Source organism: Anomaloglossus baeobatrachus, chromosome 9, assembly GCF_048569485.1.
Source record: "Anomaloglossus baeobatrachus isolate aAnoBae1 chromosome 9, aAnoBae1.hap1, whole genome shotgun sequence".
In the NCBI taxonomy this organism is placed as follows: Eukaryota; Metazoa; Chordata; class Amphibia; order Anura; family Aromobatidae; genus Anomaloglossus; species Anomaloglossus baeobatrachus.
This window is the reverse complement of record NC_134361.1, coordinates 158,336,826-158,408,914: the sequence shown is the minus strand read 5'-3', so window position 1 is coordinate 158,408,914 and position 72,089 is coordinate 158,336,826. Positions and strand designations below refer to the sequence as shown.

General features: G+C 46.9%; 1 protein-coding gene across 2 annotated transcripts; it reads left to right on the top strand.

Annotated features, from left to right (window-relative positions):
• Nucleotides 1-27,312: 27,312 nt before the first annotated feature.
• Nucleotides 27,313-53,153, top strand: LOC142250589 (ras-related GTP-binding protein A). 2 transcript variants are annotated; one of them, XM_075322770.1, is made up of 10 exons: nucleotides 27,313-27,383; nucleotides 27,621-27,659; nucleotides 28,370-28,469; nucleotides 28,553-28,619; nucleotides 35,406-35,628; nucleotides 42,841-42,936; nucleotides 43,015-43,137; nucleotides 43,215-43,306; nucleotides 43,760-43,875; nucleotides 52,508-53,153. In XM_075322770.1, the coding sequence occupies exons 2-10, from the start codon at nucleotides 27,633-27,635 to the stop codon at nucleotides 52,603-52,605; spliced, it is 942 nt and encodes a 313-aa protein (XP_075178885.1). In that variant the 5' UTR covers nucleotides 27,313-27,383; nucleotides 27,621-27,632; the 3' UTR covers nucleotides 52,606-53,153. The 2 variants fall into 2 exon arrangements, with proteins under 2 accessions (XP_075178885.1, XP_075178886.1); XM_075322771.1 differs by lacking the exon at nucleotides 27,313-27,383 and adding an exon at nucleotides 27,395-27,468.
• Nucleotides 53,154-72,089: the final 18,936 nt, after the last annotated feature.

Genomic DNA, 72,089 nt, shown 5'->3' with positions numbered 1-72,089 from the left:
ACAGGAGCTACGCCAGCGGTGACTGACACCCAGACGCAGAAGAGATAATGGCATCCGGATGAGCAGATACCCGTTTTTATAATGCAGGGACATGTGACATGGACATCCTATCACACATGCCGTTGCTTCTCTGGCTAAAAGTCCACTTAGCTGTGTGTGTGTCTGGGATTGGCTGACATGCTGGTCCGCCCCACTACACGCGCGCGCTTAGGGAAGGAAGACAAGGGAAAAAAAAAAATGGCGATCGCCATTATCCCAGCAGCAGTGATCTGAATGCGCTGTTCCCGCACACTATATGCTGAAATTTCATAATAGTGTGAGTCACAGAGTGACTCACACTAAAAAAAACTAACAGTTTTTGACAATCTCTGAGACAACTTTTTGTATCCCTCCCCTGAACAACTGTGTTGAATAATCTTTGTTTTCAGATCATTTGAGAGTTGTTTTGAGGAGCCCATGATGCCACTCTTCATAGGAGATTCAAATAGGAGAACAACTTGCAAGTGGCCACCTTAAATACCTTTTCTCATGATTGGATTCACCTGCCTATGAAGTTCAAAGCTCAATGAGGTTACAAAACCAATTTAGTGCTTTAGTAAGTCAGTAAAAAGTAGTTAGGAGTGTTCAAATCAAGAAATTGATAAGGGTGTCCATACTTTTGCACTGGTTAAATTTTGTTTAAATGAGGATTGCACATTTTCTCTTAGTACAATAAACCTCATTTCAATCCAGAAATATTACTCAGTCCATCAGTTATTAGATATATGAAACTGAAATAGCTGTTGCAAAAACCCAAATTGTTATAAAGAAAAAAGGTTAACATTAATAGGGGTGCCCAAACGTTTTCATATGACTGTACATGTAGTGTATAATCTAAGGAGTGCAGGTACAGTATCTCTTCAGAATTTTCTATATCTTGATCCTTAGAATTACATCTTGTCTCAAGTGTTAATGAGTCACTATTAGAAAAGTGGACGGAGTGTATATTGTTTAGGATGCAATTTATTTAAAACATTTTAATCCTCTGGATAGGGTTGAAAGAGGCTTTTCTAGAATTATTTGATCATCTCAATATGAACACGGGGATTAAGTCTTACTTTTGAGATTTGTGAGCAAACAACTTGGATCAATTTCATTCTTGGATCTGAACATCATCAAAACCGGAGGTGGCACCTTGATGACTACAGTCTTTAGGAATAATCTCCTGAGGTGGAGTTACCGTACTGTCCCTTAAAAGAAGGAGATCACAAACAAAAATGTATCTGCCTCATGCGGAATTGTCTGTCATGTCTGGATTTTTGCACAAAGGCTAGGGATCTGAAAAAAAGATTCCTAAGGAGAGGACGCCCAGGGTGAGTTTTGGGATCCTACTTTGATCATACAGTGCCACATTCCAAGTCTGTTTTGTTAGAAACACAAATCAGACTTATTGGCAAGTTCAACAATAAATCAAATTAAGCATGAGATGTGTTATGCTTGTATGTCCGATGTGGCTCATGAAAGCTGTGAATGTCATTACTGGTATTGAAGACATTGGTGTTGGTATTGATCTATGTAATGATCTGCCCCGGTCTGTGTAATCATATTGGGAAGACCATCAGTTAATTTTGAAGATATTATATGAAACCCATAGTCAATATAGTGAGACTAGAAAATACACCGGTTGTGAAACACATTTGGCTACATCATGATGGTTATCCAAGTTGTGTGAGGTTTCAAGCAGTTGAGCTTGTCTGACCTTCTGTGATAAGGTGTGACCTTGACAATAAACTATTACAGAAGGAAGCCCAATAGAGATATCACTTAAAGTTTGTCAAGCCATAAGATCTGATTGATCCGATCTCATTTGTTCCATTCATTTAGTGAATAGTGGAATGATAATAAACAGTTCAAATAGATCACTCTGTGTGTATTGACTCTATATAATATATAGGACTAGATCACTCTGTGTGTAATGGCTCTATATAACATATGTGTTTTCCTTTTTGTATTGAATTACTGAAATTAACTTTTGATGATATTCTAATTTATTAAGATGCACTTGTATGCGTAATAATGAGAAATGACACAGGGAAAAGTAATGAACACGCTTACTGAAATTTATTTCATACTTCATACAAAAGCCTTTGTTGGTGATGACGGCTTCAAGATGCCTTCTGCATTGAGATACTAGTGGCATGAATTGCTCAGGTGTGATTTCTTGAAATCCTGAAGGTTCAGTGAGCTTCTTCTAAGAACTCTGAGCTTTAGTTCCTTCCATAAATTGTCTTATTGGATTCAGGTCCGGTGATTGGTTATTTTAGCAGCTTTTTTTTTCTCTGAAACCAATTGAGAGTTTCCTTATCTGTGTTTTTGGGATCATTGTCTTGCTGAAATGTCCACCCTTGTTACACCTTCATGATCCTGGTAGATGGCAGCAGAATTTTTATCAAGAATATCTTAGTACATTTGTCTATTCATTCTTCCTTCAATTATATAAAGTTTTTCAATTTAATAATTTAATTTTTTTAATTTAACAAACAAACATTGGGAGAAATGGATGTAGAAATAGAAGAAATCCCCCAAAAATTCCAGGAGAATCTGCCCAATGAGATGTTGACCAAATTGAATAGTGAAATAGAAGATGAATTTCATAAATGGGAAAAAGAAACATGCAAACTTAAGACAAAAAAATTCCAGAGAGACACCGCTGATTGAAATCAGAATAATGTATACAGATGGCAAAAAAGACAAAGAGGTAAATGGAGGGAAACAAGGTCAAGGTCAGGCTCAGTCACCTCCTGCACATCCAATGAAGACTCAGAGATCCCGTACCCGTGACCACCATGGTCCTGAGATCTGCTGAAAGGACAAAAAAAAAGACAAAATAAAAAAAAACTGTGGAAAAAAAGCGCAATTGGGTCTTACCCCTGTAGGAAGGGGGGGTATGGAGAGGGGTGGTTTTACTCACCTATAGGGGTTGTGAAAGTCACAACTCCTATAACAGCATGTATGTAACCCTGAGTCACGGCAGCGGTCCCCAAGTCGGCAGATAACAGAGTAGTAGAGCAGGGTATTTCCAAGCCGCGCCAATGACTACCAGATCATGAAGATTTGAAGATTAATGTAGCTTTATTTATGCACTGGTCAACACTGGTTTCGGGAGGCTCTGCTCCCTTCCTCAGGACAAACTGGCAAAGAACATTAAATCTGCTGTAGAGAGGACCCTTAAAGCATTATATACCATAGCGATGACGTCATGATCCACCCCTTTTTAGAAAAAATCAGCGGAATCTATACATTTTACACAACCAAATGACGTAGTATATTGTATTAAACAAATTTCATAGTGATACATCTCATAATCGCTTTTTTCTATCCTAAGGATAAAAACATAATAATTAAAAAACTGTTATTAAAAATGTGTGTGAAAGTGTCTAATAGTGTTAAAACAACCATAAAAAATATATATAAGTGTATATATATAAGCAAGCCTTATCTTGCCTTGAACACCGTATGTAGTGTCAGGTGTTACCAAGCCAAGGATGTCAGGAAATCTCTGTAAGGAGCGTGCAACAGCATGTGCCACTATTCATTGATGTCAAATTGTGTCAAAAGTAAGTGGGGAAAACAAGAGAAAGAAAGGGGGAGTGATCCAAACATGAAAAAGGGGGTAGAAAAAGAACAGCCCCGTGTGGAAAATATGACAATCAGAAACCAGGGAGTGTTCGGGATAAAATGAGAATCCACCCACTGGATCCGCAAGAGAAGGGAAAAAATCAGCAAGAGAAGAGGAAATTGGAAATATATCAATATCCCTTTAAGTCCAAGAGAAATATGTGTAACTATCCTAATTTCAGTAAGGTGTAAGTGTACAGAACTGTGATCACCTTGAGTGTCGAAAATGTTAAAAAGGCAAGGTAGTTGTGAGGCTGTATCAGCAGGGTGTGCTATTAGTTCCGTGTGTATTATTTTGAGTACAAATAATATCTAAGTTTATTACTGTCAGCCAGTGTAAAGTGCCACAAAACAAGGGGGCAGAATAAAAATGGGAAGGCCGTGTTATACTAGTCCCGTAACCTGCCACAGCTAAAAAGCCGTGTCTGTGGAGATACGGTATAATAGGTATCGGGTTGAGTGCTGAGGTTAAAACTGGTCAGGAGCGTGGGAAAAAAATTCCCCGCGCATGCTCAATTGGAAGGTATGAAGCCGGTGTCTGAATAGATCAATGTGCCCGAGTGAAGGGGTGAAACAAGTTCAAAAGCGTGGGAAAGTATCTTATGCGCATGTCTAGGAGTTATTTTAGGGTTCAATGGCTCTGTATCATGGATAGTGTTGTGTATAATATGTGTCATGTACAAAAAAAATAAAAAATATAAATAAAAGTGAATACATGAAGATAAAAGCAATGATGATGTGAACAATTAAAATTAAAAATCGCGTTATGACCAATATAAGAAAAATGTACATAGAAAAATATATATATAGCAATAAATCATAATAATAATTAATATTCCTAATAACAGTAAAACATTAGATTAAAAACAAGGTGGACCAAAATATAAATATATATACTTAAAAAACAAGATAAAAAATGGTGCCGAATTAATATACATACATGCAAGGTAGTGAGCTCATTGTCTCAGTGTCTATTCATTCTTCCTTCAATTATATGACGTTTTTCAATTTAACAATTTAATTTTTTTAATTTAACAAACAAACATTGGGAGAAATAGATGTAGAAATAGAAGAAATCCCAAAACAATTCCAGGAGAATCTGCCCAATGAGGTGTTGACCAAATTGAATAGTGAAATAGAAGATGAATTTCATAAATGGGAAAAAGAAACATGCGAACTTAAGACAAAAAAATTCCAGAGAGACACCGCTGATTGGAATCAGAATAATGTATACAGATGGCAAAAAAGACAAAGAGGTAAATGGAGGGAAACAAGGTCAAGGTCAGGCTCGGTCACCTCCTGCACATCCAATGAAGACTCAACAGAGATCCTGGACCCGTGAACACCATGATCCTGAGATCTGCTGAAAGGAGACAAAATAACTGGGGATTATTTATGGCCCATGGGCAGCAGTGGAAGGGACAGAAGAATAAAACAAGTACTGACAAGCTACAGGTAATTAATTTATCTGGACATCATTTGTCCCAAACCCAGAAAGAGTTTCTTGAGAGAGGATTGACCTTTGCTCCTACTAATATGTTTAATGTATTACAGCAATAAAAGACATTAACCTCTTTTCAAGGAAGCTGATACTGACAAAACTGCACCACAAGAATACTGAAAAGAGTGAGGCCATTTTTGAGGACCCCATGGACCATGAAGCTCTGAGAAATTTGGAAGACTTTTTGGATAAGCAGGAGGAAACACCTCAAGGTAAATTCCCCACATATTTACAACCTATGTCAATGAGGTTTCCCCCATTGTCCGTTTGCCCAGCGGTGGAGATCTTTACTGAGCGAGTCATTCGTGAGTTCAGGGACATCTCCACGCAACGTCACTCTGACAATCTGACACGGGCTTAGCGCAAGGCTTTGCGCGAATTACAATCCCTTGATGACATAATTATCAAACCAGCAGACAAGGGGGGAAATATTGTACTATGGCCGAACACCATGTAAGAAAAGGAGGCATTCAAACAATTAAAATACAAGGCCACATATATTAGATTACAAACCAATCCACTTGCAGCCTTCTCAGCTGAAGTTGACATGATTTTATTTGATGCCTTTACACAAGGTATTTTACCAAAGAAAATCTATGAGGGATTAATAGTGAAGTATCCTAAGATACCTACCATATATTTTATTCCCAAAATTAATAAAAGCATGTCAGAACCACCGGGAAGGCCAATTGTTTCAGGATTGCAAGGCCTTAGTGACCCCATATGCAAATTTGTGGACTTTTATTTGAAGCCACTGCCAGAGGCCCCTCTATTATACGTCCGTGACACCATGGACATATTGACTAGAATTGATGGTATCCATCTAAAGAGTGACATGTATTTAGTCATTGCAGATATAGAATCCCTATGTACATGTATAGATCATAAACAAGGCATAGAGGCAGTCTGCTTCTTCATAAGGACCAGCAACTGGGATGGCCAAATATGTGAATTAGTCTTCGAGCTGCTGGAGTTCATCCTCACTCACAATTTTTTCACCTTTAAGGAACACTTTTAGATGCAAAAACGGGGGACCACTATGGAGGCGGCCTGTGCGCCTTAGTTCGCAAACCTGTTCCTGAGGTACTGGGAGAGGGGTTTGTGGGTGGATGAGGGCGCACAGGCTGCGGACCATGTCATCCTATGGCTCAGATATATAGATGATATGCTGTTTATATGACAGGGAAGTGAGGATGGTCTCCAGCAGTTCATGAGACAACTGACTATAAAATTGACCCATGTATGCAGCAGGGAAGCGGTGAACTTCATGGACATTAAAATAGAAATAGATCCTAACCAACAGTTATAGATGGATGTGTTCAGGAAGTCCACTGTGGTTAATTCCCTGGTGGACGCTGGGTCAAGCCATCATCAAGCAACCATTAGAGCCATCTCAGTTGGACAGTTCCTGAGGATGAAGAGGATATGTTCTACTAAGCAAAAATTTGAGCATCAGGGAAGGAAGTTGAAAGACAGGTTTCAAGCACGTGGATCTAGCAAGAGATCCATTAAATCGGTTTATAATCGTGCTAAAAAAACTACAAGACAATCCTTGCTCCAACCATTAAATAGACCAGATAAAATTAATGACAAAGTGAGATTTATATCAACATACAACTCACAATGGGATAAAATTAGAAAAATCTTAGATAAACACTGGCCATTACTCCAGACCGATCCTACCTCAAACAATATTTATTAGACTAACCTCAGATGACTTCAAAGAGAAGTAAAAACTTAAAAGCTATGTTGGTTAATAGCCACTATATAGCAGCAACAAATAGTCCCTTGGGTATGCAGACTCCATTATTAGGCTGTTTCCCATTCAGGAATCGTATGGCATGTGCCAACATTTGTAGAGTCAAGACCTTTAAATAATGAGATGGCACTGAGTATACGGCTGGGTCTTGGTAGATTTGCAGATTTCAACATTATTGTTTGCACAGTGCTTCTTGGGATGTTTAATGTTTTGGAAATCTTTTTGTAACCAAATCCGGCTTTAAACTTCTCCACAACAGTATCACGGACCTGCCTGTTGTGTTCCTTGGTCTTCAGGATGCTCTCTGTGCTTTAAAGAGAACACTGAGACTATCACAGAGCAGGTGCATTTATATGCAGACTTGATTACACACAGGTGGCTTATATTTATCACCATCAGTCATTTAGAACAACAATATATCATTCAGAGATCCTCAATGAACTTCTGGAGTGAGTTTCCTGCACTGAAGTAAAGGGGCCGAATAATATTGCACATCCCAATTTTCAGTTTTTTATAAAAATTTAAAATAAGCAATAAATATCGTTCACCTGCACAATTGTGTCTCGCTTGTTGTTGATTCTTCACCATAAAATTTAAAATTTTTATCCTTATGTTTGAAACCTTGAATGTGGGAAAAGGTTGAAAAATTCAAGGGGGCTGAATACTTTCACAAGGCACTATATATATATATACACACATGGTTGATCATATGGCTAATGTGCAGTAATTATAACTGTGATCTTTTCATTGGTGATTCTGGATGAAATATCCTCTCCCAGGTAGCAGTAAAGTAAATGTGCTTTTTGCTTGTTACGCTTAGTTACTTATACAATGGTGAAAGAAGGGTCAATACTTTCGCCCTGTCACTGGTGAGGTGCGCGTGCTCGATGTCCTCGACTTTCTCTCCTGGCAGCGTCACTGTCTGTAGAGCTGCGCATGCGCACTAGCTGATGGTCACTTCGGCTACTGCGCGGGTCTCGGTGAGTAGTGGCGGGCTTCGGGCGGAGGTTGACAGCAGTGCGCATGCGGAAGCGTCTCTCCATGACAGGGGAAACTCGTGGTGAGCATACTATATAACGGTGACTGTAGCCAGTCATCAACAGTCCCCTGAAGAAGCGTTAATTGCGAAATGCGCATTGAGGAACAGGCAGAGTGACTTAATTGTATTCTTTCAGTCTCTATAGGTAAAAATGACCTTGAGGCCCTGTGCGCACACTGTGTTTTTTTGCCCCAGATTTGCTGCGGTTTTGGGTGCAGAATGGGTGCAGTTTGTGATCATAAACTTCATGCAGTCCTTCCCCATCAAAGTCTATAAGAAATCCAAAATGTTGAGCGCACATTGTTTTTTTTTTCCTTCTAGGTTTTGCTGCAGACATAGTAGCATGTCACTTCTTTTCTGCATTATTTCCTGCGTTTTGCCATTGACAATATTAAAAAAAACGTAAAGGCAAAAACACAGTAAAACCAAACCAAAACGCGGTAAACACACATGCGTTCTTGGTGCGGTTTTTCCACAGGGAGGTGCGTTTTTTCTGCCATAGGGTGTGTTTTGCACAGTAGAAAAAAGTCTGCAGTGTGCGAACATAGCCTTAAAGCTATATAGAATTTCCCTCATAAGTGCTTGTAGGCTGTAGCTTAACTGACATGCTTATTATATGCCCATTTGGGCTATGAGAGTATTTGCAAGTTATGTATGCTATGCCTAGTTAATAAAGCAACAGCCATGAGGATTTACAGTTAGGTCCAGAAATATTTGGACAGTGACACAAGTTTTGTTATTTTAGCTGTTTACAAAAACATGTTCAGAAATACAATTATATATATAATATGGGCTGAAAGTGCACACTCCCAGCTGCAATATGAGAGTTTTCACATCCAAATCGGAGAAAGGGTTTAGGAATCATAGCTCTGTAATGCATAGCCTCCTCTTTTTCAAGGGACCAAAAGTAATTGGACAAGGGACTCTAAGGGCTGCAATTAACTCTGAAGGTGTCTCCCTCGTTAACCTGTAATCAATGAAGTAGTTAAAAGGTCTGGGGTTGATTACAGGTGTGTGGTTTTGCATTTGGAAGCTGTTGCTGTGACCAGACAACATGCGGTCTAAGGAACTCTCAATTGAGGTGAAGCAGAACATCCTGAGGCTGAAAAAAAAGAAAAAATCCATCAGAGAGATAGCAGACATGCTTGGAGTAGCAAAATCAACAGTCGGGTACATTCTGAGAAAAAAGGAATTGACTGGTTAGCTTGGGAACTCAAAAAGGCCTGGGCGTCCACGGATGACAACAGTGGTGGATGATCGCCGCATACTTTCTTTGGTGAAGAAGAACCCGTTCACAACATCAACTGAAGTCCAGAACACTCTCAGTGAAGTAGGTGTATCTGTCTCCAAGTCAACAGTAAAGAGAAGACTCCATGAAAGTAAATACAAAGGGTTCACATCTAGATGCAAACCATTCATCAATTCCAAAAATAGACAGGCCAGAGTTAAATTTGCTGAAAAACACCTCATGAAGCCAGCTCAGTTCTGGAAAAGTATTCTATGGACAGATGAGACCAAGATCAACCTGTACCAGAATGATGGGAAGAAAAAAGTTTGGAGAAGAAAGGGAACGGCACATGATCCAAGGCACACCACATCCTCTGTAAAACATTGTGGAGGCAACGTGATGGCATGGGCATGCATGGCTTTCAATGGCACTGGGTCACTTGTGTTTATTGATGACATAACAGCAGACAAGAGTAGCCGGATGAATTCTGAAGTGTTCCGGGATATACTTTCAGCCCAGATTCAGCCAAATGCCGCAAAGTTGATCGGACGGCGCTTCATAGTACAGATGGACAATGACCCCAAGCATACAGCCAAAGTTACCCAGGAGTTCATGAGTGCTAAAAAGTGGAACATTCTGCAATGGCCAAGTCAATCACCAGATCTTAACCCAATTGAGCATGCATTTCACTTGCTCAAATCCAGACTTAAGACGGAAAGACCCACAAACAAGCAAGACCTGAAGGCTGCGGCTGTAAAGGCCTGGCAAAGCATTAAGAAGGAGGAAACACAGCGTTTGGTGATGTCCATGGGTTCCAGACTTAAAGCAGTGATTGCCTCCAAAGGATTCGCAACAAAATATTGAAAATAAAAATATTTTGTTTGGGTTTGGTTTATTTGTCCAATTACTTTTGACCTCCTAAAATGTGGAGTGTTTGTAAAGAAATGTGTACAATTCCTACAATTTCTATCAGATATTTTTGTTCAAACCTTCAAATTAAACGTTACAATCTGCACTTGAATTCTGTTGTAGAGGTTTCATTTCAAATCCAATGTGGTGGCATGAAGAGCCCAACTCGCGAAAATTGTGTCACTGTCCAAATATTTCTGGACCTAACTGTATGTGTTAAACTATATGCACTTTATTACCTTGATGCACTTCAATTAATGGAATACCAAGCCATACTATTTACTAATGTTGTTAACATATGTAATTCATTTTTGTGTACTATTTATGTTTTGTATGCTTAATGAGATGTTCATAAGTGTTGCCTGACCAATGAAATTGGTGATCATTTAAGAGGCTGATATCGTATTGTACTATACGCTTAGGTAGTTTAATGGAAGTCACCCTTCAACCTATCTATTGTTTGTGTCATGTAATGAAATATTTTGGTTTAAAATAGATCTAATAAAAGATATGTTTTATACTTACGCGCAATTACTAAGGATTTTCTTTAAATTCTTTAGTTTTCCAATGCCATATGCTGAAACAGCCCCACACCATAATGTTCCCAACTCCAAACTTCACTGTTGGTATAGTGTTTTTGGGGTGATATTCAGTGCTTTTGGCCTCCAAACATTGGGTATATGATGTGATTTATTTGGAAAGGCATTTGATACTGTACCACATAAATAGCCTTAGGGGTGCTTCACACACAGCGAGCTCGCTGCCGAGATCGCTGCTGAGTCACGTTTTTTGTGACGCAGCAGTGACCTCATTAGCGATCTCGCTGTGTGTGACACTGAGCAGCGATCTGGCCCCTGCTGCGAGATCGCTGCTCGTTACACACAGCCTTGGTTCGTTTTCTTCAAAGGCGCTCTCCCACTGTGACACACAGATCGCTGTGTGTGACAGCGAGAGAGTGACGAAATGAAGCGAGCAGGGAGCAGGAGCCGGCATCTGCGGTAAGCTGTAACCAAGATAAACATCGGGTAACCAAGGTGGTTACCCGATATTTACCTTAGTTACCAGCCTCCGCAGCTCTCACGCTGCCTGTGCTGCCGGCTCCGGCTCTCTGCACATGTAGCTGCATTACACATCGGGTTAATTAACCCGATGTGTACTGTAGTTAGGAGAGCAAGGAGCCAGCGCTAAGCAGTGTGCGCGGCTCCCTGCTCTCTGCACATGTAGCTGCATTACACATCGGGTTAATTAACCCGATGTGTACTGTAACTAGGAGAGCAAGGAGCCAGCGCTAAGCAGTGTGCGCGGCTCCCTGCTCTCTGCACATGTAGCTGCATTACACATCGGGTTAATTAACCCGATGTGTACTGTAGCTAGGAGAGCAAAGCTAAGCGGTGTGCGCTGGTAACTAATGTAAACATCGGGTAACCATACCCGATGTTTACCTTAGTTACCAGTGTCCGCAGCTTCCAGACGCCGGCTCCGTGCAAGCGCAGCGTCGCTTGCACGTCGCTGGTGGCTGGTCACTGGTGAGATCTGCCTGTTTGACAGCTCACCAGCGACCATGTAGCGATGCAGCAGCGATCCTGACCAGGTCAGATTGCTGGTCGGATCGCTGCTGCATCGCTAAAGTGTGAAGGTACCCTTATACTAAAGCTCCAGCAGCATGGACTAGGGAAACTATATGGATAAGGAATTGCCTAAAAGATAGGAAACAAAGAGTAGTCATAAATGGTACATTCTCTAAATGGGCTATAGTCAGCAGTGGGGTGCCGCAGGGATCTGTGCTAGGACCGATTCTTTTTAATCTCTTTATTAATGACTTTGTGGATGGGATTGATAGTAAACTGTCAGTCTTTGCTGATGACACATAACTATGTAGGATATTAAAAACTGACCGTGATAGTACAATATTACAAAAAGATCTGGATAAGATGTCAGAATGGGCAGATACTTGACAAGTGAGATTTAATGTTGATAAATGTAAAGCAATGCACCTAGGACGGAGTAATCCTATAGCTGCGTATACATTAAATGGAAGTAAACTCGGGACTACAGAACAGGAGAAGGACTTGGGTATTCTCATTACAAATAAGCTGAGCAACAGTACTCCATGTCAAGAAGCAGCTGCTAAACCAAACAAGATGTTACGGTGTATAAAAAGAGAGATTATATCCCGTGATCCCAATGTATTGTTACCCCTCTATAAATCACTTGTAAGGCTACATCTGGAATATGGGATCCAGTTTTGGGCTCCACATTTTAAAAAGGACATTCAGAAGTTAGAGGCAGTTCAAAGGCGGGCGACTAGACTACTACAAGGAATGGAAGACCTCCCATATGATTACAGGTTGAAAAAGTTAGATATGTTTAGCTTAGAAAAAAGACGTCTCAGAGGAGATCTCATTTATATGTATAAATACATGTGTGGTCAATATAAAGGACTGGCACATGACTTATTTCTTCCAAAGACAATACTAAGGACCAGGGGGCATACACTGCGAGTGGAAGAAAAGCGATTCCGGCAGTTAAATAGGAAAGGGTTCTTTACAGTTAGAGCAGTCAGACTGTGCAATGCCCTACCATAAGAGGTTGTAATGACAGATACTATAACAGCTTTTAAAAAAAGGCTGGATGATTTCTTCAGTACACACAACATTGTTGGTTATAAATGACTTAGTGACCAAATGTAGAACTGGTGGAGGAAGGTTGAACTAGATGGACCTAGGTCTTTTTTCAACCTAAGTAACTATATAACTATGGTAAGTTTTGGTCCTATCTGACCAGACTATATTCTCCCAGTATTTCACAGGCTTTCCTAAATGTTGCTGTACAAACTTTGAACACACTTGAACGTGCTGTTTGTTCAGCAATGGAGTCTTGCGTGGTGAGTGTGCATACAGGCCATGGAGGTTGAGTGGATAAATTATTGTTTTATTTGAAACAATTGTTCCTGCTGATTCCAGGTCTTTCTGAAGCTCCACAGGTGTCCTTGGCTCTCATACAACTCTTCTAATAATTTATTTTCATTCTTATCTGGTTTATAGTGAACTGATGTTGTTTCCACTTCTTAATTATGGCCCTAACAATGCTCACTAGAACCTTCAGTAGTTTAGAAATTATTCTATAATTAATGCCATCAGTATGTTTTGCAGCAATAAAGTTCCAAAGGTCTTGAGATAGCTCACTGGTTTTACCCATCATGAGATGTTTCTTATGTGGTGCCTTGGTAATGAGACACCATCAGTTTAAACACCTAATATTATTTTACACGGAGTGGCAGGATTGCTTTCTAATTGCTGATAGATTTCAGCTGGTGTCATTACTTTCCATGGCTTTTGCACTTCTCTTTCTAAATGTGTTCAATACTTTTTTCCTGTAGCATTTTTCATTATTACACTTAATTAATGGACATCTATGGTTTGATTGTTCTGCCTATGTGGATTGGATGGGTCGTTATCGACAATAGCACCTTTAGAAATATATTTACTTAGGATATTGGTGATGCGTTCAATGCTTATGTCACCCGCAGTATATTTTAATGCATGTGATTTGTAGCCTGTGATGCCTGCACAATTATATTAGTTTAAAAAATGTTGTTCTATGTAACACACTAATGTGAATGAAATGAAAGACGGTCATCTCACCCTATAGCAGGCACCAGAAGGAATCCTTAGCGCATTGAGCTGCCTTGGTCCGGGTCGGGAAGTAGACAACAGGAATAAATTCTCCAGCATCCAGGGACAATCAGCAGGTAAAAATAAAAACTTTAATTTTATTTCACAAATGGCTGAAAATTAGGTTGGTGCAGCATGCTGGACCAGCAGAAACACAGCAATCCTTCACATTTCGGCAGAAGGGCCTTATTCATGAATAAGATGCTTCTGCCAAAACGTGTAGGTTACTGTACTAACTGTTTGTGCTGGTCCAACATGCTGCACCAACTTAGCGTCTTCTGAAATGTCCTCTGGGTCTGTGATTGCGGAATGTTATCCAATTTGGGATCTTCAGAGAGATATGGCAAGTCTATAGATGAGATGGAGTAGGAGGGATCCTTAGATCTGAGGTGAAGGCTGGTATAATGCCTGGGCAGTATAGATAGTAAACAGAGTTTTGTCCAAACTCGCTGACTGTCAAAGTATAATGAAACAAAAATAACGGGCGCTTAAAATCTTAAAGGCTGAAAATACAGAAATAGCATTTCAGAAGTATAAAGATATCAATAGGAAATGCAAAAAAAATGCAAGCACGCAAAATTAGCTACTGAAACAAAAATCACCAAAGACATTAAAATAAATCCCAAAATCTTTTATACATACATTAATGCAAAAAAGAAAATAAAGGATAGTACCGGCCCCTTAAAATATAATAGCAAGTTAGTTATAGAGGACAAACAAAAGACTGAGATATTAAACCGGCACTTCTCATCAGTGTTCACCAAGAAGCAGACTGTTCCAGGGATCATTCATCAAGTGAAAAATCAAAGTTCACCACCTGATATAATTAACTTAACACAAGAAGTACGCCTGTGTCTGAGTAAATTAAACATTGACAAATCCCCAGGGCCAGATGGCATTCATCCACGAATATTGAGGGAATTGAGCTCCGTAATCGACAGACTGCTGTATCCAATCTTTTTAGACTCTCTTGTAAAAGGGTTGGTGCCTCAGGATTGCTGATGTGGTACCGATATTTAAGAAAGGTAAGAGGGTGGATCCAGGCAACTACCGTCCAGTAACTCTGACATCATTAGTATACAAAGTTTTTGAGGGCATTTTAAGGGATGACATGCAAAAATATATTGCAGAAAATAATATAACTGACAGCATGGATTCATGAAAGATAAGTCGTATCTAACCAATCTGTTGGGATTCTATGAGGGGGTAAGTGCAAATCTGGATATTGGTAATGCAGCTAATGTGATTTATTTGGACTTTGCAAAGACATTTGATACTGTACCACATAATAGCCTTATACTAAAACTACAGAAGCAAGGAGTAGGGGAAACTATATGCAACTGCGTAAGCAATTGGCTAAAAGATAGGAAACAAAGAGTAGTCATAAATAGTACATTCTCTAAATGGGCTAAAGTCAGCAGTGGGGTGCCGCAGGGATCTGTGCTAGGACCGATTCTTTTTAATGTCTTTATTAATGACCTTGTGGATGGGATTGATAGTAAAGTGTCAGTCTTTGCTGATGACACCAAACTATGTAGGATATTAAAAACGGACCTTGATAGTACAATATTACAAAAAGATCTGGATAAGATGTCAGAATGGGCAGATACTTGGCAAATGAGATTTAATGTTGATAAATGTAAAGTAATGCACCTAGGACGGAGTAATCCTATAACTGCGTATACATTAAATGGAAGTAAATTTGGGATTACAGAACAGGAGAAAGACTTGGGTATTCTCATTACAAATAAGCTGAGCAGCAGTACTCAATGTCAAGCGGCAGCTGCTAAAGCAAACAAGATTTTACGGTGTATAAAAAGAGAGATTAGATCCCGGGATCCCAATGTATTGTTACCCCTCTTTAAATCACTTGTAAGGCCACATCTGGAATATGGGATCCAGTTTTGGGCTCTGCATTTTAAGAAGGACATTCAGAAGTTAGAGTCAGTTCAAAGGCGGCTAACTAGACTACTACAAGGAATGGAAGGCCTCCCATATGATGAGAGGTTGAAAAAGTTAGATATGTTTAGCTTAGAAAAAAAGACGTCTCAGAGGAGATCTCATTTATATGTATAAATACACGTGTGGTCAATATAAAGTACTGGCACATGAGTTATTTCTTCCAAAGACAGTACTAAGTACTAGGGGGCATACAATGCGAATGGAAGTAAAGCGATTCCGGCAGCTAAATAGGAAAGGGTTATTTACAGTTAGAGCAGTCAGACTGTGGAATGCCCTACCACAAGAGGTTGTAATGGCAGACACTATAACAGCTTTTAAAAAAGGTCTGGATGATTTCCTCAGTGCACACAACATTGTTGGTTGTAAGTGACTTAGGAACAAAATGTAGAATTGGTGGAGGAAGGTTGAACTAGATGGACTTAGGTCTTATTTTCAACCTATGTAACTATGTCATGGCGGCATCAGACCCGGTTCACACAACAGATTCTGACACTTCACCCTCTGATTTCTCTGGTGTTTCTGAGCTACACAGGCAAACTCGGGCATCGACCAGCTGTGTGTTCATGCATGGTCAGGCTAGCAAAAGTTAACCTCTAATATCCGGCTGGTTACCTCTGGGTTCACATGTTGTTGGAAACCTATCACAGTCACTCCTCGCCTTTTTAAGATAGTGGAATCTGTTTTCCCAAGCCAATGATAGTTTATTGCTGTGTTGGTCTGTGTGCTGTTGTGTCCCAGTCCTGCTGGTGATTATATTGCATGGAGCTTGGAGTTGTTGTGGAATTTTCCCGTCATCTTGTTGTTTCCTCCCTGCTCTTATTTTCCACCTTACCTCTTATTGCCTTATACCTTTGTGTGAGCGAGCTGTGAGATAGATTTTTGGTTTCCCGTTTATCTCTCTCTGTTGGTTTATTTTCACTCCTGTACTGGCCCACCCCTAAGGTAGGGGGGTATCAGTTCAGGGCTGTTAAGGAGAAGGGCCAAGAAGGCGGCTCAGACATCCTCTCATTCAGAGGTAACTCTGAGAACATCCATGACAGTAGAACATACAGGGATCTAGCGTGACAAACTTGAAGATGAAAAGGAAATCCGCAGGAGTAAATAATGTCCTGCTGTCTTAAAGCCTTCAGAAGTGGAATCAGGGCCCTCCGTGTTTGTAGCATGTGAAGTGATACGTTGGACAGAAAGATCCTTATAGAAGATAAGAGTCCATCTTTCGTGCCCTAGAAAGAATATTTTCTTTCTGATTGTATCTGTGAACCCGGCATATTACCGCACGTGGTTTTGACTCTTTAGCAGATCAGGGGCATAAGGATCTGTGTGCTCAGATCAGTTCCAACCTAGTATCAACGGGCAAACCCATAATTGAGTTGAAAAGATGGCGTAGCGTTTCATCAAGGTGACATTGTTCATCCACTTCAAGAAGCCCTCTAATCCCGATGTAACTATGCCTTCCTTTATTTTCAATGTCATCTATAAGGTCTGTCAAATATTCCAGCTGAACCGAGTGAGAAGAGATAATTTGCTCAAGAGCAGTCATTTATTGTGCAATAGAAGCTGTATGATTTTCAGAAGAAGAAACCCTTTTGTTACAACTCCATTCTCAAGGAGGTGGAGGCAGATTCAGCTTTATATGGGGATTCTAATCTGGAGACGTAGTTATTCATATCTTTCCTCGTATGTGGGCCATTCCCTAACCCTCACACCTTGTGATGGCTGATCTTGTACACTCCCCTTTGAATGCCCAGGGGAAAGAGGACACATATCTGCAGGGAGAGAACCTCTCTCTCAGAAGCCAAGAATGTCAGTAGGTACATACACCGTGTGCAGAATTATTTGGCAAGTTGTATTTTGGAGGATTTTTTTTTAATACTGATCAACAACTATGTTCTCAATCAACCCAAAAGACTCATAAATATCAAAGCTTAATATTTTTGGAAGTTGGAGTGGGGTTTCTTTAGATTTGGCTATCTTAGGAGGATATCTGTTTGTGCAGGTAACCATTACAGTGCAGAATTATAAGTCAACTTAATAAAAACCAAATATATTTGTATCTCACTTGCTTATTTTCACCAGGTAAACCAATATAACTGCAAACAATTTAGAAATAAACATTTCTGACATAAAAAACAAAACCCAAAAAAATTAGTGACCAATATAGCCACTTTTATCATGACACTCAACAGCTTAACATCATAGATTCTGTCAGTTGCTTGATCTGTTTACGATCAACATTGCATGCAGCAGCCACCACAGCCTCCCAGACACTGTTCCGAGAGGTGTACTGTTTTCCCTCCCTGTAGATCTCACATTTTATGAGGGACCACAGGTTTTCTATAAGGTTCAGATCAGGTGAACAAGGGGGCCATGTCATTATTTTTTCATCTTTTAGACCTCTACTGGCCAGCCACGCTGTAGAGTAGTTGGATGCATGTGACGGAGCATTGTCCTGCATGAAAATCATGTTTTTCTTGAACGATACCAACTTCTTCTTGTACCACTGCTTGAAGAAGTTGTCTTCCAGAAACTGGCAAGTAGGTCTGGGAGCTGAGCTTCACTCCATCCTCAACCCGAAAAGGTCCCAAAAGATCATCTTTGCTGATACCAACCCATACCAGTACCCCACCGCCACCTTGCTGGCGTCTGAGTCGGAGTGGAGCTCTCTGCTCTTCACTGATCCAGCTTCTGGCCCATCCATCTGGCCCATCAAGAGTCACTATCATTTCATCAGTCCATAAAACCTTTGAAAAATCAGTCTTAAGATATTTCTTGGCCCAGTCTTGATGTTTTAGCTTATGTTTCTTGTTCAAAGATGGTCGTTTTTCAGCCTTCCTTACCTTGACCATGTCCCTGAGCATGGCACACCTTGTGCTTTTTGATACTCCAGTAACGTTGCAGCTCTGAAATATGGCCAAACTGGTGGCAAATGGCATCCTGGCAGCTTCACGCTTGATTTTCCTCAATTCATGGGCAGTTATTTTGCGCCTTTTTTGCCCAATACACTTCTTGCGACCCTGTTGGGACATCTCACAATCTTGGACTTTTCAGAGCCCGTCAAATCTCTCTTCTGACCCATTTTGCCAAAGGAAAGGAAGTCGTCTAATAATTAAGCACACCTTATATAGGGTGTTTGTCATTACACCACACCCCTTGTTACGGGGGGACCGGCAGATTAGGACCAGGGGGTATATATCCCAATCACCAGTCGGGGCCCAACGTGCTCCAGATGGCAATGGACCTGCTGGCACCCTGTGGATTAGGCAGAGACTATAAAGCTGATGACTCAGAGATAACCCAGGAGACCTGGGAACCGGTCACGTGTGTAGGGACACGTCAAACCGGATGACAACCCAGTTAGCGTTTCGGTGGAGCGGGCGCTACTCCGACCACGTGTGTAGGGAACACATCAGGCCGGATGGTAACCAGTTAGCGTTGACCGAGAAGACCGCTGCGACAGCGCCCTGTCGGCCACGTGTGTAAAACACGTCAGGCCGAGCGGCCCTTCGATTAGCGTTTCTGGTCACCACTCGACTGGCCACGTGTGTGAAGGACACGTCAGACCACGTAGTCACACCAGTAGCATTTGACTGGTAAGCCGAGGAGAGAAATAGGGTTCACACACCCAATCCAGGAACACTCTGTTAACTCCACAGGGGTTCTGGAATACGCTTTCCGTGCGCGTAGAAGGCACAACCGGACAGGTGACGCAGCAGGTATGTTGTCCGTGTGCGTAGGAGGCACAAACAGACAGGTGACACAGCAGCCGCAGTCCAGTTAACGCCACTGGACTGCTATAGCACAACTGGAACGGCAGCAAGGAAGCATGGCGCCTGACCCTGATGTGCCGAGCCACGAATCTTGGCGTGACAGGCACCGTTCGCCTAGCCCTACCTACCGCTTCCTACAAAGCTAATGCCACCATGAACTCTAAATGAAGACTGCGCACCTCCATGTTGTCTCCAGCCCCTTTTATAATCTGGGTCCACCCCAAACCTAGGGTGGAACCACCAAGGTCCAATAGCAGAGTGCCATGTCAGCAGCGACGTCACCAGTGGCCTATCCGGAACCGCCACGTCATTGATGACCTCATGGCAGCCACGCCCCAAACACTTCACCAGCCATCGTCTGACGACCAATGGTGAGGTGCCAGATCTTAGAGGCGGGCCTCTGCGAGCCAGTCCGGAGTGGCCACGTCATCAGGACACCTGACACCCTCTGCCCTATCAGGACCTGCCACCTCACGGACATGCTCAGTGAGGTCCTTACCGGACCTAGCTTCTGATGCACTAAGTGCCTGAGCATGCTCAGTAGCCTGAACAACAGACTCAGAAATCAGACTATCTGCCTGAGCATGCTCAGTAGGAACATCCCAGAACTTAGACACAGCACGAAGTCCAAGTACCTGTGCAAAGAGGCTGTTAGGATTAATTGTGGGAGCATGCTCAGTAGCCTGAACTGAGGACTTAGTCTCAGACATAACACAATCAGGCTGAGCATGCTCAGTAGGCAAAACACCAGACTTAGACTCTGGCTGGGGTAAATCGGCGCACGCATGCGCACTAGCCGCCTCTCCACACTTAGACGTGGTGGAAGGAGCACCCAACTAGACGACCCGAGGCACGGCCAAGAACGGCAGCCGGCGCCTGGGCGCAACAGGAACCGCAGCAGGCTGCTTGCGGCTATGGCGGCGCCGGTTCGTAACAGTACCCCCCCTCTAGCGGCTCTCCCACTCGAATGGTCTATAATCGCCACAGATACCACTGAGCGACGGGCGAAAGATGGAGACATGCAGTGGGAGCTACAAGACTCGCTCCACCGCGTAATCACCCCAGACGACCAGTCGATATGTGGGGAATGCCGCTTCAACCAAGGAATACCCAGCAGAATATCATCTGCACCCTTAGGGAGAACCAGAAATGAAATGGTCTCCCTATGCCTAAATGACATGGCAAGGATAATGGGCACTGTCCGCTGGTGAATTACCTTGGGCAACAAGGACCCATCGACCACACGGACTCTCACTGGCCTTGGCATTTGCACCAGCGGGATGGCATGCCGCCGGGCAAAAGAGATGAAATTATCCTCAGCACCTGTGTCCACACTTGCCCTTGTGGACCAAGTTGACCCCTTAAAGGAAATGGACACAGGAAACGTCACTCTAATGGATGACGCCGAGTCCAGTCTACCTCCAGCTATGGTCACCAATCGCGGTCGCTTACCCTGACGCTTTGGGCAACGGTTGGCATAATGACCAAACTGCCCACAAGCGAAGGAAATGCCCTTGCGACTCGATGACCTAGCAGCACCCACCCTAGAGATGTTCATAGGGACAGAGACGTCCTCTAAGGAAGGTGCAGTAGAAGAGACAACCACAGTGACTGAACGACCCTCTGACTTGCGCTCCAGATGACGTTCGGAGGCCCGTAGGTCAATGCGAGTAGCCAGAGTCATAAGGCCCTCAAGGGTAGTTGGTACCTCGCGTGACACTAACGCGTCCTTCACGTGCGAGGCTAATCCCTTCCAGAACATTGGAATGAGAGTCCTCTCTGGCCACCCCAGTTCTGCAGCAAGTGTCCTGAAGCTCACAGCATATTGACTAGAGGAGGTACGCCCCTGCTCCAAAGTCAGTAGCTGTAGGGCAGAGTCGTGAGTGACCTGAGGCCCCAGGAATACTTGCCTCAAAGACTCCAAAAACTCCTCAGAATCCTGAACTACAGGGTCATTCCTCTCCCACAATGGTGTAGCCCACTCCAGTACTCTATCAGAGAGCAAGGAGATGATAAACCCCACCTTCGACCTCTCTGTAAGGAACCGTGTAGCCAGCAACTGCAGATGGATTGAGCACTGGTTCACGAATCCCCTACATGCCTTGCTGTCCCCTGCAAACTTGTTGGGCAGCGAGAGGTGAGGGAGGGGTGTAGTGGGCTTGGTGGCAGACACCATTGCGGCCACTCGAGCCACCACATCATCCATATCAGCAGCAAGGGCAGACTGCTCTAGAGACCTAACTCTGGCCTCAAGCTGCTGTATGAACTGACGTAGCTGCTCTATCTCCGCCATGCCAGCCAGACCCTGGCGCAGTCTTACTGTTACGGGGGGACTGGCAGATTAGGACCAGGGGGTATATATCCCAATCACCAGTCGGGGCCCACCGTGCTCCAGATGGCAATGGAGCTGCTGGCACCCTGTGAGTTAGACAGAGACTATAAAGCTGATGACTCAGAGATGACTCCGGAACCGCCACGTCATTGATGACCTCATGGCAGCCACGCCCCAAACACTTCACCAGTCATCGTCTGACGACCAATGGTGAGGTGCCAGATCATAGGGGCGGGCCTCTGCGAGCCAGTCCGGAGTGGCCACGTCATCAGGACACCTGACACCCTCTGCCCTGTCCAGGGCCTGCCACCTCACGGACATGCTCAGTGAGGTCCTTACCGGACCTAGCCTCTGATGCACTAAGTGCCTGAGCATGCTCAGTAGCCTGAACAACAGACTCAGAACTTAGACACAGCACGAAGTCCAAGTACCTGTGCAAAGAGGCTGTTAGGATTAATTGTGGGAGCATGCTCAGTAGCCTGAACTGAAGACTTAGTCTCAGACATAACACAAACAGGCTGAGCATGCTCACTAGGCAAAACACCAGACTTAGACTCTGGCTGGGGTAAATCAGCGCACGCATGCACACTAGCCGCCTCTCCACACTTAGACGTGGTGGAAAAAGCAGCCAACTGGACGACCCGAGGCACGGCCAAGAACGGCAGCCGGCGCCTGGGCGCAACAGCAACCGCAGCAGGCTGCTTGCGGCTATGGCGGCGGCGGTTCGTAACACCCCTCATCATTACAGAGATGCACATCACCTGATTTACTTAATTGGTAGTTGGCTCTCAAGCCTATACAGCTTGGAGTAGGACAACATGTATAAAAACTATCATGTGATCAAAATACTCATTTGCCTAATAATTCTGCACACAGTGTACGAAATTTGATAGGTGCCTGAGCCTAGGCAACCAGAGGTAGGGAACCATCTTGATCACAGGGGCCAGAACTCAGTGTATGCTTTACAGGCTCACTGCCTGCCTTCTTATAAGGGTAAAATATATCTTTGTACCATGTTAGCCAATAGAGATTTTGTGTTATACCATGCCTGATGAAGAGACCCGAGTAGTCTCGAAATCTTGCAATTATTACCATCTTTTCAGTTAGCCATTAAACGTATCAACTACTGAGAACTCTCAGTTCTTTTAAACAAACTGTTTTTATCTTATAAGGGAAGAGGCTGTCCTGCATGGCCAGAGAGGTACCTAATGAATCTGAATGCCTGATCTCCAGTTGTCTATACTCTGCCTGCGGAGACAGGGCCTGACCTGAGTGTAGAGTGAGAGGAGTGATCTTCCCTGCTGTCCTCATCATCCGATGTTTGAGTGGGAGAACAGGAGGATCGATGCCATCTTGGACCTCTTAGGTGCGGGAAGGGAGATGAACTCCGAAGAAAGCGGGTAATACTAGCTGGTGAGGTCGCAGGACACTGTATTGTCTGCAGGGAACTTTTCCTTCTTCTTGTTGACATTGGCAATGTTTGGGCCAGGTGTGAAGTGTTAAGCCTGCTTTACACCTTGCAATTAAGCATACGATATCGTATGCGATCGTACCCGCCCCCATCGTTTGTGCGGCATGTTCAATTTGTTGAACGTGTCGCACAAACGAATAACCCCCCGTCACACGTACTTACCCGTCCATACGACCTCGATGTGGGCGGCGAACATCCACTTATTGGAGTGGGAGGGACGTTCGGCGTCACATCGACGTCACGCGGTAGCCGGCCAATAGAAGCGGAGGGGCGGAGATGAGCGGGACGTAAATATCCCGCCCACCTCCTTCCTTCCGCATTGCCGGCGGGAGCCGCAGGACGTAGGTAAGATCTGTTTATCGTTCCAGGGGTGTCACACACTGCGATGTGTGCTACCCCGGGTACGATGAACAACCTGACGTTCAATTTTTTGGAAATGAACGACGTGCATGCGATGAACGTTTTACCGTTCAATCGCATGTAGCTGTTACATGCTACAATGTAACTTACAATGCCGGATGTGCGTCACTTACGGCGTGACCCCGCCGACACATCGTAAGATATATTGTAGCATGTAAAGCGCCCTTTAGGCTATGTTCACACACTGCGTTTTTACCTGTGTTTTTACCTGCGTTTTTGCTGCAGAAATTTCTTGAGAAAATGGTTGTACCTTTCTGCAGACATTTCCCAGCAAAACCTATGGCAAAAAAAATTAGCTGTGCGCACACTGCGTTTTTTTCTTAAGAAAATTCTTTCAGTAGATTTTCTTGAGAAAAAGAATGTCACTTCTTTTCTGCAGCTAACTGCGTTATTCACTCCATTGACTGTAATCATGAAATAGTGCAGGGAATAACGGAGGTAGCAAATTCTGTGTGTTTCATTGCATTTTCCTGCGTTATTCCCTCGTTATTTCACGTTTTTCGGGACATAATGTTCATCACTGCCCTGCGTTTTGCAGGGAAGTGATGTCATTATGACAGGAAGAGGAAGCGGAGCAGAGAGTAAACACACACATATGACACTCAATTCCTCGACGCCGCATGGAAGCACTTCCGTGTGACCTCCGTCGGGTGCCCGTGCAGTCTGTGTCCCGCTCCCTGCCAGCACTGCAGTATCAGCAGCTTCTCACACTGCAGTGCGGGCAGCCACGGGGATGACAAGCGCTGCTGTCAGGAGGTTAGATGAGATCATTACCTGCTCTGACGATCTCCTGCACTCCTGGCGTCAGCGCTGTCACTGCCTTCCATTGCCCGCCGCGTTCTCACGTCTTGTCTCGCGGGAGGCCCGAGACTGTCACTAGCGGTAAGGGTGGCTTTACATGCTACGAGATCGCTACAGCGATCTCGTTGGGGTCACGGATTTTGTGACGCACATCCGGCTGTAGCGATCTCGTTGTGTGTGACTCCTAGGAGTGATTTTGGATCATTGCAAAAACGTCCAAAATCACTCCTCGTTGACATGGGGGTCCTCTCCCAATTATCGCTGATGTCGCTTGAGCGAAGTTGATCCTCGTCCCTGCGGCAGCACACCTCTCCTTACCTGCCACACGCCAGCAATGAAGAAGGAAGAAGGTGGGCGGGATGTTTGTCCCGCTCATCTCCGCCCCTCCGCTTTGATTGGGCGGCCGCTTAGTGACGTTGCTTTGACGCCAAGCGAATCGCCCCCTTAGAAAGGAGGCAGTTCGCCGGTCACATCGACGTCGCCGAGCAGGTAAGTACGTGTGACGCTGCCGTAGCGATAATGTTCGCTACGGCAGCGATCTTCACATATCGGCATAACGATAGGGGCAGGTGCTATCACGCTGGCCATCGCTGGCATCGGCTAGCGATGTCGCAGCATGTAAAGCCCGCTTAACGTCACGGGCTCCCGCGTATCACTGAGAACACGGCGGGCAATGGAAGTCAGTGACAGCGCTGACGTCAGGAGTGCAGGAGATCGTTAAAGCAGGTAATGATCTCATCTAACCTCCTGACAGCAGCGCTCGTCATCCCCTGCAGTGACCTGGGCTGACCTACTGATGCTAGCTCAGGTCACTGCACTACTCTCCCAGCCAATGGGGAACATTCTGTTCTTCATTGACTGGGACAGTGACTATGGCATGGATTGTCGTGGGACCCCTTATTGGATTACGCTGGACCCGGATTTGATTGTTCTTGCCAATAAAATGGTGAAAGAGGCAATGTTTTGGGGAGTGGTTTTTTTCAAATAAAACATTTTTTGTTGTCTAATTTTTATTTCTTACTGACTGGGTTGGTGATGTCAGGTATCTGATAAGACGCGTGACATCACTAACCCCAGGGCTTGATGCCAGGTGACATTACCGCACCAGGGCAACGGGATGAGTTGGGGCAAAGCGCCAGGATTGGCACGTCTAATGGATGCGCCACTTCTGGGGTGGCTGTTGCCTGCTATTTTTAGGAAGGGGAGTGTCCAATAACGGTGGACCTCCCTAGTCTGAGAATACCAGACCACAGCTGTCCGCTTTACCTTGGCTGGTGATCCAATTTGGAGGGGAGCCCACGTTTTTTGTTTTAAATTATTTATTTAATGTAAAATAACAGCGTGGGGGTGCCCTCTGTTTTGGATTACCAGCCAAGGTGAAGCTGCCAGCTGTGGTCTGAAGGCTGCAGCCGTCTGCTTTACCCTAGCTGGCTACAAAAGATATTGGGGACCCCACATCGTTTTTTGGTTTGTTTTTTTAATTCATCTATCCATCTTTCTATCTATCCATTATCTATCTAATATCTATATTATTTATTGCTGTTAAAGCATTAAAAAACGCAGGGACCAACCTGCAAAAAACGCACCAAAAACGCACTAAAACGCGGTATACACGCATGCGTTTTTCGGTGCGCTATTGGTGCGTTTTTTTAACGCAGGTGCACTAATCCTTCACTTTCAAGAAATTTCTTAAGAAAAATCCTTTTTCTAGTGCGCACAGAGCCTTAGGCTAAGAACGCACTTTGTGTTTTCACCTGCATTTCAGGTGCTTTTTAGGTCTGTTTTGAGAAGCACCTTTTTCATGCCAAAAGGCATGTGTTTTGATTTTCCAGTAAAGTCTATGGAAAATGTGGATTTCTAGACCCCACTTTACGTTTCTAAACGCTGCGTTTAATTTGCATATTTTAGTCCAGGAATGAGAAGTGTCTTTGGTCCTTCATATCCAGGCTACGCGCCCACCTGTGATCTGAATTTGATTTAGGACATCACTATCTGTGTCGGTGGAGTGAGATCACAATTAACTCCTTAAAAACACCAGTTACTTATTGAAATCTGTGAAAATTGGCTTCTTCCCACTTTGATGCCAATTCTGATGCCCAGAACCTGTTTGAGCCAGGCTGGAGTGACCCGAATTTGATGTCTGTGTAAAGGTCATATGAGATCAGTGGCCAGAGGTCATTTAACCCCTTTAATACACCAGATACTCACTCAAAGCTCTGAAAATTGGCTTTGTGCTTATTTAATTGCCAGTTCTGATGCCCAGAACCCATTTGGGCCAGGCTGGAGAGAGCTGGATTTGATGGGAGGCATCATTGTGTATGTAACCGTGGTGTGAGATCCGTGGCGCAAGATTATTCAACCCTTTCAGTATTGTTTTTCGGCGCCCATTATCTGGCAGTGTACTATTTTTTGGAGCTGCAGTGAGCTGTATTCACCTCTAGGCCCCTCACTGCACTGTATTTCTCAGTGTGCATACACCGTACACCTCATACACCAGTGTGCACACAATGCAGCTGCGCAGAGAGCGGATCACCGACCAGCACCGGGAGTAGTGCAGCGGAGGCTCAGCCCGTCCGCATTGCAGGCAGGTTATACTGTTTGGTGCTGATAGACTCCGCTATGTCAGGCGTCAACTAGTTACAAGAGAAAGCCGCACCACAAACCACACAGTGACCAGCACTGCTATAGAACCGCACATCCTCAGACACCCAGCCTCCTGCGCAGTGCGCACGTGCCCTCTGACGTCAGCGTCACCATCGACCACGTGACTCCAGAGCGCAGCTTTCTACTTCCGCTGCGGTCATGTGATGATGGATCATGTGATCCCGCGACATCCGGGTGGTGATCGCTCGCTTTGTGTGAGGTGGGTGCTTATGAGGTCAGTGGTGCCCGTGCTGCCGCCGGGGGCTGTGCATAGAGCGGCAGGCGTGTGAGGGCCGGTGCCGGAGGTCAGTGCGGGCAGGAAACCCACCGGGAGGGCTGCAGGCGGGCCTCCAAGTGGTCGCCGGGGACCCCTCGTATTCTGGCAGACCCGGCCGGCCCGTACGTGTGTCCGTCACATTCCTGGGCATTGTCATCTCATCATGTTTTTCTCTTTCAGGATTTTCTGGTTATGCCCAGCTCAGCCATGAAGAAAAAGGTAACTGCTACAGAACAGCCTGCTGCTCTGCTGTGCGCCCCGTACTCTAAAAACTGCCCCCCGCTCCTGTCGACCACCGCATGCCTCTAAAAACTGCCACCCCACGCTTCTAAAAACTGTCCCGCACCCCTGCCGATCGCCCTGCGCCCCTAAAAACTGCCCCGCACCCCTGCTGACCGCCCGGTGCCCCTAAAAACTGCCCCGCACCCCTGCCGACCGCCCGGTGCCTCTAAACACTGCCCTGCGCCCCTGCCGATCACCCTGCGCCCCTAAAAACTGCCCCGCACCCCTGCCGACCGCCCGGTGCCCCTAAAAACTGCCCTGTGCCCCTGCCAACCGCCCGGTGCCTCTAAAAACTGCCCTGCACCCCTGCCGACCGCCCGGTGCCTCTAAAAACTGCTCTGCGCCTTTGCTGACCACCCACGTCTCTAAAAACTGCCCCTCTGCCGACCACCCCGCGACTTTAAAAACTACCCCGCGCTCTTGCCGACCACCTCGTGCCTCTAAAAACTGCCCCACGCACCTGCCGACCGCCCTGTGCATCTAAAAACTGCTCTGCGCCCCTGCCGACCGCCCTGTGCCTTTTAAAAACTGCCCCTTGCCTTTAAAAACTGCCCCGTGCCACTGCCGACCGCCTCTAAAACTGCTGCACACCTAACCAGAGCGCCCCTCTGCAGTGTCTGACCTGGTTTCCTCTTGTATCCCACTAGGTGCTATTGATGGGGAAGAGTGGCTCTGGGAAGACCAGCATGAGATCTATTATTTTTGCAAACTACATTGCGCGAGACACCCGGCGCTTGGGGGCCACCAGTAAGACCTGTTCTGTGAGTAGCACTCTTCCCTCTGCGATTATTGTCTTATGATTCCATGGGTTTTTTTCTTTTCCCTCGCAGTTGACGTTGAGCACTCTCATGTCAGGTTTTTGGGGAACCTGGTGCTGAATCTCTGGGACTGTGGAGGGTAAGTTGATATAAACAAATTCTTGATTCTTGTTCTGTCTTAACCTGTTGTGTAGATCATGGTCTCTAATCTGTGGACAGTGCGGTATAGAGCATTAGAAGCTGAATGTTAGATCAGTCTGAGGAAGAAGATTCAGAAAAACTAACTTGTATTTTATTCATTGAAATCCCCAGTATTTATATGGATGATTCCAGTGGATGTTCCTACTAGTGATTGACAGCTCTCTCCCCCTGCACACTCGTACAGGGATGACTGTCAATCACTACTAGGCCCACCCCCTAGACTCATTTGCACATGCTGAGTCTTCTGTGCTGCTCCTGGTGTTCAGTATCAGTGAACGCAACAGTTCTGAGGGGGTGTTGTGTCTATGCTGAGCTCAGTGGCCGTCCGCATCACTACCAATACTGGACATTGGGAGTAGTGGACAGCCCTTTAAGGTGACTGTATCGCCACTTGATACCACCACATGTAGCACTTTACTGATTACTGCACCCAGCGCACTTATTCCCCTTATTTCTCTCCCTCGCCACTTGCCCAGTTTTTTTTTTTTGTCTATGAGGAAAAAAAAAGCGTTGCGAGAATTCAGCCTCAATTATGGCAGTATTTCTTTGTCGCTCCATTGGGAGACCCAGACAATTGGGTGTATAGGCTATGCCTCCGGAGGCCGCACAAAGTATTACACTAAAAGTGTAAAGCCCCTCCCCTTCTGCCTATACACCCCCCGTGCTCCCACGGGCTCCTCAGTTTTTTGCTTTGTGCGAAGGAGGCAGACATGCACGCATAGCTCCACAGATTAGTCAGCAGCAGCTGCTGACTATGTCGGATGGAAGAAAAGTGGGCCCATATAGGGCCCCCAGCATGCTCCCTTCTCACCCCACTCTTGTCGGCGGTGTTGTTAAGGTTGAGGTATCCATTGCGGGTACGGAGGCTGGAGCCCACATGCTGTTTTCCTTCCCCATCCCCCTTAGGGCTCTGGGTGAAGTGGGATCCTAATCGGTCTCCAGGCACTGAGACCGTGCTTCATCCACAACTCCTGAGGAGCCTGCTGGATAGGAGCCGAGTATCGTTCAGGGACATGGCCCTGCTACTTTGAGGTACTCTGTGTCCCCGTGGGGACCGCGCACAGCAACACTCCAGCATTGCTGGGTGTGCTAGTGCACCGGGGACTGCGGCGCTGACCGTGTTTGTGCCATTATACACTGCAGCGTCGCTGAGTGTGTTTGTGTATGGGGACTACCGCGCTGACCGCCGCTGCCATTGTTATTACTGAGGCGCGGCTGGGACTGTTAGTGCGCCGGGGACTCTGCGCCGGCCGCGCTTATACGGCGGCCGCGCTTATAACTCGAGTCCCCGGCTTTTGGGCCTAGTCTCTTTTTCTTCCCGCCCCCAGCCCTGCCAGTCAGGGGAAGGGCGGGACGCTGTACAGCACGGCAGCACTGAGGGCTGGAGCATGCTTTGCATACTCCACCCCCCTCACTGTGCACAGTGGGGCACCAGTTCCCGCACTTTCTGGGTCACGCCCACGGCTCCCTCCTCTCCTCAGGACGCCGGCAGCCATTCCTGTCAGCTCCTCGGACGCTGCAGAGGGGAGAAACTCTGGGGGACCCAGGCAGGGATTCTGGTGGCCACACAACCGCTTTAAGCGGGCGGTAAGCAGCACCTGAGGTGCTGGCCCCACTTGTGCAGAAGTGTAATTATAGTTTATATGTTTACAGGCTATACTTTACACTGTATGGTGCACAGTTGATTTCTGGCTATATACCCTGTTGTGTTGCTCAAAGGAGACAACAGCATGGCGCCCACAAGAAGCAGGGGTGCCAAAACACAGGCTTACTATGCTGCCTGCGCCGCATGTACAACCTCGCTACCGGCAGGTTCCACTGACCCTCATTGTGTGCACTGCTCGGCCCCTGTGGCACTTGCTCAGCCGGAGCCTCTGCTAAGGGGGGCCCAGGGGGAACAACCAGCTAACACTGTCCAGGTGACAGGGACGGAGTTTGCAGTTTTTACTGACAGACTTTCTGAGACTATGGCTAAGATTCTAGAAGCTTTGCAGTCCAGACCGGTATCTCAGACCATGGGCACTGTGGAATCACTGCCCCCTGGTTCCCCTCAGTTGGAACAACAATGTTCCCCCGGGGTGTCTCATAGATCCCAGGGTGAGGTCTCTAACACGGACCGCAGTCCCAGACCGCCTAAGCGAGCTCGCTTGGAAATCCCCTCGACCTCATCACATTGTTCAGGGTCTCAGAGGGATGACTCTCTGTATGATGAAGCGGAGGTAGCTGATCAGGATTCGGATCCTGAGGCCGCTCTCAACCTTGATACTCCTGATGGTGACGCCATAGTGAATGATCTTATCGCGTCCATACATCAAATGCTGGATATTTCTCCCTCGGCTCCTCCAGCGGAGGAGTCAGCCTCTTAGCAGGAGAAATTCCGTTTCAGGTTCCCCAAGCGTACAACGAGTATGTTTCTGGATCACTCCGATTTCAGAGAGGCAGTCCAGAAACACCGAGTTTGTCCAGATAAGCGTTTTTCCAAGCGCCTTAAGGATACACGTTATCCCTTCCCCCCTGACGTGGTCAAGGGCTGGACTCAGTGTCCCAAGGTGGATCCTCCAATCTCCAGACTGGCGGCTAGATCCTTAGTTGCAGTTGAAGACGGGGCTTCGCTCAAGGATGCCACTGACAGACAGATGGAGCTCTGGTTGAAATCCATCTATGAGGCTATCGGCGCGTCTTTTGCTCCAGCATTCGCAGCCGTATGGGCACTCCAAGCTATCTCAGCGGGTCAAGCGCAAATTGACGCACTCACACGTACGTCTGCGCCGCAAGTGGCGTCCATAACTTCGCAAACGTCGGCATTTGCGTCCTACGCTATTAATGCTGTCCTGGACTCTGCGAGCCGTACGGCGGTTGCAGCCGACAATTCGGTGGCAATACGCAGGGCCTTGTGGCTACGGGAATGGAAGGCAGATTCGGCTTCCAAAACGTCCTTAACCGGTTTGCCATTTTCTGGCGACCGTTTGTTTGGTGAGAGACTGGATGAGATCATCAAACAATCCAAGGGAAAGGAAACATCCTTACCCCAGGCCAAAATTACCCCAACAGAGGAGGGGACGGTCGAGGTTTCAGTCCTTTCGGGGTGCGGGCAGGTCCCAATTCTCCTCGTACAAAAGGCCTCAGAAGGATCAGAGGAACTCCGATCCATGGCGGTCTAAGTCACGCCCTAAAAAGACCGCTGGAGGTGCCGCTACCAAGGCGGCTTCCTCATGACTTACGGCCTCCTCACACCGCATCCTCGGTCGGTGGCAGGCTCTCCCGCTTTTCCGACATTTGGCTGCCACAGGTAAAAGACTGTTGGGTGAGAGACATCCTGTCTCACGGTTACAGGATAGAGTTCAGCTCTCGTCCTCCGACTCGATTTTTCAGAACATCTCCGCCTCCCGAGCGAGCCGATGCTCTTCGGCAGGCGCTGGGCACTCTGAAGGCAGAAGGAGTGGTGGTCCCCGTTCCTCTTCAGCAACAGGGTCACGGTTTTTACTCCAACCTGTTTGTGGTTCCAAAGAAGGACGGGTCTTTCCGTCCTGTCCTGGACCTAAAACTGCTCAACAAACACGTAAAGACCAGGCGGTTCCGGATGGAATCCCTCCGCTCCGTCATCGCCTCAATGTCCCAAGGAGATTTCCTTGCATCGATCGATATCAAAGATGCTTATCTCCACGTACCGATTGCTCCAGAGCATCAGCGCTTCCTGCGCTTCGCCATAGGAGACGAACACCTTCAGTTCGTGGCACTGCCGTTCGGCCTGGCGACAGCCCCACGGGTTTTCACCAAGGTCATGGCTGCAGTAGTGGCGGTCCTCCACTCTCAGGGTCACTCGGTGATCCCTTACTTAGACGATCTGCTGGTCAAGGCTCCCTCTCAAGAGGCATGCCAGCACAGCCTCACCGCTACTCTGGAGACTCTCCAGAGTTTCGGGTGGATCATCAATTTTCCAAAGTCAAATCTGACACCGGCCCAATCGCTGACATATCTTGGCATGGAGTTTTATACCCTCTCAGCGATAGTGAAGCTTCCGCTGATCAAGCAGCGTTCACTACAGACGGGGGTGCAATCTCTCCTTCAGGGTCAGTCACACCCCTTGAGGCGCCTCATGCACCTCCTGGGGAAGATGGTGGCAGCAATGGAGGCAGTCCCTTTCGCGCAGTTTCACCTGCGTCCTCTTCAATGGGACATCCTACGCAAATGGGACAGGAAGCCGACGTCCCTCGACAGGAACGTCTCCCTCTCTCAGGCAACCAAAGCTTCCCTTCGGTGGTGGCTTCTTCCCACTTCATAATCGAAGGGGAAATCCTTCCTACCCCCATCCTGGGCGGTGGTCACGACGGACGCGAGTATGTCAGGGTGGGGAGCAGTCTTTCTCCACCACAGGGCTCAGGGTACGTGGATTCAGCAAGAGTCCTCACTTCAGATCAATGTTCTGGAGATCAGGGCAGTGTATCTTGCCCTAAAAGCGTTCCAGCAGTGGCTGGAAGGCAAGCAGATCCGAATTCAGTCGGACAACTCCACAGCGGTGGCTTACATCAACCACCAAGGCGGAACACGCAGTCGGCAAGCCTTCCAGGAAGTCCGGCGGATTTTGATGTGGGTGGAAGCCACGGCCTCCACCATCTCCGCAGTTCACATCCCGGGCGTGGAAAACTGGGAAGCAGACTTTCTCAGTCGCCAGGGCATGGACGCAGGGGAATGGTCCCTTCACCCGGACGTGTTTCAGGAGATCTGTTGCCGCTGGGGGATGCCGGACGTCGACCTAATGGCGTCCCGGCACAACAACAAGGTCACGGCATTCATGGCACGATCTCGCGATCACAGAGCTCTGGCGGCAGACGCCTTAGTTCAGGATTGGTCGCAGTTTCAACTCCCTTATGTGTTTCCTCCTCTGGCACTGTTGCCCAGAGTGTTACGCAAGATCAGGGCCGACTGCCGCCGCGCCATCCTCGTCGCTCCAGACTGGCCGAGGAGGTCGTGGTACCCGGATCTGTGGCATCTCACGGTCGGCCAACCGTGGGCACTACCAGACCGACCAGACTTGCTGTCTCAAGGGCCGTTTTTCCATCTGAATTCTGCGGCCCTCAACCTGACTGTGTGGCCATTGAGTCCTGGATCTTAGCGTCTTCAGGATTATCTCAAGAGGTCATTGCCACTATGAGACAGACTAGGAAACCAACGTCCGCCAAGATCTACCACAGGACGTGGAAAATATTCCTGTCGTGGTGCTCTGCTCAGGGTTTTTCTCCCTGGCCATTTGCCTTGCCCACTTTTCTGTCCTTTCTTCAATCCGGATTGGAAAAGGGTTTGTCGCTCGGCTCCCTTAAGGGACAAGTCTCTGCGCTCTGTGTTTTTTCAGAAGCGCCTAGCCAGACTTCCACAGGTACGCACGTTCCTGCAGGGGGTTTGTCACATCGTCCCTCCTTACAAACGTCCGTTAGAACCCTGGGATCTGAACAGGGTGCTGATGGTTCTTCAGAAACCACCGTTCGAGCCAATGAGGGATATTTCTCTCGCACGCCTTTCGCAGAAAGTGGTTTTCCTAGTTGCAGTCACTTCACTTCGGAGAGTGTCTGAGCTAGCAGCGTTGTTATGCAAAGCCCCTTTCCTGGTGTTTCACCAGGACAAGGTGGTCCTGCGTCCGGTTCCAGAATTTCTCCCTAAGGTGGTATCCCCCTTTCATCTCAATCAGGATATCTCCTTACCCTCTTTTTGTCCTCATCCAGTTCACCAATGTGAAAAGGATTTGCACTTGTTAGATCTGGTGAGAGCATTCAGATTCTACATTTCTCGTACGGCGCCCCTGCGCCGCTCGGATGCACTCTTTGTCCTTGTCGCTGGCCAGTGTAAAGGGACACAAGCTTCCAAATCAACCCTGGCTCGATGGATCAAGGAACCAATTCTCGAAGCTTATCGTTCCTCGGGGCTTCCGGTTCCCTCGGGGCTGAAGGCCCATTCTACCAGGGCCGTGGGAGCGTCCTGGGCCTTGCGGCACCAGGCTACGGCTCAGCAGGTGTGTCAGGCAGCTACCTGGTCGAGCCTGCACACTTTCACGAAACACTATCAGGTGCATACCTATGCTTCGGCGGATGCCAGCCTAGGTAGGCGAGTCCTTCAGGCGGCGGTTGCCCACCTGTAGGACGGAGCCGTTACGGCTCTATTATGAGGTATTATTTACCCACCCAGGGACTGCTTTTGGACGTCCCAATTGTCTGGGTCTCCCAATGGAGCGACAAAGAAGAAGGGAATTTTGTTTACTTACCGTAAATTCCTTTTCTTCTAGCTCCAATTGGGAGACCCAGCACCCGCCCCTGTTTTTTTTTTTTTTTTTTGTGTACACATGTTGTTCATGTTGAATGGTTTCAGTTCTCCGATATTCCTTCGGATTGAATTTACTTTAAACCAGTTTATAATTTTTTTCCTCCTTCTTGCTTTTGCACCAAAACTGAGGAGCCCGTGGGAGCACGGGGGGTGTGTAGGCAGAAGGGGAGGGGCTTTACACTTTTAGTGTAATACTTTGTGCGGCCTCCGGAGGCATAGCCTATACACCCAATTGTCTGGGTCTCCCAATTGGAGCTAGAAGAAAAGGAATTTACGGTAAGTAAACAAAATTCCCTTCTTTGCACACTTGTTTCCAATGTTCAATATTTGAGATGTATGTTTGTAATTTTTTCATTTATTTCCATGTTTTTTATTTTTGCCACGCAAAAACATAATTTCCTTAAATCCGCAGTCAGGACACATTCATGGAGAACTACTTCACCAGCCAGCGAGACAATATATTCCGCAATGTTGAAGTTCTCATCTACGTGTTTGATGTGGAGAGCCGGGAGCTGGAGAAGGACATGCATTATTATCAGTCTTGTTTAGAAGCCATTCTTCAGAACTCTCCGGATGCAAAAGTCTTCTGCCTGGTCCACAAGATGGACCTGGTGCAAGAAGATCAGAGAGACCTGGTTAGTAGACTGATGCTGATGGGAATGCATGGATTGAATTTGTTAAATGCAGTTATGGTAAAAAATGTATACAAGCTGTAGGGAAGAACGGTGAAAGGAGGAGATAAGATCTCATAGTGCAGTTTTGGTATTTATATTTTTTTAACACAAATATTGCGACTAGCCAAATCTTCACTCTGTAATGTACTGACTGTTGGGTCTTAGCTGTGTTTGCCAGTTCAAGCAACCGTCAAGTGGCCTCTTTACTGAAGGAACTGTAACACGGAGAAAATTAACCTATTTCCTCCCTGCAGCCACCAGCTTTCAGTCTTTGAGTTGTGCACAGAGAAGCTATAGTCCCCATTCCTTATACTGTGAGTGGCAGCATGCAGTTTGACAGCTCACGATGCACACATGCGCTGCAGAGCCGGCTGTCAATCAGGGTCAGGGCAAGTATAGTGAGCGGAGATTATAGCTGCTTTATGCACACCCCTATGACTGAAAGCTGGTGGCTTCCAGGAGGAAATAAGTTCATTTTCTCCCTGTGCAATGGCTGGGCAGCATTGTAATTTGTTTTTTACCTACTGATTGACCTTGTATCTTCAGTAAATAGCATTTTCTTTGTCGCTCCATTGGGAGACCCAGACAATTGGGTGTATAGCTTCTGCCTCCGGAGGCCACACAAAGTATTACACTTTAAAAAGTGTAACCCCTCCCCTCTGCCTATACACCCTCCCGTGCATCACGGGCCCATCAGTTTTTTGCTTTGTGTTGAAGGAGGCACACATGCACGCAAGCTCCACATTTTAGTCAGCAGCAGCTGCTGACTTTATCGGATGGAAGAAAAGAGGGCCCCTAACAGGGCTCCCGGCATGCTCCCTTCTCACCCCACTCTGGTCGGCGGTGCTGTTAAGGTTGAGGTACCCATTGCGGGTACAAAGGCTGGAGCCACATGCCGTTATCCTTCCCCATCCCTTAGGGGCTCTGGGAGAAGTGGGATCCTAACCGGTCACCATGCACTGGGACCGGGCTCCCTCCGCAGCCCCTGGGGGAATCTGACGGACAGGAGATCGGGTATCATCAGGGACAGGCCCTGCTACTCTGAGGTACTCTGTGTCCCCTTGGGGACGGCGCATAGAGCGCCTGTGTAACAGAAGCTGCAGCGGCTGCTGTGTGTTTTGACACCTCCAGCTCCACCGCCGGGACTACAGCGCCGACCGCGCCTGTTTGCCGGCCGGGTTACTAACTTTAGTCCCCGGCTTCTGCGGCCTAGTACCGCATACTCCCGCCCCCGGGCCTGCCAGTCAGGGGTAAGGGCGGGACGCTAGACTGGACGTCAGCGGTGAGGGCTGGAGCATACTAGGTATCCTCCTCCCCCCTCACTGAGCACTGTGGGGCACCAGATTCCCGCACTTTCTGAGGCACGCCCATGGCTCCCTCCTCCTCTGAGAACGCTGGCAGCCATTGTTATCTGCACTTCTGCCGGTGGAGAACTTCAGACCGAGCTCCACAGCTCTGGGAGGCCCAGGCAGGGAATCTGGTGGACACACAACCGCTGAGGGCGGTCGGTAAGCCGCACCGGTTACCTGGTGCTGGCCCCCCCGGGTGCCGAAGAGTGTATATATATATATATCTATATATCTATATATCTATATATATATCTATATATATCTATATATATATCTATATATCTATATATATATATCTATATATCTATATATATATCTATATATATATCTATATATCTATATATCCATATACTGTATACATTTGCTCTGTTCGGCCGCATTATTTGCTTTTGGCTATATACCCTCACTGATTACTCTAAGAGGAGACAACAGCATGTCGTCCGCAAAAAGCAAGGGTGCCAAGGCACAGGCTTATTTTGCAACCTGTAACTCTTGTGCGGCTATGTTACCTGCAGGTTCCACCTACCCTCATTGTGTGCAATGCTCGGCCCCTGTGACACTCACTCAGCCGGAGCCTCAGCCACGGGTGGGACCCCCGGCCCAGGTAGAACCACCGGCTACCACTGTCCAGGTGGCAGGGACAGAGTTTGCAGTGTTGGCTGAGAAACTTTCTGAGTCACTTTCACAATCCATGGCTCAGTCTATGGATAGATGGTCTGCTAAGATACTAGAAGCTTTGCAGTCCAGACCTGTAACACAGGCCCCGGGCACTGTTGATTCATTGCCCCCAGGCCCCCCTCGGTCGGAGCAGCAAAGTGCTCCTGGGGTGACTCCTAGGTCCCACGGTGAGGACTCCGACACGGACCGCAGTCCCAGACCGGCTAAGCGGGCTCGCTGGGAGCTTCCCTCGACTTCATCACACTGCTCAGGGTCTCAGCATGAGGACTCTCTGGAGGATGAAGCGGAGGTGGCAGATCAGGGCTCTGATCCTGACGCTGCTCTCAATCTTGATACACCTGAAGGGGACGCCATAGTAAATGACCTTATAGCGTCCATCAACCAGGTGCTAGAACTTTCTCCTCCAGCTCCACCAATTGAGGAGTCAGCTTCTCAGCAGGAGAAATTCCAATTTAGGTTTCCCAAACGTACACGGAGTGCGTTTTTCGATCACTCCAACTTCAGAGATACAGTCCAGAAACACCGAGCATTTCCGGACAAGCGCTTTACTAAGCGCCTTAATGACACACGTTACCCCTTCCCCACTGACGTAGTTAAGGGTTGGGCTCAGTGTCCCAAAGTGGATCCTCCGGTCTCTAGACTGGCGGCTAGATCCATAGTAGCAATGGCAGATGGTTCATCGCTCAAGGATGCCACTGACAGGCAAATAGAGCTCCTGATGAAATCCATCTATGAAGCCATAGGCGCGTCTTTTGCTCCGGCATTCGCAGCCGTATGGGCACTCCAAGCTATCTCAGCTTGTCTGTCTGAGATTAATGCAGTCACACGTGCCTCTACTCCGCAGGTTGTGTCTTTAACCTCTCAGGCGTCGGCTTTTTCGTCCTACGCCATGAACGCCGTCCTGGACTCTGCGGGCCGTACAGCGGTAGCATCCGCCAATTCAGTGGCAGTTCGCAGGGCCATGTGGCTACGCGAATGGAAGGCAGACTCTGCTTCCAAGAAGTTCTTAACCGGTTTGCCATTTTCTGGCGACCGTCTGTTTGGCGAGCAATTGGATGAAATTATTAAACAATCCAAGGGAAAGGACTCGTCATTACCCCAGTCCAAACCAAACAGACCTCAGCAACGGAGGATACAATCGAGGTTTCGGTCCTTTCGGCCCTCAGCCACGTCTCAATTCTCCACGTCCAACAGGCCACAGAAGGGCCAGAGGAACTCTGCTTCATGGAGGTCTAAGTCACGTCCTAAAAAGACCGCCGGAGGAACCGCCCCCAAGGCGGCCTCCTCATGACTTTCGGCCTCCCCAGACCGCATCCTCGGTTGGTGGCAGGCTCTCCCGCTTTTGCGACGCCTGGTTGCCACATGTCCAAGACCGATGGGTGAGAGACATTCTGTCTCACGGTTACAGGATAGAGCTCAGCTCTCGTCCTCCGACTCGTTTCTTCAGAACATCTCCGCCCCCAGAGCGAGCCGATGCTCTTTTTCAGGCGGTGAACACTCTGAAGGCAGAAGGAGTGGTGATCCCTGTTCCCCTTCAAGAATGTGGTCGCGGTTTTTACTCCAACTTGTTTGTGGTGCCAAAAAAGGACGGATCATTCCGTCCCGTTCTGGACCTCAAACTGCTCAACAGACACGTGAAAACTAGACGGTTCCGGATGGAATCTCTCCGCTCCGTCATCGCCTCGATGTCCCAAGGAGACTTCCTAGCATCAATCGACATCAGGGATGCTTATCTCCACGTGCCGATTGCACCAGAGCATCAACGCTTCCTGCGTTTCGCCATCGGAGACTAACACCTTCAGTTCGTGGCACTGCCTTTCGGCCTGGCGACAGCCCCACGGGTCTTCACCAAGGTCATGGCAGCAGTGGTGGCAGTCCTACACTCTCAGGGACACTCGGTGATCCCTTACTTAGACGATCTTCTAGTCAAAGCACCCTCCCGGGTGGCATGCCAACACAGCCTGAACACTGCTCTGGAGACTCTCCAGAGGTTCGGGTGGATCATCAATTTCCCAAAGTCAAATTTGACACCGACCCAATCGCTCACTTACCTCGGGATGGAGTTTCATACTCTCTCAGCGATAGTGAAGCTCCCGCTGGACAAACAGCGTTCACTACAGACAGGGGTGCAATCTCTCCTTCGAGCCCAGTCTCACCCCTTGAGGCGGCTCATGCACTTCTTAGGGAAGATGGTGGCAGCAATGGAGGCAGTTCCATTTGCGCAGTTTCATCTGCGTCCACTCCAATGGGACATTCTCCGCAAATGGGACAGGAGGTCGACGTCCCTCGACAGGAACGTCTCTCTTTCTCGGGCAACCAAAGCCTCTCTTCAGTGGTGGCTTCTTCCCACTTCCCTGTCGAAAGGGAAATCCTTCCTGCCCCCATCCTGGGCTGTGGTCACGACGGACGCGAGTCTGTCAGGGTGGGGAGCGGTCTTCCTCCACCACAGGGCTCAGGGAACCTGGACTCAGAGGGAGTTTTCCCTTCAGATCAATGTTCTGGAGATAAGGGCAGTGTATCTAGCCTTAAAGGCGTTCCAGCTGTGGCTGGAAGGCAGGCAGATCCGAATTCAGTCGGACAACGCCACGGCGGTGGCGTACATCAACCACCAAGGCGGCACACGCAGTCGTCAAGCCTTCCAAGAAGTTTGGCGGATTCTGCTGTGGGTGGAAGCCACAGCCTCCACCATCTCCGCAGTTCACATCCCGGGCGTAGAAAACTGGGAAGCAGACTTTCTCAGTCGCCAGGGCATGGACGCAGGGGAATGGTCTCTTCACCCGGACGTGTTTCAAGAGATCTGTTGCCGCTGGGGAACGCCAGACGTCGACCTAATGGCGTCCCGGCACAACAACAAGGTCCCGGCATTCATGGCACGGTCTCAAGATCACAGAGCTCTGGCGGCAGACGCATTAGTGCAGGATTGGTCGCAGTTTCGTCTGCCCTATGTATTTCCCCCTCTGGCACTGCTGCCCAGAGTGTTACGCAAGATCAGGTCCGACTGCCGCCGCGCCATCCTCATCGCCCCAGACTGGCCGAGGAGGTCGTGGTACCCGGATCTGTGGCATCTCACGGTGGGTCAACCGTGGGCACTACCAGACCGACCAGACTTGCTGTCTCAAGGGCCTTTTTTCCATCTGAATTCTGCGGCCCTCAACCTGACTGTGTGGCCATTGAGTCCTGGATCCTAGCGTCTTCAGGGTTATCTCAAGAGGTCATTGCCACTATGAGACAGGCCAGGAAACCAACGTCCGCCAAGATCTACCACAGGACGTGGAGGATCTTCTTATCCTGGTGCTCTGATCAGGGTTTTAATCCCTGGCCGTTTGCCTTGCCCACTTTTCTGTCTTTCCTTCAATCCGGATTAGACAAGGGTTTGTCTCTCGGCTCTCTCAAGGGACAGGTATCGGCGCTTTCCGTGTTTTTTCAAAAGCGTCTAGCCAGGCTTCCGCAGGTACGCACGTTCCTGCAGGGGGTTTGCCACATAGTACCACCTTACAAGCGTCCGCTAGAACCCTGGGATCTTAACAGGGTGCTAACGGCTCTTCAGAAACCACCTTTCGAGCCGATGAGGGATGTTTCTCTTTCACGCCTTTCGCAGAAGGTGGTCGTCTTCCTAGTGGCAGTCACATCACTTCGCAGAGTGTCTGAGCTAGCAGCGCTGTCATGCAAAGCCCCCTTCCTGGTGTTTCACCAGGATAAGGTGGTTCTGCGTCCGGTCCCGGAGTTTCTCCCGAAGGTGGTATCCCCTTTTCATCTCAATCAGGATAGCTCCTTACCTTCTTTTTGTCCCAATCCAGTTCACCAATGTGAAAAGGATTTGCACTTGTTAGATCTCGTGAGAGCACTCCGACTCTACATTTCTCGTACGGCGCCCCTGCGCCGTTCTGATGCGCTCTTTGTCCTTGTCGCTGGCCAGCGTAAGGGGTCGCAGGCTTCCAAGTCAACCTTGGCTCGGTGGATCAAGGAACCGATTCTTGAGGCCTACCGTTCTTCTGGGCTTCCGGTTCCTTCAGGGCTGAAAGCCCATTCTACCAGAGCCGTGGGTGCGTCCTGGGCATTGCGGCACCAGGCTACGGCTCAGCAGGTGTCAGGCGGCTACCTGGTCGAGTCTGCACACTTTCACGAAACACTATCAGGTGCATGCCTATGCTTCGGCAGATGCCAGCCGAGGTAGGCGAGTCCTTCAGGCGGCAGTTGCCCACCTGTAGGAGGGGGCCGTTTTACGGCTCTTTTTATCGAGGTATTCTTTTACCCACCCAGGGACTGCTTTTGGACGTCCCAATTGTCTGGGTCTCCCAATGGAGCGACAAAGAAGAAGGGAATTTTGTTTACTTACCGTAAATTCCTTTTCTTCTAGCTCCTATTGGGAGACCCAGCACCCGCCCCTGTTCCCTTCGGGCTGTTGTTCTTTTGTGTACACATGTTGTTCATGTTGAATTGTTCTTTGGTTCATGGTTTAGTTCTCCGAACATCCTTCGGATTGAGTTTACCTTAGACCAATTTATAAGTTTCCTCCTTCCTGCTTTGGCACCAAAACTGATGGGCCCGTGATGCACGGGAGGGTGTATAGGCAGAGGGGAGGGGTTACACCTTTTAAAGTGTAATACTTTGTGTGGCCTCCGGAGGCAGAAGCTATACACCCAATTGTCTGGGTCTCCCAATAGGAGCTAGAAGAAAAGGAATTTACGGTAAGTAAACAAAATTCCCTTCTTCCACCTCGAATCATCAGTCAGTGGCATAACTCCGCCACTAAGGGCACGAAATTAACCTGTATTTGAATGGCTTCCTCTCCTGCACTGCATGGCATTACCTGCTGCTCGCTTCAGCACATGTTGGCTTTTGTGATTTTTTTTTTTTTTTTTTTGTGACCTAGAACCAGTCATTACTAGTAGAAATGTCCAGAATCATTATAAAGTGGCAGAAACGTCCAGTGTTCATTGAGCTGGGCGTTTGGTACAATGACTTGTTGAAAATCTGATTTTGGCTCCGCACTGACCATTGACCTCTTCTGCTCTCAAGCTGGAGGTTAAATTGCTCAGCTTGCTCTTTAACCAGCTCTTACTGACTATCCAAGCCCAGGAGATTTCTTTCCACTTATGTTGCAATGTATTTTCTTGTTTGCTGAATTTGTGTATCTAATCTTTAGATATTTAAAGAACGTGAAGAGGATCTGCGGCGCCTTTCCCGACCCCTGGACTGTGCTTGTTTTAGGACTTCTATTTGGGACGAGACACTGTATAAGGTAGATCATGTTTGCACGGTCTCCTCTTAGGGAACTAAGGTGTTTTGTATCTGTCACTTTGACGTTTTCTCTTTTCAGGCCTGGTCCAGTATCGTCTACCAGCTCATTCCCAATGTCCAGCAGCTGGAGTCAAACTTGCGTAACTTCGCCCAGATTATTGAGGCGGATGAAGTCCTGTTATTTGAGAGGGCGACATTTCTGGTGAGTTTCCATCTTGTGCTGAGCTAATTTTAAGCAACATTGGAATTTATTTGTTTATCTTTCTTCTTCCTCTTCAGGTTATTTCTCATTATCAATGTAAGGAGCAAAGGGACATTCATCGGTTTGAAAAGATCAGTAATATTATAAAGCAGTTTAAACTAAGCTGCAGGTAAGACAGAAATGACATTGGTTAATCCCTTTTTGTCGTGGTCATTTTTTTTTTTTTTTTTTTTCAATTTTATGCCTTCCCTTCTTCCAAGAGTCATAACCTTTTTTTGTTTTTCCATCAACATTAGGCTTATTCTATCCTGGCCAAGTTGTAGTTTTGATTGAAAGTCAGCATTTAAATCACTAAACCATAGTGATCAGAGCTAACTCTGGTCGCTGCTGTTAGAAACAGATGATGGCTGAGTAACACAGCCATCATCTGCCGGGTAAGGTGCAGGCTTGCAATGTACATGTAGCACGTGTCATTTTGAGAAGGGGTTAAAGTTTGTCTGACTATTTCTAGCTAATTTCAGCAATTTTCGTTTGTAAGTTTTTATTCAATACAGAAAGTCCTGGAGATGATTTGGATGGTTTTTTTTCCCTCATATTCTCACTATTTCTTTGTTATTCACAGTAAGTTGGCTGCATCTTTCCAGAGCATGGAGGTTCGGAATTCCAACTTTGCAGCTTTCATTGATATTTTTACATCCAACACCTATGTAATGGTTGTCATGTCTGATCCATCAATCCGTAAGTGTTGTTTTACCCTCTGTGCTATTAGCCCTCATATATAGCGTATACAAATGCTCAGAATTATCACATGCTGGGTTCTCTTCTTTTTTTTTTTTTTTTTTTTTTTTTTCTTTCTCTCGGTCGCTTTCTCTCGGTCGCTTTCTCTCGGTCGCTTTCTCTCGGTCGCTTTCTCTCGGTCGCTTTCTCTCGGTCGCTTTCTCTCGGTCGCTTTCTCTCGGTCGCTTTCTCTCGGTCGCTTTCTCTCGGTCGCTTTCTCTCGGTCGCTTTCTCTCGGTCGCTTTCTCTCGGTCGCTTTCTCTCGGTCGCTTTCTCTCGGTCGCTTTCTCTCGGTCGCTTTCTCTCGGTCGCTTTCTCTCGGTCGCTTTCTCTCGGTCGCTTTCTCTCGGTCGCTTTATATATATGATATGATGAGATATGATATGATGAGATATGATATGATGAGATATGATATGATATTTTACACACACACAGTACCTAAAGTATTTAGACCCCGAACCCACTCTTTCATTGCAGCCATTTGGTAAATTCAAAAAAGTTCAATTTTTTTTTCTCATTAATGTACACTCTGCATCTTGACAGAAAAAAGGGAAATGTAGAATTTTTTGCAAATTTATTAAACAAGGAAAACTGAAATATCACATGGTCATAAGTATTCAGACCCTTTGCTCATATTTAAGTCACATGCTGTCCATTTCCATGTGATCCTTCTTGAGATGGTTCTACTCCTTCATTGGAGTCCAGCTGTGTGTAATTACCGTATTTTTCGGACTATAAGACGCACCGGACTATAAGACGCACCCTGGTTTTAGAGGAGGAAAATGGGAAAATAAAACTTTAAGCAAAAAATGTGGTCATGACACACTGATATGGGGCGAGGATCTGCTGCTGACACTGTTATGGGGGTAATGTCCCCAAATTCTCTACTAAGGTACCCCATCCTGGTAATGATCCTCCTGCCTTGTATATGATCCTGCTATAAACCCCCATCCAGCCTGTTCACATACCTCCCCATCCAGCCTGTTCACATACCCCCCCCCCCATCCAGCCTGTTCACATACCCCCCCCCCCCATCCAGCCTGTTCACATACCCCCCCCCCCCCATCCAGCCTGTTCACATACCCCCCCCCCCCCGATCCAGCCTGTTCACATACCCCCCCCCATCCAGCCTGTTCACATACCCCCCCCCCCCCCCATCCAGCCTGTTCACATACCCCCCCCCCCCATCCAGCCTGTTCACATACACCCCCCCCCCATCCAGGCTGTTCACATACCCCCCCCCCCCATCCAGGCTGTTCACATACCACCCCCCCCCCCATCCAGCCTGTTCACATACCCCCCCCCCCCATCCAGCCTGTTCACATACCCCCCCATCCAGCCTGTTCACATACCCCCCCCCATCCAGCCTGTTCACATACCCCCCCCCCCCATCCAGCCTGTTCACATACCCCCCCCCATCCAGCCTGTTCACATACCCCCCCCCCCCCATCCAGCCTGTTCACATACCCCCCCCCCATCCAGCCTGTTCACATACACCCCCCCCATCCAGCCTGTTCACATACACCCCCCCCCATCCAGCCTGTTCACATACACCCCCCCCATCCAGCCTGTTCACATACACCCCCCCCCCATCCAGCCTGTTCACATACACCCCCCCCCCATCCAGCCTGTTCACATACACCCCCCCCCCATCCAGCCTGTTCACATACACCCCCCCCCCATCCAGCCTGTTCACATACCCCCCCCCCCCCCCATCCAGCCTGTTCACATACTCCCATCCTGCTATATGCCCCCATCATGCTCATATACCATCCTGGTATATGGCCTGTATCCTATAGCACAGAGAAAAAAATAAACGTTTATACTCACCTTTTCCTCACTCCCTGCGGCACCGATCACATCTTCCTCTCTGGCACGCTGACCTGTGTGTGTGGAGCCGTTCCCCTGCAGCATGCGATGTCTTCCTGTCTGTGCCGATCAGCTGACCGGCTCGGCACAGATCAGCTGACCGGCACAGACCAGCTGACCGGCACAGATCAGCTGACCGGCACAGACAGGAAGACATCGCGTGCAGCAGGGGGGCGGCTCCACACACTGGGACGGGTGAGTGTACTGATTCACTGCACCCCGCGCTGGTAATGACGCGCGGGGGGCAGTGAATACAGCCGCACATGATCACTCCAGGCTGTAATTGCCAGGGGTGATCATGCGGTCGGCTCTTTGCTATGCGCGCGTCCCCGCTTATCCTTCCGCCCACCTGTCAGTGCCGGCTTCAGCGCTGAGAGATGGGCGGGAGGATGGGCGTGCATATGTAATGAGCGGGCCCACGTGGTCACGGCAGGCGCTGCTGCTGCCTGCTCGTGCCCCCGATGACCCGCAGCACCCTCATTCCCAGCCGCAGCCCTATAGTCAGACCATAAGACGCACCCCCAACTTTCCCCCAACATTTGGGGGAAAAAAAGTGCATCTTATGGTCCGAAAAATACGGTAAACTGATAGAATTTGATTTGAAAACCGCACACCTGTCTATATAAGACCTCACAGTGCATGTCAGACCAAATGAGAATCATGTGGTCAAAGGGACTGCCCAAGGAGCTCAAAGACAGAATTGTGGCAAGGCACAGGGTCTGGCCAAGGTTACAAAAGAATTTCTGTAGTACTCAAGGTTCCTAAGAGCAAAGTGGCCTCCATAATACTTTAAATAGACGACGTTTGGTACCACAGAACTCTTCCTAGACCTGGCCGTCCAGCCAAACTGAGCAATTGTTTGGAGAAGAGCCTTGGTGAGGGAGGTAAAGAACCCCAACATCACAGTGGCTGAGCTCCAGAGATGTAGTAGGATGATGGGAGAAAGTTCCACAAAGTCAATGATCACTGGTTGAACTAGATGGACTTAGAGTCTCCCTTCAACCTTAAAAACTATGATACTATGATACTATGATACTGCAGCCCTCCACCAGTTGGGCATTTATGGCAGAGTGGCCAATGGAAGCCTCTCAGTGCAAGACTTACGGAAGCCCGCATAGAGTTTGCAAAAAACACATGAACTCCCAGACTGAGAAACAAGATTCTCTGGTCTGATGAGACGAAGATAGAAGTTTTTGGTGATAATTCTAAGCGGTATATGTGGAGGAAACCAGGCACTGCTCATCACATGCCCAATACAACCCCAACAATGAAACATGGTGGCAGCATCATGCTATGGGGGTGTTTTTCAGCTGCAGGGATATTACGACTGGTTGCAATTGAAGGAAAGATGAATGCGGCCAAGTAGAGAGAGATCCTGGAAGAAAACCTCTTCCAGAGTGCTCTGGACCTCAGACTTGGCCGAAGGTTCATCTTCCAACAAGACAATGACCCTACTAAGCACACGGCTAAAACAACAAAGGAGTGGCTTCAGAATAACTCTGTGACCATTCTTGACTGGCCCAGCCAGAGCCCTGAGCTAAACCCAATTGAGCATCTCTGGAGAGATCTGAAAATGGCTATCCACATGCGTTCACCATCCAACGGAACTGGAGAGGATCTGCAAGGAAGAATGGCAGAGGATCCCCAAATCCAGGTGTGAAAAACTTGTTTCATCATTCCCAAGAAGAAAAACCAAAAAACACAAAGTGGTTTAAGGGAAAACACAATACATATTTTATTAACGCAGCAAGTGCATAGTACAATCAATATATTTCATTATACATTATAGATAGAGGGATTCCAGTCACCAAAACATCAGTATGCAACAACATTTATGTCGCCATTATGCATACATATACATGTTCAGTTTGCATGAAAAATCACATTGAATAATATTGAGCACAAAAAAACACAAACATATAATACATGTAAGAAAAACAGGGATGGTATCGGAACCACTCTGTTACAAGATGTTTATAAAATATACCATATAGTTGTAAGTGAACTTTTATATAGCATCAATAATTGGTCCTAAACCACCCCCATAACATTTAAAGCAGGGTGGATAAAAATCTTGATTTTTTTAAAAAAATCAAAAAAATCAGATTTTTTTGATTTAAATCATTTGATTTAAATCAGATTTTTTAATCAAGTTGTACACAAGCAAAACTTTTTTTTTTCAAATCTAATTGTTTTACACAAATAAAAATATATTAAAACAGTTGATTATGAAACCTAATTTTTATTTGCACTATTAAACACTCAGAATTGAACTACAGAGAGTAAGTACTTTTTAACAATAGCCTATCTCTAACGTTTGAAGTAAGCAAACATCTTCAGTGAATACATCAGTCCTTTAAGCCTACTGTTTATTTAGGACTTTTAATAGGAAAACCAGTTGTCCTGCTTTAGCAGTTCCTAAGCGGTTTCGGACTGTTGTGTGCACAAAACCAAATGAAGAAAACAATCTCTCTACTCCTGCGGATGAAGCCGATGCAGTCAGTAGCTGAGTAGCTAGATTTATTATCTTTGCTGGAAGAACAAGTGATTGCGACTTCCACCAGTCCAGTGGTTTTAGTTCATTAACGACGTTATCTGCAAACATGTATTTTTGAAATGGTGCAGATTCACACTTCAATTTCAGCACAGTTGCCACAATGTCATGGTTAGTATTGGCGAGCCACTCCATTGCAGAGTTGATTTCCGCCTCAGATAATTTTTTCCCTCTGTAGATGGGATGCAAGATATTGGCTAAATAGTGTTCTTCTTTTAATGCTTGGTCCTTGCGGTGCTGTATTGCAACCTTTACATTGTTTGAGAGGTTCAAGAGATCTAGAGAACCTTCTAAATCTTTCCAAACTTCTGTGGCATCAGCTATGGTTGCAGTATCTTTCTGCATTTTATCCAACGCAATCGATATTGGCTTTAACCTTTCCAAAAGGTCCTCTGCATTTCTCTTCACACCAAGATTTAATACTTTGCTTCGTATATTAGCATCAATTTTATCCCGATGTGTTTCGCAAATGGACAGTAATTTTGACCAGTTGTTAATAAACAGTTCCAAGCAGTCAGCCAAGGTATTCCATCTAACATCTTGTGGTAGAACCAACTTCAGTCCTCCCATTTCCTTGTAGGTTGCATGTGCAAAATGATTATTGCGGAAATATTTAACAATTTCTACAACATGTTCCTTAACACCCAAAATATGCAGGTCTTTTGCCAAAAGATGCAACAAATGGGCAGAACAACCGTATGTAATGACATTTGTGTCATCCTGTGCCAGTTCCGCTCGCATTTTTGCCACATTGCTTGCGTTATCAGTAACTAAGCTCCTTACTTTACATCCAAACTGTTCTTGGCATTGGTGAATTGAGTTCTTAGCAATTTCAAGTAAATATTCAGCAGTATGTGAATTTCCAGATGTGTCGATTGTGTCTGTAAGGTAAGTTTCACCATCTTCTGTTGTGACACAAGTGCAAATTATGGGGTCGTTGTGGATGTTGCTCCAACCATCCAAGCTCATGTTAACAACCTTGTCTTTCAAATATTTTGTACAAGCCGCTCTTTCTATGTCGTATACAGCCTGAAGATGTTTTCCTGAGATATCAAAACTACTTGGTGGTTTGTAGCCTGGTCTAATTCCTTCGATCATTTGTACAAACAATGGGTGCTCAACTAGTCGGAAAGAAGAATTGGTTGCAAATATGAATTTAGCAATTAATTCATCAAAATGTTCTTTCTGGCTCGTCGTAGTCTTTAAGATGAATTTTTCTACACTTTGTTGCACGCAAAGTTTTTTTTTTGGGCTGCTTTGTTGAAGTTGTAACCAGATATTGATTGTCACGTGCAGCACAAGCCATATTTGACCCTGAAAGCACAGAAATTAAAAATATAAATCGACTGCGTATTTGAAGAAATATAACGAAAATATTGAAACAAACTTTTTGAACAATGTAATGGTCCTCGTCCTATAAGGGCTGTCTCAAAAGTTATGCTACTCAAGTTTTCCAGTGAGGTTGCTGTAATACTGGTAACTAATATCAGAGCCTCAGCAACTGAAAAAAATTATGTCACAAAAGTTTTAAAAATGTTTTTTTTTTAAAATGGTCAATTTGGCAGACTTCAAAAGTGAATTGCAGCCTACAATAAAAAAAAAATAAGCGTATACACACTTTATTTTTACTTAAAGGACATGTGCACCTTTATTTTTTAAGGTGCAGCCAGTCACAGTGTGCACATGTCCTCCCCCCGCAGATCTCTTACCTCCGATGTCAGCACTGCGGGGATCCGTGGCTTCGTTCTGCCCGTCCGCGAGCGCGCCTCCATTCATTTCAATGGAGCGTGCGGCCCGCTGACGTCACGCCGCTGGATCACTGCGAGTAGGCCGAAACCGGAGGACGGGAGGCGGACGGTCAAAACGAAGCCACGGATCTCAGCGCTGCGGGGATCGGAGGTAAGAGCGCTGCGGGGGGGGGGGGGGGGGGGACATGTGCACCTTAAAAAAATAAAGGTGCACATGTCCTTTAGCGTTAATTTTCTGTGAAATATTGCCTTAACATAAATTTAAATTCTATACTCCAGAACTACCAGTGCTAGAAATTTTTCTTTTCATAGACTTTAACCATCCCAGTAAAATGTCTGTTAAAAAAATAGGTTGTAAATGAATTGCCAGACTTACCACTAGTACTAGGCTCCTGGTGCATAAGAAGCTGTGGGGGTTCATTGACATTAGTTGTATCACTATCAACATCTTCATTTCCCTTCTGGTTGCAGTTTTCATAATGTGATTTCAAACGGCAAACAAGTCCTTGGATATCCTTTTGACAGTATTTGCACTTTGCTCTTGAACCTTTCTTTCCAAGATCTGCTGCTGGCATCTCAACAAAATGAACCCAAATAGGGTCTCTCTTACGACCTGCTGCCATGGCTCACACAGATCACTTATGAAGTTTGATTGTTACTACAGCCTGAGCCAAGCACTGCTGATGTTACTACAGCCTGAGCCAAGTACTGCTGACTATCCAGCAAGTTTCGGCATGTCAACTGAATGCAGGGAAAAAGAAACTAAACCAAAACTGAAACCAAGCTAGAAGTGTGGAATTAAAGGGGCAGTATGAACAAAATGTGGAGGCTATTAATAGTTTATACAATTAAGACATGCTGCTTTTAAACACCTACCTATTGCCATATAGTAAAACAAAAAAGATTTTTACTTACTTTGGGGTCCCCCCCTCACCCTGGCGTTAGATCGTTGCCCCTAGTTTCGTCCGTGTAACTATGGGCGCACATGCACACTGCTCTCACTTCTCATTTTAATCGTGATTTATATTAAAAAAAAACATTTTGATTTAAATCAGTGATTTAAATCATGATTAAAATCATGATTTAAATCGATCCGATTTAAATAGAAAAAAATCTTTTGATTTAAATCGTGATTTAAATCATGATTTAAATCGGCGTGATTTAAATCAATCCACCCTGATTTAAAGTGCCTGTAAGTAGTGACTGTTAGCATGCAGAGTTAGAACAACTGTATACATGCTGCTCCCATCTCACCGATATATAAAGTGCTATCGCTGCGTTAATAAAATATGTATTGTGTTTTCCCTTTAAACCACTTTGTGTTTTTTTTTGTTTTTCTACATTTTTCTAGTGGTGGGAATAATTACTCATGTGAATATGGTATGCCTTAGCAACTCTGTTATATGGATCCTCTTTCTCTTTCTAATCATTCCCAGGAAGACTCATGGCTGTACTAGCTCGAAAGGGTGCTTCTACGCAATACTGAGCATAGGGTCTGAATACTTATGACCACGTGATATTTCAGCTTTTCTTGTTTGAGAAATTTGCAAAAAACTCTACATTTCTGTTTTTTTCCTGTCAAGATGGGGTGCAGAGTGTACACTAATGAGAAGAAATGAACTTTTTTGAATTTACCAAATGGCTGCAATGAAACAAAGAGTGAAAAATTTAAAGGGGTCTGAATATTTTCCGTACCCACTGTGTGTGTGTGTGTGTGTGTGTTATATATTATATTATAATATATAAAGCTGGGAAAAGCTGCTGGGGACCTGCTTTTCCAACGAGTCTTCCGTGCATCTCATTCTCCAGCAGCTTTTAAAATTGTTTTTTTCTGAAATACCACAGCGTCAAGCATACCTAGCTGAGATTACACAGCCAGTGCCTGGTACACGCTGCCCACAGATTGTGGAGCAAGTATCCGTTGTCACGTTCACTTTAAAATCAATGCCTTGGAATTAATAAGTAGTTAAAAATCTGTGAAAAGGTTAATTAGAAAGCACTTGTTTTGTTTTATATGAAATTGCAATTGTTTGTAATTTTTGTGTATCTACTTTGTGAGTTTACTATTCACTCATCTATAAATGTTAGGAGTTGCACCCTTGTCAACATCATGTATGACATTCTGCATTGTAACATGTTTGTGTTTTCTCCCTCCTTTTGCTCTCTCCCTTCTTTCTCTATACCTACTTCTCTTTCGCTGTCTCGCTTTCTTTTTCTCCCTCCCTTGCTCGCGCTCGTTCCCTCCTTTGCTCGCGCTCGTTCCCTCCTTTGCTCGCGCTCGTTCCCTCCTTTGCTCGCGCTCGTTCCCTCCTTTGCTCGCGCTCGTTCCCTCCTTTGCTCGCGCTCGTTCCCTCCTTTGCTCGCGCTCTTTGTCTCTATTCCTTCTTCGCTCTCTCTTCCGCCCTCGTTTTTTCCCTAACAGCCTCAGCAGCAACTTTAATAAATATACGAAATGCAAGGAAACATTTTGAGAAGCTGGAGCGCGTGGATGGTCCCAAGCACAGTCTCCTCATGCGCTGAGGCATCCGTCAGAGGTCCCGCATAGTTTACGAATAACCCTCCAAGTTTCCTATTTTTATTTAGTCTAATGTCCATTTCACCTAAATCCTAAGTGATTCATTTTGCATTCAGATATCTTACTCCACGGTTGACAGTAATAGTAGGGCATAGACCTGAACAAATCACTAAACATTAGTCCAGCATCAATCAGAAATTATAATTCAGATACCGGCGTGTCTGCACATTTTAAGCACATTAACTATGTGTGTACCAACATGTTACATTATAGGAGGTCACACTTTTTAGGGACAGGCTGAAATGTTTTGCAGCGTTCAGAGAGTGGATGGTCTTAACAGTCACACCTTCGTAGTGTCTCCTTATCAGGTCCTTCTGTCCTGAAGTTGTGCTTTTTTCTACAGAAAAAAATTAAAAATACTCTAAATTCCTTTATCAGATCTTTACAAGATGACTGCCTCTTTTGGTCAGTTATATATTAGAGTTGGCATAAAATATAATTCTTGAATTCAATGTATTTTTATGCTTTGAAATAAAAATATTTATGCTTAAAACTTGAAACTCTCATTATTTTTAAAGAATTATAATCAAGTATTTGTGAAGTGTAAAGGAAGTGATATTGTTTTCTAAATATAAGTTTGAAAATTGTGACATGCATTTGTATTCAGCCCCCCTGACTCAATACTTTGCAGGACCAACCTTTCTCTGCAATTACTGCTGAAATTTTTGCCCATTCTTTGCAAAGTGGCTCTTTTTCAGTGAGATTGGATGGAGGTGTCTGATCAGCAATTTTCACATCTTGTCACAGATTCTCTTAGGTTTTAGTTCTGCATTGTGACTGGGCCATTCACACACACATGAATATGCTTTTCTATAAACCATTCTATTGTAGCTCTGGCAGTATGTTTTAGGGTTGTTATCCTGCTGGAAGGTGAATCATCTACGCCCCAATCTCATGTTTTTTGAAGCCTCTAACAGATTTTTATCCATCACCCATGACAGAGTATCTGCCCTTCAACGACTGGAAACCTACAGGATAAAAAGGAGCGGCACCTCTCTCCGCATCAGTTGGATTCCTGTCCTTGAACGGGGAACCTCCAGGTTGAGGCGCTTCAAGAGCGCTCTTAGGGGCCGAAGCATCTCAGCCCTGGCCGGTCGATACTGGCAGCGGCACTGGTCCTGCAACGGCCGGTTGAGGTGCTGAGGGAAGAGCCACAGCAGACCCACGAGGGTCGTGCCTGTGAGCATCACTATCATCCTACCTCATAACCCCCCACGGGAGGGGTATTGGCAGCAACGTGGTCCTGCCGGATAGCACAGACTATGACGCACCGCAACAGCCAATTTAGCCCTCCAGCAAAATAGATGAGCAGCAGCCACCGCTGTTGCCACCACAGCCATAGGCTGTCACTCAGAAGAGGCAACAGGAAAGCAGGCCTCAGCGCGTTTGGGAGAGCAGTGTTCTGGCTCAGGTGAGATACGCTCTGGAAGGAGGGACACCTGGTCCAGCCAGCAGAGTCTAAAAGCCAGTAGACCTTATTGCAGGAAATTCTACATCAACAATGAAAATTGTCCCAAAATCAAGACAATGAAAAGCGATTCATGCTAAAAGATATATGCTTTATTATTGAATTTAAAAACATTTTTTTGTAACTTAGAAATATAAAAAACAGAGAATTGCTCCTGAGAGGGACCTGAAAAAATACCCAGAATATGGAAAATGTACAAAAATCTACAGGAAAGGTGAAATTGGCAACAATAAATGGATAATATGCAGTAAAAGTCCTACAACATATAGTATGTGATATAAATTAATTGTAAAATACCAATTTATATAAAAGACTACGTGGAAATTCTAAGGTATTATGATCATTGCACAAACCCAATTAATCTACCATCCATTTATTGCTGTGAATTGCACATGCCCTGGTAAATGTAAGCATTATACTCGTGCTGCTGTTAAACCATGAACTATACAGCCACAGAGAACTAGATGCAACAAAACTAGCCACCCAGAGGGGTGGAGGGACCTATTCACCCAGACCCAGGCTCTGTACGGTCACCTATTTAGGTAAATATATAACCTTGGGTTATTTGTACAACAGGAGAGTTTTACTTCAATGTAAATTGGCAGTTTCTGTGCACTTTATATCTTCCCTGGCAGCTAGTTTTGTTGCATCTAGTTCTGTGGCTGTATAGTTCATGGTTTAACATCAGCACGAGTATAATGTTTACATTTACCAGGGCATGTGCAATTCACAGCAATAAATGGATGGTAGATTAATTGGGTTTGTGCAATGATCATAATACCTTTCGAATTTTCACGTAGTCTTTTTTTTATATAAATTGGTATTTTACAATTAATTTATATCACATACTATATGTTGTAGGACTTTTACTGCATATTATCCATTTATTGTTGCCAATTTCACTTTTTTCTGTAGATTTTTGTACATTTTCCATATTCTGGGTATTTTTTCAGGTCCCTCTCAGGAGCAATTCTCTTTTTTATATTTTTCAGTTACAAAAAAATGTTTTTAAATTCAATAATAAAGCATATATCTTTTTTTTTTTTTTTTTAAACTTTGAATTTTTATTGAGATTTTCAATTTACGTTTTTCATACATAAAATAAAACATAAAATTCACAATTCTTATCGAACCTAGACAAACAATGACAGGACAGGTGAGGAGGGTTAGGAGGGGAGAGGAGAAATAGGAGGGAAGAGGGAAGGGTTTCAAGAGTCCATGCTCCTTCCATAGGACCCATAGGCCTCAGTCTCACAGATCCTCCTGTCCCGCAAAGTAGTCCCATGGTGCCCAGACAGCCTGGAAGCGGTCAACTGTGTCATGCAATAGTGCCGTGAGATGTTCCATGCGTCTAACGTCCAGTAATCTATACTTGAGGCTCTGGAGTGAGGGTGTCCCTGGCTGCCTCCAATTCTTTGCAATTAAGCATCTGGCCGCCGTAAGGATGTGGGACAAAAGCTTAGAGGCCGTTTTTCCCAATCCCCCATTCCCAAGACCCAGAACATAGATCAGGGGATCAAGATCAACCTCTATATATAGTACTTTATGGATCAACCCTCTAACCCGCTCCCAGAAGGGGACTATCCCTGGACAGGACCAGAATATGTGCAGAATGGTGCCCCTGCCTCCCCCGCATCTCCAGCAACAAGCCGGTATGGAGGGGTCTATGCCATGAAGGAAATCTGGAGTGTGGTACCAAAATAGCAAAATTTTATAGATATTTTCCTTATATAGTGTGCATATTGACGTCTTGGCGGCGTTTCCCCAGATTGCTGCCCATTCCTGAGGAAGTATCCGCCTTCCCAATAGAGACTCCCATTTCCGCATGTATGGAAAAGACCCCTCGGGCCCCTCCCGTGAATCAGAAAGCAAAATGTAAATTTCCGAAATCAGCCCCTTAGTATCAGTACCCCTTCTGCAAATTTTCTCAAAATCTGTGGGAATCGAGGCCCCTGCCCTGCCAAACAAGGAGCCAGCCAAGTCTCTGATCTGCAGATATTGGAAAAACTCTCGATTAGAAAGAGAGAATTTATCTCTAAGGTACTCAAAGGAATGGATCTGCATTGTACTTCCATCTATAATGTCTGCAAATCTGAATAGACCTGCCTTGAGCCAGGGGTGCACCATGTCCGACTCCAGACTGCTTGGGAGCAAGGGTTGGTATATGAAGGACACCAGAGGGGAGCAGGGGGATGCCAAAGGAAATCTTCTAATGCAAAATGCCCAGAGGTCCCTAGTGAACTGCATCGGTCCAAGAAGAGGGGGGGGCGAATCACACCGGGCCGGGGGCCACAGGAGCGCGTTTGGATGTATAGGCGCCAGCCAAAGTTTTTCAATCTCAGTCCACCTGTTGTATGCCCAAAGGGACACCCAACAGGGGATCCTCCTAAGATGGGCCGCCCAATAGTATTTTAGGATGTCCGGGACAGAAAGCCCCCCCCTGTTTCTCCGAGCCATCAACACCTCCCTGGCCACCCTATGACGTTTGTTACACCAAATAAATCTAAGGATAGCCGCCTGAAGGGACTTCAGCTCCTTTATTGGTACCTTAACTGGGAGGGTTTCAAAGAAATATAATAATTTTGGGAGCAAGCTCATTTTAACCGCCGCAATGCGCCCCATCCACGAAAGAGGGAGGGGCAACCACTTGCTCAAAAGAGTTCTCAGCTCTCGGAAAAGGGGGGGGAAGTTAAGGTTATAGAGGGAATCATAAGTAGATGTGAGGTTAACCCCCAGGTACTTGACCGCATCTGTCTTCCAACGAAACTTAAAATTCAAACGCAGGTAATCCAGGGCCACCGGGTCGAGATTCAAGGGCATTGCCTCCGTTTTGCTAGAGTTGATCTTATACCCCGAAAGGCTCCCGTACCTACCCAAGGTGCACATTAAAATTGGAAGGGACACATGGATGTTAGTAAGTGTAATGAGCACATCGTCGGCAAAAAGTGAGATTTTAAACGGTTTATTCCTGACCAGGACCCCCGAGATGTCTGGGTTGCTCCTGACCGAGGCCGCGAGGGGCTCTATGCATAGCGCAAAAAGGAGGGGGGACAGGGGGCACCCCTGCCTGGTGCCATTGGAGATGAGAAAAGGCTTAGAGATGTGGAGGGGGAGTTTGATAGAGGCCGTAGGAGCGCTATACAGGGACTTCAAGGCCCGCATAAAGCCACCCGAGATCCCAAAGACCTCCATTGTCTTGAAGAGAAAAGGCCACGCAAGGCGGTCAAAAGCCTTCTCTGCATCTAGACTCAACACCAACGCCTGTTGCTTCGTCCGATTTGCCACATCCACCAGGTCTATGACCTTCCTGGTGTTGTCCCCCCCCTGACGGCAAGGGACAAAACCCACCTGGTCTTTATACACGAGTTGGGGCAACCATCGATTAAGCCTGGCCGCCAAGAGCTTGGTGAACATCTTCAAATCGGAGTTCAAAAGGGCTATTGGTCTATAATTAGCACAGTCCAATGGGTCCCTGGGTGGCTTGGGCAGGAGGATTAAATGGGAGTGTAGCATGGATGGAGGGATAGGGTCACCCTGAAGGAAAGAGTTAAACAAGGCGGCCATGTGTGGGAGGAGCTCCGCCGCAAACACCTTGTAATAAAAATAAGTAAAGCCGTCCGGGCCCGGTGACTTCCCGCCAGGCAGGGCTTCCAGAACTTGCTCCAGTTCCTCTGTAGTAATCTCTTCATTCAAAGCCGCGGCTGCTCCGCAAGGCAGTGAAGGGAGCTCAAGGGCCGAAAAATAGTCCCCAAGTGCCCCAGCCCCGCGCGAAGCCATGCCCGGGGGAACCGGAAGGTTATAAAGCTTGTTGTAGTAATTGAAAAAAATGTCAGCTATTGAAGCAGGGTGATAGTGGATAGTGCCCTTTTCGTCGCGCAGAGCCTGAGGGCATGAGGATGTAGCGCGCTCCTTAAGCTGCCTGGCGAGTAAGGTATGAGCCTTATTACTCCTTTCATAGTATCTTTGTTTGGAAAAGGTTAGCAATTTTTCTGCTCTGCCAATTGCCAAGTCTCTCAACTTTTCCCTAAGGCTGATGACTCTCCTAAGAATAGTCAGTGATGGGGCAGCCGCCAGTCTCCCCTCCTGTAGCTTAAGATGGGCCATTATAGAGTCCCGCTGGCTTGTGGCATTCTTTTTAGCCCTGGCGCCCTCTCTAATGCATAGTCCCCTCATCACTGCCTTGTGAGCTTCCCAGAGTGTTGCCGGCGACGTGACCGTGCCCGTGTTCAACTGAAAGAATTCGACCAGTTGCTTATTTAAAAAGGCCCTAGTGTCGGGATTTTTGATCAGAGATTCATTAAGGCGCCAATGCTGAGGCCTAGGTCGAGGACCATCTTTCTTGAAGTCCATTATGAGTGGGGAATGGTCTGACCACGTAATGGATCCCATTTCCACCCTCTCAAGACGCCCCAGCAGCTGTGAGTCAATGAAAAAATAGTCTATTCTGGTGTGCGTCTGATGCGGATGCGAGTAGAAGGAAAAGGCCTTCTCTCCCGGGTGGTCCACCCTCCAAGCGTCGTATAAAGCCCCTGATCTAATGAGCCTACGAAAGTCCCGGGACAAATTTTTCAAAGCACCCGATGGAGGGTGTCCACCCACAGAGAGTCTGTCGGCCACCTCCGAAAAAGGGATGTTAAAGTCTCCCCCCAACACCGTAGAGGCCGGTGCCAGTCCGCCTATCAGATCGAGTATTTTCTTAAGAAAGCGTATCTGCCCTTCATTAGGTGCATAAATGTTGGCCAGTATGTGCGGGGATCCCCCCAGTTGGCCCTCCAGAATCACATATCTACCCTCTGGATCGCAGTGAGAACCCGTAATTTGTAGAGGACAACTGGAGGATATTAAAATAGCAACTCCCCCCCTCTTGGAGCCCGAGTAAGCCGAGTAATGGATGGGAAAGCGGTGGGACGCAAATTTGAAAGTGTTTGATTCCACAAAATGTGTTTCTTGGATAAAGGCTATGTCTGCACCTGATGTTTACAGTTCCTGTAGCAGCAATTTCCTCTTACGGGGTGAATTCAGACCTTTTACGTTAAGAGAGATAATGCGGGTCATATCTAAAACTTAGAAGTAAGAAAAAGCTAATGGCACACCTATACCGTCGGGGGCATGACTTCCCCTGTGAAGCCGGCCAGAGGAGATGGTCCATACGACAAAGGGCCGCAGCTCCCAGGGACTCTAGAAGGGGTGGTACCTGAAAGGACACATAAGGAAAAAACATCGGGGAGGGGGGAAGACAAGGACAAACATAGAAATGAACATGAATTAAGAACATTAACCAAAATGCATAAACCTTAGGCATAGATTCCCGGGGGGTCAACCCGGAAGGGAGAGACCTAGAGGGAGGTTCCCCAACCCGTCTGAGCTAAGAGAGCCACCCACCTCACTCCCCAGTAGCCCTCCCACGGGGGTCAGTCCAGTGGGCACGGGCCCGTGCCAAAAGGAAACAAGGGAAAAAAAAACTAAACAAAAAACCTCAACCACTAACTCCAAGTAAGGGGACCGGGCTCCCGCCAACCCCCCTACCACCCACGGCATCATTGTGGCTACAGCCCCCCCCCCCCTTATGCAGCTCAACAGACCCAGAGGGCCGCAGATGACACAATGGACAGTCAGAGGCTTGCTGTAGAGAGAGTCACAGTATCACAAAGCATGCTCAGCCACTGGAACTCAGAGGGTATAAGAAATAGGCACCAACCAGGTTAAGAAGTGTCCTCAACGGTGAGCCGGGGAGGGGGGCGACCCGCGGCCCCTACCTCCTCTCCCCCCCAAAGCCCCACGCCCTCCACCCCTCACCTTGGACCACACGGGAGGGGGCGGACCTTCCAACCTTTGCAAGTCCCAATCTGGGATACAGACCGCTGGAATGTCCAGTGCTTCACAGAACAGAGTGGTATCTGCTGGAGTGCGAAGGGTTGCCGATTTACCCCCTCTGCGCGCTGTTAGTGCAAACGGGTAACCCCAGCGGTATGGAACCTGGTGCTCCTTCAGGCTCGTGAGGAGGGGTTTGAGGTGCCGCCTTTTCTGGAGTGTGATGCGAGAAAGATCCGGGAAAAGCTGGATTTCCTTGCCATTGAACACAGGTGCCGTGCGCCTCATTCTAGCCTTAGCCATGATCAGTTCTTTGGTGGAGAAGTCGTGGATGCAACAAATGATGTCCCGGGGTTGGGTGGATAAATTCTTCGGCTGTAAAGCCCTGTGTGCCCTGTCCAGCTTGATGATGTTAGAAGGGGGAGCGTCCAACACTTCATTAAAGATGGATTGTAGTATGGAGTTTGTGTCCTCGGGCCCATCTGACTCTGGGACCCCCCTCACACGGACATTGCAACGGCGTCCTCTGTTGTCGAGATCCTCTATGTGAGACTGCATATCCTCCATTATTTTTTGTTGCGATGTTGCCAGTTTGTGTAATTCTGATACATGGGATCTGGTGATGTCATGCTCTTCCTCCAGGGATTCAATTCTGCCAGACAATTGCTGCAAATCTCTCCTCACTTCAGCTATTTCTGACCTGCAAGTTGCTTTAACCTCACGTATGAGGCATTGAAAGTCCTCTTTAGAAGGAAGTTTACTTATGAAATCATGCATGTCCTTATAGAAGGTGTCTGGCCCTTTAAGGTGAGCACCTGCAGTAATAGACGCTGGAGTTTTAGTCTGGTGCTGGGGAAGCTGGGAAGGTTGATCTCCACACCGAGGCCCAGAGGGGGGAAGCAGGCTGCTCTGTTCCCTGATATTACCAGCTGTAGCTGCAGTCCCTTCTTCTCCTGGCAGTGGGGAGGGCTGCCCCCCGACCTCCACCTTATCTCCCACAGCCACTATGTGCTCCTGGGCCTGCTGCTGCTGTGCCTGAGGATCCGATGCAGTGCAGGGCTGCTGAGCCAAGGCATCCCCTGTTGGATCTGTTGCAGGGACTCCTCCACTCCCCCCTGTGTCCCCGCTCACCCACTCCTCCTTCTCTTGCTGCTTAGCAGGCCGGGCCGGTGCCTCCATTTCCCCTCCATGCTCCTGGAAAGATGGCGTCTGGGCCTCCCCTGGACCCTGTTCCAGGCCCAAGAAAGTATCCAGCGCCGTGGTGTGCAGCGGGGGGGCCACCGATGCCTGCTGCGACGGTTTAATCCTCCGTGGTCCCATCCTGAGAGCCGGTGAGTAGGTTTGTGCTTATGATAAGTGCTGATTTAGCTGAGGGTCAACAGGAGCTCCTCTTCCCCACGTCCACTCAGCTCAGCATCCTGGACACGCCCATAAAGCATATATCTTTTAGCATGAATCGCTTTTCATTGTCTTGATTTTGGGCCAATTTTCATTGTTGATGTAGAATTTTCTGAGTGTCATGCACACATTTGAGGTTTTCTTTGGTTGACTTATTGCAGGAAAGCCTACAGAGGGGATTTGTCTGATGTCATCACTCCTCTTTGCAACCCGGTACCGCCTCTTTTGCATCTGAGTGGTAAGTGCATCATGAAAGTTCACTTTGTACAGAGGTCCTTTCATCTGTTTCCTTCAGGTTCAGGACAGACCAAAAATGCACCTCTAAAACCAGAGACAGGGAATCCGCTCTCTACAACCGGGAGCTATCTAGTACCTGATCTAAAAAGCCTGGCCAGTGCTGTATTCAACAGACTCAGATTAAGCCCGGAGTTTGCCTCAGATCTGAGGTCCATGATTAGGGTTGAGGTCAGGGACTCACTAGGATCCCTATCAAAATGGAGTCATAGCCGTATGAAATGCAGATCTGCCTATGAAGAATCAGACAGGTCTGAGGGGGAGGACAAATCTTCTGACTCCGTTTCCCCCTACAGGTCACAGCAACTCAGGGGGGGGGTCATCAATGCTTCCCGATTGAGAACTCGGGGAAGCTAATAAAAGCGGTCAGGTCCACTATGGACATTTATGAGGAAAAAAATCTCCCCCACCCACCCCCCAAAAAAAAAAAAAAATATTCAGGATCGTATGTTTAGTGGCCTGGAGCAGAGAAAACGACGCATCTTCTCAGTAACTGATAAGGTGCAGTCCTTCACTTCAAGGGAAAGGAAGAAGCAGGACAAAAGAGGCTCCATCCCAGTAGCGTTTTAAAGTAAATATCCCTTTGAGGAAGCAGCCTCAAAGGTGTTTACCACCGAAGCAAGGTTGGGGAGCCTACTTTCAAGGTCGTTTTACTCCAGGGAGTGTGTCGCGGGCGGAGGAGGGGACGCCGCGCTCTCCCACTGCTCGGGTCCGGCTGCCGCTGCGGCCGGCTGCTGCTGCTCGGTGGCTCGAGCGATGGGCCGGATCCCGGGGACTCGAGTGGCGCTCCTCGCCCGTGAGTGAAAAGGGGAATTGGTGTTTTTGGGATAGTTATTGTCCGTGACGCCACCCACGGTTGTGGTGATTGTGTGGGGATCCCGGGAGCGGTGACAGGGAGCAGCAAAGTTGTCAGTTCTCCCCTCCGTGGGTAGGGGGTGGTTGTCCCGGGGCCCAGTGATGGGGTGGGTGATGCAGGGCTTGGTGGGGTGCAGGGACGCGAGGGCAGCTCTGTGCCTTGCGGCACTGTGGTACTCACTCAGCCTGAGACTATGACACAGATCTCGGTAAAACACACGGCTGGAAAGACTGTTTCCACGGACGGCTGCACTTGCTTTCCCCAGTAGGTGACGGTGACGGTCCCTTTTTCCTGCACCTAAGATGATGATGGTTGCGATGGGTTCCCACCGGTAACCCACTCCCCGGCTTGGATATGGGCTGGAGGAGCCCTACTTTGCCCGCAGGCGCTGGCCCTGAGAAACTGGTGCCCTGGCGGTGGCGGTGTCTCTCTGTTACGGTTGGACTGTTGCCTTCAATCGGGACTTGGTTGTTGGGAGACAGTCGTCCCCTTCACTGATGGATTTGGCAAATTATGGCGACTCCTAGCCTTGCCGGGATCCGAAAGGCCCCTGCCCTGGTGCTGACTGCTCTTCGTATACCGCTCCAAACCGCCGGGCCACCACCCGTCCGCGGTCCTTCCAGCAACCTCCAAGCAGTCACCCCTGCGGACTATCACCGCCGTCTGCTGACCTTGCTGTTTCTCAGTCCGGGGCACACACCCGGACCAACTTCAGGCTTTACAACTGTCACCTTTTTACTCCTTCACTCAACTCCGTTCTTCTTCCTGTCCAAACTCTATCTTGCTTCCTCTCACTTTCACTTCCCTCACTTGACTCTGTTCTAGCCCTCAGCTAGACTTCAACTGCCTGGTTCTCCCGCCTCCAGAGCTGTGAACTCCTCGGTGGGCGGAGCCAACCGCCTGGCCCACCCCCTGGTGTGGACATCAGCCCCTGGAGGAAGGCAACAAGGATTTTTGGTTAGCCTAGGTGTTCCTAACTGGGGTGTAGGGTGTGGTGGTGTTGTGACCTGTGACCCCTGGCTTGCCCAGGGCGTCACAAGTGTGGTCTGGAAGAGAGACTCATATTTCCTCAAACTCCAGGGCATTGCTTGTAGAAAAAGCAATGGGTCAGTTCCTAGCCTCTCCAACTGGTCATCATGCAAAAGTCCTCTCTGACAATCAAGCGACGGTAGCATATCTCTATCACCAAGGGGATTCTTCTGCCCTGATCACTGATGGAAATAGTGAGTTAGATCTACCAGAGCATTATTTAAAATCCGTATCAGCAGTTCATATACAAGGGAAAGCGAATTGTATGGCAGATTCTCTCAGCTGCAGCAAGTTGAGGCAGGGAGAATGGGCCTCAAGTCAGTTCATTTTCAATCAAATACCAGAATTGTGGGATGTCCCGGAGATTAGAATTTCTTTTTGCAACCTGCAAAAACAGGAAAGTTCACAGATTCTGTTCTCTAAATCCAAAGTATCAATGTCACGCCGTGGACGCCCCACTGATCAAATGGAACTTCAGCCTTGCTTACGCCTACCCTGCCATAGCCCTCATTCCAGCAGTTCTGAAGACAATACGAGAGGGCAGGGCAGCAGTGATCCTGATAGCACAGTTCTGGCTGAAAAGACCGTGGTTCTCATGGCTAAACAAAATGTCGATCTCCAGGCCATGGGTTCTGCAGGAACTACCAGACCTTCTCACTCAGGGACCAGCTCCTCACCCCTTGAGAGACAGGCGGCATCTAACAGCGTGGTTTTTGAAAGGTCACTTCTAAGTAACGGAGGGTTCTATTCTGGTCTGATCACTACATTTATGCAATGCAAGAAGCCAATTACGACTAAAATTTACAGCAGAACTTAGATGAAATTCTTGTCATCCACAGGGGCAAAATCCAGATGACCCAGTGCCAATTGTGTTAATCTTTGGAGTTCCTTCAGAAGGTGTCAGAACGGAGTCTGTCAGTTAACCCGCTACAAGTTCAGGTGTCAGCCCTAGCCGCCTTGTATAATTGTGATCTAGCGGGAGATCACTAGATTCACTAGGGCATACTCTAGAGCTAGACGTAAGTTCAGTCTGTACTTTCCACCATGGGATCTTATTCTGATCCTGTCAGCCTTTACGAAGCCCCGTTTGAGCCCTTACAGTCCATATCACTTAAGAATCTATTCTCTGAAGCAATTTTTTTTAAAAGCTTTAACATCAGTACGTAGGGTTAGTGACATCCAAGCCCTATCTTTAGTTCCTCCCTTTACTCAGGTTCTTGAGAATAGCGTGGTCCTTGGAGATAACCCGGCTTACTTCCCAAAGGTAGTTTTCTAACTTTCATAGGTCTCAAGAGATTGTTCTCCCATCCTTTTATGGTAAACTGAAAGATCAGGAGGAGGAAAGGTGGCATTGCCTGGAAGTTAGACGTTGCCTTATAGAATATCTCTGTCACCAGTGCCTAGAGAAAGGACAAGTCCCTGTTTGTGGTTTTCAGGGTAATAGGAAAGGGCTCTAAGCTTCTAGATCTACCTTAGCTAGGTGGATCATAGAAGCCATTTCTGTTGCCTACTCAGCCAGTGATAGGGAGGTGCCTGCAAGTCTGAAAGCTCACTTCACAAGAGCAATGGCATCTTCCTGGGCCAAAAGATCGGAAGTCGCCATCGAGCAGATCTGTACAGTGCCCATATGGTCTTCACGTTCCACTTTCTATAAGCACTATGGATTGGATTTATCATTTACTGGCCTCACCTTTTGGGAGAAGGGTTCTGCAACCTGTGGTCCCTCCCTGGGTTCTCCTGTCTATGTAATTATCTCGTGCTGTCATGGGTGATGGAAAAATACAAAATTACTTTATCAGTAATGTGGTTTTTTTTTCTGAACCCATGACAGCACCCTTACATTCCCTCCCTGCATGTGGATGTGTTAGTAGTACTTTGGTTCTTCACATAGCTATATGTTGGTGGTGTTTTTGTGTTATAACAATGTTCCTTTTACCAGAGGTCCTTTCATGCTCTGTAAACCAACTGATGCGGGCAGAGGTGCTGCCCCTTTTTATCCTGTAGGTTTCCTGTCCTTGAAAGGCGGATCACCTCTCTCGTGGTGCTGTCATGGGTTCAGAAAAAACACATTACTGGTAAGTAATTTCGTATTTCCTCCAGGATTACCCTCTATCTTCTTCCATTTTCCCTCTGTCCCTCCTGAAAAATAAAAGCCTCCTCAACCAATGATGCTGCCACCACCATGTTTGACAGTGGGGATGGTGTTTTCACGGGGATCCGCAATGTTCATTTTCTGCCACACATAGTGTTTTGCATTTAGCCCAAAAAGTTACATTTTACGCTCATTTGAGAAGAACACCTTCTTCCACATGCTCACTGTGCCCCCTACATGGATGTTTGCTTTAAAACTGCTTTCTTCTTGCCACTCTTCCTTAAAGGCCAGATTGTAGCGTATATGACAGAGTGCACTCAGACAACTGTATAAATCGGTCCTCAATGCTCGGACTGGCTATGGCTCTTCCACGCAAGTGTGACCGCTGCATAGAACTATATGAAAATGTCACTCTGGCCTGGTGAGCCGCAGCCAGTCTGAGTATTGCAGTACAATCACAGTACGAATTTATACAGTTGTTTGAATACACCCTAATATATGTCGTGTAGACAGATTCTCCTACCTGAGCTGTGCAGCTCCTCCAGAGTGACCATGGACCTCTTGCCTCCTTCTCTGATTTATGCTCTCCTTGCTTGGGATGTCAGTTTAGGTGGACGGCCATGTCTTGTTAGGTTTGCTGTTGTGTTATACCCCTTCCATTTTAGATGATGGATTGAACAGTGGTCTGTGAGATTTTCAGAACTTGTGCTAGTTTTTATAACCTAACCTTGCTTTACGCTTCTCCACAACCTTATCCCTGACCTGTGGTGTGTTCTTTGGTTCTCATGATACTGTTTGATATCTGATGTACTTAAACAAACCTCTGAGGCTTTCACAGAGCAGCTGCAGTTATGCTGAAAATAAATTCACACAGGTGGACTCCATTTACAAATTAGGTGATTAGGTGGCGTCTGGAGGCAATTGGTCACTCAGGATTATATTTAGGCCTTTTTCATATATCCGTATTTCCGGTACATGTGACGTCCGTTTTCACACGTGCTGGAGACACTGACACACGTACACTCATTAAAATCAATGAGCTTGTGCACACGTCCGTGTTTTGACACGGACTGTGTGGAGCAAACGCTTGTCTATGTGCTCCACACAGCGACATGTCTGTTTTCTGCCGGCAGCACGAATGTCATACAGATCGCACACTGATGGTATCCGTGTGACCTGTACCAGAGGAAACACATGTCAGTGAGAAATTGTATAATTTTACTTGCCTGTTTCCGGCACTGCTGTCACACTTTCTTCTGGGCCCGCTCATTATGCTCATGAATATTCACCGCACTGACTGCGATCCCGGAAGCAAGTGTAACAGCTGCACCGGAGACATGTAAGGACTCTCCACAAATTTTTGATATCCTATGAAATTACTATAAAATGCATTTAGGTTTTGTGGGTGTAACATGAACAAATGTAGAAAAGTTCATGGGGTATGAATAATATTCAACGCACTGTATTTGCACAATGTACAACTGATTTACACCTGTTGAGTCAAAAGTTTTTTGCACCCATATATGAATTCCCAAAGGAGTCGTATTTTCAAAATGGGGTAATTTGAGAGGAATTTCTACTGTTCTGGTACATAGGGGGCTCTGTGTAAAGCATCTGCAAATTATTGAAGAAAAATCTGCTTTCAAATACTGCTCCTTCCCTCCTGGTCATACAGTGCTGTATGACCACATATTGGGAATTGCCAAACTTGCGTGAAATTGTGTAATAAATTATAAGGCTATTTTCACCTAATAACTTGTGAAAATTTAAAAATCTGAGACTAAAACAAATGTAAAACAGCTGTGGTATGACCAAGCTCACTACAATCCTAAATTGATTCAGTGAAAGGTGCTGTTTGTAAAATGGGGTCACTAATTGAGGATGGGGGAAGGTGTTTGGAAGAGCCCCTGAGTTGCCGGAATAGCAATGTCACAAGGCACTCACAAACTATTCCAGAAAAATCTGCACTCCTTAGGGATCCTTCTGAGCTTTGCATTGTGGTCAAACAGTAGTGTGTGACCAAATATGGGGTATTGGTGTACTCGAGAAATGAAGTATCACATTATGAGGTCTATTTTCTTCTATTACCCGTTGTAGGCTAAAGCAATGTTTTAGTGAATCACGTTCCATGATTCTTAAAATTCGATAAAGCGAAAGGGTATAAAACCGCGCTGCCACCAGATTAGATGAATTATTGTTGGGTTTCTTTGTTACAGGTCGACGCGTTTCTGGGAGCTACGTCCCCTTCATCAGGACCAAAGAAATACAACATAATGTTGTATTTCTTTGGTCCTGATGAAGGGGACGTAGCTCCCAGAAATGCGTCGACCTGTAACAAAGAAACCCAACAATAATTCATCTAATCTGGTGGTAGCGCGGTTTTATACCCCTTCACTTTATCTATTTTAAGAATTTCCACGTGGGTATTGCGGCAGCCGGCATCATCTCTACAGGCTTACAGAGAGGTTGGGACTTTCACAACCCTGCCAGGTGAGTGTTTTTTCAGACTATACCTCACCTTTTAACCAGACAAGACCCTATTTGCGCTCTCCATTATTTTAGTTAAAATTCCATGATTCACACATGAGTTCAAAATAATCAGTTCACCCCTAGATGAATGCCTTGCGGGTGCAGGTTCTTGTGGGGTCTTCTCCAGTTTGTCACCTCAGGGGTTCTCCAAATGCATCAGGTCATCCACAATCTATTTCAGCAAAAATTACACTACGAAATCCAAGATGCATCTTGTATATACTATGATTCCCCAAAAATAAGACACTGTCTTTTATATTTTTTTTGCCCCAAAAAATGCGCTAGGTCTTATTTTCGGGGTAGGGCTTATTCTCGGGGAAACATGGTTGGAAATAAGTTTACCACCAAAAAATGCAGATCCCCCACCCCACTTCCCAGGATTGTCATACTTACCAGACCCTGGATGTCTGTGTTGCTCCCAGGTCCTCCTGCGATTTTTGGTGGGCACTCCCAGCAGGTTTGCTCCACACGATTTTCCCATGTTTCTGGCCGACACACACATCAGCTCGTGCACACAATCGCATACACACACTCACCACATTTGGTGATACAGATTGCTTCTGGCTGGCAGAGAAACCGCAGGACGGCGAGGACCTGTGGTGGAACACGTAGAAGACCTGCAGTGGAATGCTTCGATGTGTTCCACCACAGGTCCTCCATGCGGTCCACTGCAAGTCCTCGCACGCCGCTGTACTGAATCCCAGATTCCTCTGCCAGCTGGAAGCAGTCGGTATCGCCACATGTGGTGAGTAGAGATGAGCGAACCGGTCCCGGTTCGGCTCGAGGTCGGTTCGCCGACGGAGGTCCCGTTCGAGTTCGGCTCGTCGAACGTTCGACGAACCGAACTCGAACTGCATAGGAAACAATGGCAGGCAATCACAAACACATAAAAACACCTAGAAAACACCCTCAAAGGTGTCCAAAAGGTGACAAACAACTCACAACACAACATAAACACATGGGAAAGTGACAAGGACATATACTCATGCGAAAACAAAAGAGCTGGACAAGGAAAAAGAGGAGGAGACACAGATATAGGCATGGCACGCCCTTCTAAAATCATGTAAAACACCGCAAGGTGACTACAAGCGGAGTCTCCCTTTTTTCCAAAAATTGGGCCCCCCACACACCCACCCCTTCAGTGGCAGCAGTTGTGCCCCAGTTGTACACTTCACAGCTAGATTTGCATCAAGCACATTCAAAAATACGCCATAATTAACCGTCCCCAGGATGACTCTGGAGTAGGTAGCAAAGTCTTTCCTGATCCCAGCTCTGTTCATCTTGGCTCCTTTTAAAAAACACAGCAAGCAAGGGTTGCTCCAAGCGGAGTATCCCTTTTTTCAAAAAATTGGGCCCCACACACACCCACCCCTTCAGTGGCAGCAGTTGTGCCCTAGTTGCAAACAGGATGTTTTGATTTGCATCAAGCACATTCCAAATCCACAAGCATTTACTCTCCCCAGGATGACACAGGGGTAGTAAATTCCTTCTGGATCCATGACTTGTTCATTTTGATGAACGTCAATCTGTCCACATTGTCACTGGACAGACGCGTGCGCTTATCTGTCAGCACACACCCAGCAGCACTGAAGACACGTTCAGAGACAACGCTGGCAGCTGGACACGACAAAATCTCCAAGGCGTAACTGGAGAGCTCTGGTTATTTTTCTAGATTTGAAGCCCAAAAGGAGCAAGGCTCCATTTGCAAAGTCATGGCATCGATGTTCATTTGGAGATACTCCTGTATCATCCTCTCCAGCCGTTGACTATGTGTCAGACTTGTTGTCTCTGGTGGCCTTGCAAAAGAGGATCTAAAAAAATTATGAAAAGATTCCATAAAATTGCTGTTACCAGCACCAGATACGGTTCTACTGGTACGGGTAGACTGTTGAAGATGACGAGACCGTCCCATGTTTGGCAAGTTACAACTGGGAGAATCACTCCCTGCACCTGCACGGTTGTTTGCTGGAAAAGCCGAGCTAAGATCGAGTAACAGCTTCTGCTGATACTCCTGCATACGTGCGTCCCTTTCTATGGCTGGAATTATGTCACAAAATTTGGACTTGTACCGGGGATCTAATAGGTGGCAAGCCAGTAGTCATCATCACTTCTAATTTTGACAATACGAGGGTCATGTTGGAGGTAGTGCAACAAGAAGGCACTCATGTGTCTTGCACAGCCATGCGGACCAAGTCCACGCTGTATTTGTGGCATAGAGGTGCTAACCGTTCTTTCTTCCTCTGACATCTCCCCCCAACCTCTTTCAACTGAAATTTGACCAAGGTCTCCCTCATCCGCTGAGTCTTCCATGTCCATGGACAGTTCGTCCTCCATTTCTTCATGTTCTCCTGCACCTTCCTCAACATCTCGCCTGCTACCATGCGCCCTTGTTGATCCCTGTCCCCCATGGTCCCATGCCTGCCGCCTTGGTGATGATGAACGTCTGGACCTTGGTGATGTTGTTGTGTCTTGCGCATATGAATCCTCCTGTAGTTCATCCCCTTCCTGTTGTCCCACCCCCTGACTCCGAATAGTGTTTAGCGTGTGCTCCAGCATGTAAATGACTGGAATCGTCATGCTGATAATGGCATTGTCAGCGCAAAACATATTCGTCGCCATGTCGAAACTGTGCAGAAGGGTGCATAGGTCCTTGATCTGAGACCACTCCATCAGGGTGATCTGACCCACCTCTGCATCTCGTTGGCCCAGGCTATACGTCATGACGTATTGCACCAGGGCTCGGCGGTGCTGCCACAGTCGCTGTAACATGTGGAGAGTTGAATTCCAGCGTGTCGCCACATTGCATTTCAGGTGATGAACCGGCAGGCCGAAAGACTTCTGGAGCGATGCAAGTCGCTCAGCTGCGGCGCTTGAACGTCGGAAGTGAGCAGACAGTTTTCGTGCCCTGTTCAGAAGGCCATCTAGGCCGGGATAGTGTGTTAAAAATTGCTGGACGACAAGGTTCAACACGTGAGCCATACAAGGTACGTGTGTCACCTTGCCCAGGCGAAGGGCTGCACCCAGGTTTGCAGCATTGTCGCACACGGCCTTACCAGGCTGCAGGTTGAGTGGAGACAACCATTTATTAAACTCGGACCACAGAGCTGACCACAACTCCTCAGCTGTGTGACTCTTATTCCCAAGACATGTCAAGCTAAAGACCGCCTGATGCCGTTGCGCTCTGCTGCCAGCATAGTAATGAGGGGTGCGTGATTCCTTTTGCGCTGTGAGAACGCTGGTGGCCTGACCAGGCAGGCTTGGGGCGGAGGTGGAGGACCCAGATGAGGTGGAGGATGCAGAAGCAGTGGCGGAACTTGGACAGACAGAGGATTGACACACAAGTCGTGGGGACGGCAAGACTTGTGCAGCAGACCCTTCACCATCTATCACCATAGTTACCCAGTGCCCAGTCAGCGACATGTAACGTCCCTGTCCATGCTTACTGGTCCAAGTATCGGTGGTGAAATGCACCCGTTCACACACAGAGTTTCTCAAGGAAGCGGTGATGTTGTGTGCGACATGCTGGTGTAGCACGGGCACACCTTTCTTAGAGAAGTAGTGGCGACTAGGCATCTGGTACTGGGGCACAGCGACAGACATAAGGTCTCTAAAATCCTGTGTGTCCACTAGGCGGAAAGGCAGCATTTCGGTAGCCAACAGCTTACAGAGGGATAGAGTCAACCTCTTAGCTTTGTCATGGGTCGCAGGAAGTGGCCTTTTATTTGACCACATCTGAGGGACAGAGATCTGGCTGCTGTGTGTAGACGGTGTTGAGTAGGGTGCCCCTGGAAAAATGCAGGTTTGTGAGGAAAGTGCTGGTGGAGACATGATGTTGCCTTCATCCAACGTTGGTGCTATCGATGTCTGAGAGAGCTGTACACACTCACTTGTTTCCCCTTCCAAACCAACTGACGACCTACCAAGCAAACTGCCTGTTGCGGTTACAGTGGTG

What these genes read in the sequence shown, in the direction of transcription:
- LOC142250589 (XM_075322770.1), top strand. Translation starts at nt 27,633, where the DNA reads ATGCCCAGCTCAGCCATGAAGAAAAAG. An exon ending in GCTCAGCCATGAAGAAAAAG is followed by an intron (nt 27,660 to 28,369) that starts GTAACTGCTACA and finishes GTATCCCACTAG; the next exon opens with GTGCTATTGATGGGGAAGAG. An exon ending in AAGAAGATCAGAGAGACCTG is followed by an intron (nt 35,629 to 42,840) that starts GTTAGTAGACTG and finishes TCTAATCTTTAG; the next exon opens with ATATTTAAAGAACGTGAAGA.